The 55325-nt window shown below is 36.9% G+C and overlaps 4 protein-coding genes and 1 long non-coding RNA gene across 7 annotated transcripts; 1 reads left to right on the top strand and 4 right to left on the bottom strand.

Moving 5' to 3' along the window:
- The first annotated feature begins 12152 nt into the window (after window positions 1-12152).
- LOC105830578 (peroxisomal membrane protein 11C) lies at window positions 12153-16250 on the top strand. The gene is made up of 5 exons (XM_012669970.3): window positions 12153-12670; window positions 13053-13373; window positions 13521-13699; window positions 13882-13950; window positions 14050-16250. Exons 2-5 carry the CDS (start codon window positions 13143-13145, stop codon window positions 14246-14248), a joined length of 678 nt encoding a protein of 225 aa, XP_012525424.1. The 5' UTR covers window positions 12153-12670; window positions 13053-13142; the 3' UTR covers window positions 14249-16250.
- A 466-nt stretch (window positions 16251-16716) lies between these two features.
- On the bottom strand, window positions 16717-27090 carry LOC105830579 (cytoplasmic polyadenylation element-binding protein 1). 3 transcript variants are annotated; one of them, XM_012669972.3, is made up of 12 exons: window positions 26888-27090; window positions 23427-23745; window positions 22692-22840; window positions 20608-20873; window positions 20158-20287; window positions 19760-20084; window positions 19200-19429; window positions 18996-19088; window positions 18744-18909; window positions 18484-18611; window positions 18326-18406; window positions 16717-18167 (listed from the first exon to the last, which is right to left on the bottom strand). In XM_012669972.3, the coding sequence occupies exons 1-12, from the start codon at window positions 26906-26908 to the stop codon at window positions 17994-17996; spliced, it is 2082 nt and encodes a 693-aa protein (XP_012525426.1). In that variant the 5' UTR covers window positions 26909-27090; the 3' UTR covers window positions 16717-17993. The 3 variants fall into 3 exon arrangements, with proteins under 3 accessions (XP_012525426.1, XP_012525425.1, XP_036140987.1); XM_012669971.3 differs by having other exon boundaries at window positions 20158-20296; window positions 26888-27089; XM_036285094.1 differs by lacking the exons at window positions 16717-18167; window positions 18326-18406 and having other exon boundaries at window positions 18413-18611; window positions 20158-20296; window positions 26888-27087.
- An 894-nt stretch (window positions 27091-27984) lies between these two features.
- On the bottom strand, window positions 27985-29353 carry LOC118644995 (putative cyclin-dependent serine/threonine-protein kinase DDB_G0272797/DDB_G0274007). Its single transcript, XM_036285108.1, has 2 exons — window positions 29035-29353; window positions 27985-28960 (listed from the first exon to the last, which is right to left on the bottom strand). Exons 1-2 carry the CDS (start codon window positions 29318-29320, stop codon window positions 28716-28718), a joined length of 531 nt encoding a protein of 176 aa, XP_036141001.1. The 5' UTR covers window positions 29321-29353; the 3' UTR covers window positions 27985-28715.
- A 2575-nt stretch (window positions 29354-31928) lies between these two features.
- LOC118644993 lies at window positions 31929-32355 on the bottom strand. The gene is made up of 3 exons (XR_004962754.1): window positions 32268-32355; window positions 32111-32191; window positions 31929-32033 (listed from the first exon to the last, which is right to left on the bottom strand). It is a non-coding gene; the product is annotated as an uncharacterized LOC118644993 (long non-coding RNA).
- A 75-nt stretch (window positions 32356-32430) lies between these two features.
- LOC118646609 (cell division cycle protein 16 homolog) lies at window positions 32431-33757 on the bottom strand. Its single transcript, XM_036289863.1, has 4 exons — window positions 33694-33757; window positions 33244-33366; window positions 32600-32757; window positions 32431-32520 (listed from the first exon to the last, which is right to left on the bottom strand). The coding sequence occupies exons 1-4, from the start codon at window positions 33755-33757 to the stop codon at window positions 32431-32433; spliced, it is 435 nt and encodes a 144-aa protein (XP_036145756.1).
- Between the last annotated feature and the right edge of the window lie 21568 nt (window positions 33758-55325).

Here is a 55325-nt window from a genome sequence, read left to right as displayed (position 1 = left end):
CCAAGTTATACCGAAATTTTGCATACATGTGAGACATACACCTACACGTACAAAAGCATCACATAATCGGCCGGCGCCGACGTGGCAGGCGACGGGCGACCCACGCGGCTCCGTCGCGTCGTGTCGCGACGATGTGTAAAATGAATTTTGTAAATTTATAATAAAATTTGTAATAAAATATCGCCCGTCGGCGCTTCCACGTGAGCGCGCGCAAAACCCGCGTAAGACCGGTTCAATGAGATTTCGGTTTTTTTGAGCGTACGCTGAAAAAAAGAGTGCGGCAATAATGATTTCACAAAATAATTTTAATTAAATGTTTGATTAATAACCAAATGTGTAGTAATATTTAGTAATTATATTAATAGTAACCAATCAGTCATTAAACGGTTACCAAACGATTACTAAATATTTCATCATGTTAACTGAACATTTAATTGAAAGTATTTCAACGAATCTTAGTAATTGTCATCTAGAATTATGCGTGATTGTTATTACTAAACTCTTTTCTTCGGCGTACGTACCTTCTCTTTTTCTACCTGTGCCTCCGACACGTCGAGAGGTGCCGCCGTTTTACTTTTCCTGTTTTACATTGCTTTACAGAACCGTCGTCGAAAGAGAGAGCGCATCACCGCGACGACGACAACGATGATCGATTCTCACTGTTAGTCTGAGGTATTCCGCAACGATACTGCTGCGATTTACTGCGATCTATCACTACGATTAAGATTATTCTCTCGTATCTACTATTATTATCATCAGCACTATTAATTATTATGATAGAGTCATTATTTTAGACATCTCTACGTACCAAAGAAACAGTTGGAATACGTACACGTATAACACACACTTACACACACGTACACACACTTACGCGCAACTCAATGGGGGTAAGTCGGCAGATCCGAAGACTGTTCGAAAAATCGCGACAAGAGATGTATTCGCTGGCGTTCTCGGGAATCTCGGGACCTCGCTGAAGTTCTCCCGATTCCGATTGATCGTAATTTTCGGACTTTCATTGCCCGACGCGAATCTCGCGATTCATCCGGCAAAAATGGTGATGAAAAACCACGCGCGACGCGGACCTAACCGAGACGATAGAAAATTATTCTAATTATCCCGAGTGATATTTTTGACGGTGGGATCGCGCCGAGAGACAACACGGTCGAGTAATCGGTGCGGAAATTAGATACGTTCATAGGACATTTTGCGACCCCTTGCTGCATCTGAATCCTTGGAGATTCACTGAAGGATGGCACGGTGTCCAACAGTCGCGCGCCGAGACGTTTCGTATATACGGCTTTTTGATACTTTTCACGCGTCTTTTGGATCCCCCCGGGATCTCGTTTGGCTTTGATAGACAAATGAAATTTTTCTTGTTCTTCTTTTCCTTGCGCATTAGTCAATTGTAGTACATGTTGAGTGCGAGGCGAGAGCCCGTCTTTGTGTTCGCGACTCAGCCGATCGCCCCCGCGCGCTTGCGCTTATAGTATAATTCGATTTAAAGTATATAGATGTTGCGTAAAAAAATATATACGAAAGAAAGAGAGAGAGAGAAAGAGAGTAAGTGTGTGCGTGAATGAGCGAGCGATCGGTAAGCTTAAATATTAAATCTTAGAGCGTCAAGATAACGCGATAAGAGTATGCTAATAAGCAAGCAGCTGGGCGCAGTGCAATGAATTGTGTTAAACGGGAACGAGATGAGGGGAGAGCCGAAGTGCACCGCGTGCGAGAAGGCGAAGGATACGACGCCCCATCTCCCCCCCCCCTCTCCGCAGTTTTTTCGTCCCTTTTTTTCTTTTTCTTGAGGGCGATCCATCGGAAGTGAATGTTGACCGATATTATGGGCACGATCGCGGGAAGCAAAATTGACCAGCGGTCCAGTGTCTCCAGAAGCGAGCAAAAGAGAAAAAGAGAGAGAGAGAGGAGGGGGGGGGGGAGAAAAAAGAAATCGAAGATCGGTCGGGATTGTTTCTCGGGGCAGGGGGATTCGGGGGCGGAAGTGAAGACGAAACCGTCTGACGACCTCCCCATTCCCGTATATTAGCGATTCGCTGTCCCTTTCTAGATAATATAATCCTCTCTCTTACTAGTGGCATACATACATACACACATACACACAGGCACACGTACACGCACACAGATGGAAAAGATGAGAATTGAGTTGATCGGGCTCGCCGCCGCCGCCCGCGCCCGGACGCGCGAGCCCGGATTAGTCGAATTACCACGAGGAAAAAGTAAAAGAATTGCAGATAGTCCCTCTTAGGTGCGAAAGTAGCGTGTTTTTTAAATACTATCTCGAATTTCTACGAAACCTCGATTAGCGAATCCTGTACCTGCATTAACTAGGAAAAAAAAAAGATGAGACTCCCGCGACGACGTGTGGGCGATTTTCTTTTTTTTATAATATATATATAATATATAGAATTACCGCGCGTCGAAGAAGAGGGAGAGCGAGCGTTTCGCCACCGTGTATTTCGTCAAGTATTTGTAGAATCGGCTTATTGTTACTAATCTTTAATATATATATTTAAGATATTATATATAAATATATATATTATATATATAGATATTGTCCTAAGCGTGTAATTGTGAATACGAATTTCTATGATCTTGTAATATATAAAATTATATATATATATATATATATATATATATATATATATATATATGTATACATATATGCATTATACGAAAGAACTCGGAGGTGTGACTTTTACGTACCGAGTTGCATACTGAGCTACGTATCGAGTTATCACCGCGTTTTAAGGCATTGACCCGCGCAGCAAATTAGACTAATTTTCGGAAAGAGGGAAAGAGAGAGAGAAAGAAAGAAAGCATGCGTGTGTTTGTGTTTCTCTTAGCCGTACATGAAACATGACGTTAATAAAATGTCTGATATCAATTAATATTCCGCGCGATGTGCGTGTCCACGTTTTGCCCACCTCTGGGTAACCCTGGGCTATATAATCTGTTCCACGCGAGCGCAATTTATCCGCGACACCTCTTTTTTCGATTTCTCCCGCACGTATCTCGAATAAATTGATTTGACCGCGAGGACGCCTGAAACTCGTGCAAAGAGTGCGAATCGAGCAAGAATTGCTTAGTTTCCATTGCGAAGAGAAACTTGCTCGAGAAGCAAGTAACGTTCTACGTGATCCTTACCTAGTAGCTTTGCTGTGCATTGGGCATTACAGAAATACGTTAAATTTTTTTAGAAAAATTGTCACACGGCGTGCCACCCTTATGTACATGTCTCTTTCTTCTTCGTCGAGCAATTTTCTGTAAATTCGAGTCTCTTCGCTCGAACGGCAGACTCCTTCTTTCCCGTATTTTGCATGCTCAATTTCGTCCCCTCGTTTTTTTACATATTTCTTGAGGACGGATTTAAAAGATATTCCCGAAAAAAGGAAGAAGCCACGCGAGAACTGAAGGTTAAATATCCAAGAAAATAAACTCTTGCAATTAATTAAGTAAACGTTTTCACGAGATATATCTCAAATCTTTAGGAAAAAATGGAGAGGCGATATTTTCCCAGAGCATTTAACATATAAAATAGCGTTTCAAAATTTAAAAAAAAATTAAATGTTCATGAAGAGGAAATAAGCTATTAGTTACGTTTTTCACGAGATATTTTAAATCTTTAGGAAGAAATAGACGCGATATTTTCTCAAATAAAAAGGAAAAAAAAAAGAAAAGCATTTAAAGATTTTAAACTCGGCTCTCGGCGAGGAGAGCCCGTATCCTCCAGTGTCGACGAGACTCGAAATGGAGCTAGCGAAATTACCGCGACGGGATCACGTCGGTGGGACGACGATCCTGCGGATATAGCGAATGACAAAATGATTATATCTTTTTAGGGGGAGCGTAAGCCGCCGCGCGTTATTTTTCCGGCGCGATTTCCAGGCTAATCTCGACTTCGGTTCGGCGAGATGAAGATCAGACCTTTATCGTCGACCGAACGGTATTGCGATAGACGAAAGAAAGAAGAAACGCATATATACGATACACGGCGGCGAAATTTGTATATTCGCGCGTATCATACACACACACACACACACCCCACAGACACATTCCCGACACGCATTCACGGAACACATGCGCATACATAACACACGGCACTCTCACGTGTCACGGTGTACTTCTCACTTTGAGTGACGACTAGAGCCTAGCAGGCTGTTCCTTCGTTTTGCTTTCTCCTTTGTTTTCTTTAAATGTGCGTAACGTTTTTTCCGGGGGAGTTTTGAAAACTTTGTGATTACGCGTGTCAGAGCATGAGACGAGAAAATAAAGAAAGTGATGGCTGGTAGCCGCGCGGGGGATGAATGCGACCGGATGAAAGAAATTCGAGAGAGAAAATAGATGGGAGAAATGTGTTTGCGCGTGAGATGCCGATTCGTTGTTCTTAGCAGGTAGCGTTGTAGCTTGTCGATATCGATCTAGGGATACTAAACGATAAATCACGCGATGAGCGCGACCGCGGTGTCTCTTGTAGAAAAAAAAAAGAAGGAAAATGAACAATAGACAGATAAATAAGAAAGAAAGGAGAGACACGCCGTGCGCGCGATCGTTGCTAGCCAATTTGCTCCAACCAGTCCTTTTTTTGTACCAGTTCTTTTTTCTAAATAATCTCTTTATATTGTAATGTGTATTCTATATATGCTTAGAACGAAGAGAACTTTTGTATTAAACACGCGACACTCGACGCGCGCGTCCATCACGAGACACACACGAGTCTAAAAGAGAGAGAGATAAATAAAAGGTAGTAGTGAATTTTTTTACGATCGCCGAGATGATTGCGAGATGATTCGTCGGATTGATTGATGGATCCTACAATTAGCTCGTGAAACGTAGGACGTTCCTTCGGCGCTACAATCGCGAGGGACTCCAATAATAATAACAATAATTATTATTGTAATTTATCATAAGGATAACGATCACAGACACACGCATTCTTGCGGACAGGACGTTCGGAACGGACGAGAAATAGGTTTCGTTGTTGAAGCGACGACGTAGAAAGCGACGTCGATCTCCCCCGTCGTGCGATCCACGATCGAGAGAAACGACGGCGATCCTCGCGATCGCGGGGGATCGGCGAACGACGCGCGATACTATACGGCTGTGAAACGCGACAGACGTAAATCCAAATTTAAAAAAGTGTTGGTTCTTCGGTATACATTCGAGACTCGAAGAGGCACGGAAATAGTCCGGGGGGGGGGCATCCCCCGAGGGATGTCTTAATATAAAGATCGAAATGTCTTTTTAAATATTTTTCGCGGGTGCACCCGAGAACCGTGAGGCTCCCCCTCCCGATAATAACGAAAGTCTAGGGTGTACGCGTCAGACGAGAGAAAAGAGAGGAGGGACACACACACGCGTGTAGGTAAAGCGAGCGCATTTTCGAGGCTCGGAAAATCGAGCTCTCAGCAGTTTTGAGAACTGTCATGAATTTCGGCGCCGCGAGAATCGCACCCAATGTGATGCTGACGATGATGAGAAAGAGCGAATCCTTCTCGCACCGTGTTTACATTTCTGAGTATTATATATTATCCTCGATTCCCGTGGAATCGGAACTTTGGTGATCAATTGGGAATCGATTAACGATGCTTTGATTACCGTTCGGCTCCTTTTTCCAAGCGAAGCTCGATTCGCGATGTACGTAGAGGTTGTTTACGACCGCTCTGACACTCTTCGAGCTCATCGACATTTCACGAGCGACGACGTGAGAACGGAAGGACGAAGGGGCGGGACGACACGTGGTGGCGGGGGGAACAAAAAAAAAACGAAGCTTAAGCCTTTTTCCAAGTGCATCAGATATTTTTTTATACGACCGGTCGCAGGCGTCCTTCGCGAGAGAACGCTCGCGCGATTTCTCGCGCCGGGGACGCGAGAAGCGAGGGGGAGGATCCGAACGGGGTAGAAAGGGGCACGATGTACGGGGTTGCACGTGGACGTCGGAGCGGCGAGGCCGCATGAGCCGTGAATCGTGAGGGTGAGAGGAGAAAAAGAAAAACGCGTTAATCTTAGGACAATGATTTTTTACCTTTTTCTAAAGTATGTCAATCGACTTAAGATGTTAGTAGTCACATGTTGATGTTCGATATTATTCGCGGACTTTTCGAAGGAAACGAGCGTGCGAGTCTGTGACGGGAATAAGGGAGAGTTTTCACAAGCGTGCCTGGTGCGTGAGTGCATTCTCGCTCGAGAAGGACGAGAGATTGCGGAAGAGAGTACGTCGAGAGATTGAGGAAGGGAATGCGTGCGGGGAAAAAAGCGATTTTTTATTAGTCGTTGCACACATTAGTCACGGATATCTGGATTCGAGAGAATGTAAAGGTGTTTAATCGCGTTTAGTTAGTGATATCTTCTCTAGCTTCGATCGCGGCGTCAAATCTTCCGGATCTCATTTTTTTTTTCTATACGCGCGAAGCGACAAATTTTGGTTCTTCGTGTTCTTCTGTGTTTCTGTGTTCAAGCTCGCGATTGCGAAAAAACTGTCTCGCGAAACCAAACCGCCGAAGACACGTTGATCGAATCGCATAGCGAAGTCGACTTAAAACGTTAGGGAACTAACATCCTTTTTTAAGAGATTCACCTTTTAGCATTTTACGACTGTGTGTCGCATGTCTTGTAATTAAAAAAAAAAAAGAAAAAGAAGAAAAGCTATAGCAGAAGTCACCGTCGACCGAAATGGATCGACCCGTAGGGCTCGACGGATTATATGGTCGCGTGCGTGAAGAAGATAAATTATTTTTTACATTTTATTCCTTAATCTCCGCATACGGCGCGTGTCGCGTCACACACGCCGTTGTCTGAAATTATTATTTTTTGATAGTTGGGTCAACACGCGCTTTAAACGATCATCCATTTTTCTAATCAGCCGGTACCCTCTTTATAAACTTATTTTAAGAAATGCCCCTGAAAAATCGATGTTGTACAGTATAATAAATTATTTAAGATTTTTTAAATCCATCCGTCGCCGTCTCATCGTTTATCCTTGCTATCTGCACGTTGACGCGCGCTTTAAATCACTGTCTTTATTTTTTAAATTAACGAGTATTTTTTTAGTGATTTTTTTTTAGTAATTATATAAGGAAGTTTTTTAGTAATTTAATATATAAACGGAATACACTACAAATTAACAATTATATTTTATAATGACATCTATTTTTTTAATTAAATACTTTATTAATTTATAATACATAAACGTGGAGTGTGTATAATGTAAAAAAATTAACAGTTATATTTTATAAGGATGTTTTATAATGTAATATTTTTTATTTGCGAAAACCGTTATATACAGAGAGCTCGTGATATGGATAATAGATGCATCGTGTGTCGTGCGGCTATGTAACTTTCGACCTCCCGTCACTGTACGAGAGAAAACAGTGTAACGCAGTATTATTTACTCGTAGAGGAAGAGAAAGAGAGGAGAGACGGGCCGTCTGTTCGCATTTACCCCTCGGTCGAGGGATCGTGCAATCTGCGCGAGATCACCAGCGAGATAATCGCTCGCGTTTCGCTCCCCGCGTCATCGTCCGACGAGACATTCGTTTCATCGCGTTTATATCAATCCTCGTCGCATTGCCGATCGTATTCTCCGATGATCGCACCCGTCGACTTGTGCTCAATTTAACCGTTAACTTTTTAACGGCGAGCTTCTCGCTGAGACTGGTCGCGACTTGGCGCGGAGGAGTCGGACGCGAAGGAGGGAGAATCCAGCAGTCGAAGGACCGTTGCATCCTCGAGCGACGGACAATTTTCCCCCTTTTTTTTTCTTTTCATGGATACACACGCGGTCGGATCACGAAGAGCAAAGAGTCCCTTCGGCTCCTCGGTTCTTCTCCTTTCCTTCAGAAACGGTCGCCCGAGTCTCTCTTCCAGAGGAAGTCCATGAGAAACGAATGTAGAGAACGGATAAAATGTAAAAGAAAGAGGGGGGGAGGAGGAAAATACCCTACGAGAGCCACTGCACCAGGCCAACGAACCCAGGAATCCACGCAATATGTTGTTATTTCTATCCGGAGTCGACGGAACTCTTTCGTAAATGTAAAGCATAGCCGTGATCGATCGATAATCGTAGCTTAATTAGAACGTAACACATAATAGAGTTTATTTTTTGGTCGCAGAATATTGTTATAGATATACTTAGCCGAGAAAGAGAGAGAGAGAGAAAGAGGGATGCTTGTGACGTATGCCTGCCTTTGTGCGTCTCGCTCGTACGTGTGCACGAATGTGTGGACGTGAGAAAAAGGGGATGAGAGAAAGGGGCTGTCTTCAAAGATGCGAACGTCTGTAGCGCAGATCGCGGGTGGTACGCTCCCGTAATAGATGCGAAAGCGATTGTAATGCGTGACACCGTTGCGTCTAATGCGTGTAAGTTGCGTGTGCGGCTCCGCGCGAGAGATGTGGTATCGCCGTGGCGACCCCTCAACTTATTCTAGCTGTACGGCGAACGCGCTGACGCTGAGGAATCGATCGGGATGAAGATCACCGTTGAGACTAAAGTTTTCTCTCTTTTTTTTTTTTTTAAAGCAGTTCGAGAGCGCGCGTTCGCCGTACGCGAGACGCGGTATCGAGCGACCGAAAATTCCTCCGCTATCTCAATCGAAGACTTTCCCCTGATCACAGGGAGTAATCGAGAGTTCCAGTCGCGCGCGTCTTCTTCTCGAGCGTGCGTGTTTAACGAACGCTCGTTTTTAACGAGGGGTCGGCGATAACGGCTTTACATCGACGTTTGGCGGTTTGCCGACGATCGAGTCCTCGGACGTTCAGCGCCAAGCGTAATCTCAATTTTCAATTTTTCTCGCTAATTTTTTTTCTTTTTTTTTTTATATAAATAAAATCCGAAGCATACCTGGCGCCGAACGGACGAGAACTCCCTGCGAACGCGAACGTGCTGATCAGGAGTCGTGCGGAGAATATATATAGTGGCATTAATAACGTTAAGGTATATCGGGCACATATGTGAGAGAGCGAAAGCGAACGAGAGAGAGAGAGAAGAAGGGACCGTAATGCATGCAGTTTCGCTATAGGATAATTTCTCCTGATTGTAGCAATCAAGGGTGAATATTTTTATCGAGCGGAGCGTAAATTGCTCGCGGATGGGATATAAGCCGGAGTACCGAGTCCGCTCGCACGTATCGGCCCGGATATCGTTAGATCTTTATTAATTTTTGAAAAATTGTATCGCATGTAATTTTCGATCGATCGGACACAAGTTGTGCGTAACGATTATCCAGAGTTAGAGTTTTTCACGTTCTTTTCTGCTCTTCCTTAACTGCAGCTGCCGCGCGCGTGATACACGCGGTGCGGAGGCAGCGGGGCAGAAATCTCGTCTTTGCGTTGACTTGGTATATATTATAAATGTGTATGTACATATAAATGTATAGACCCCTATGACGAAAGAGAGAGAGAGAGAGAGGCAGAGACGCACGAAAGGGAAGAGCGTCTGTGTGTGAGAGAGTGAACTAGAAAGGAAATAATGGATGAATAATGCGAGCGAGTGAGAGCAAGAGAGAGAGAAAGAGAGAGAATACTGTTGTCAAATGCGCAAACGGGACTAGCTGTTATCACGGAAACGCCTCGTTAACGACGGGATCCTCTCGGGAAGCGAGATCAGGCATCTTTGTCACCTCGGAGACAATGAAGCTGCTTGGTCAGCTCAAAAGAAAATTTTTTTAAATTATTCCGAGAAAATTATACCTTTGCCTCTCGAAATGAGAGAGAAAGTTACCGTTGACTTTTTTTAACGGCGTTAACGCTGCGTCAACATACTATCACGCTGATTATTTTCACTGTTAGAGGGTGAGAGGCCATTTTCGTTAACCGAACGTTCGTCGGCGATAACGGGACGTCCCGCACGCGCACGCACGCACGTAGGCAACGACGTTTGATATTTATTAATTATTAGCGCGCGCGATATCCCGTCGGGATGCGGTTTCCCGCGGGGAGAAGGGGAGATGCTTCCTCTCCTTATCGGGAAACCGTTCGCGGCGACGACGCGTTCCGACTCGTCTCGTTGGAACGATTTATCAGTAGGATCGTACTTTCATGCTCGTTTCTCGATCACACTTGCAACACGTACACTCACACACGCGAACACACACGTACACATTATTATAATTACCCAAAAGTAACTTGTACTGTGTATAACTATTACTATTTTTATGAATTTTTGTACATTTTTCTAATTATTTTGTATAATAATCGTTAGCGGAAAGAGAAAAAAATGGCAGAGTCTGACACCCACCTCCCCCAAAAAGTGTTCAAAGCGGAGAAAAGGAGCTACATAGACGACGAAAAGAAACATAGGGGAAAGAAAAAAAAAGGAGAAAAGAGAGAAATTTCGGTGCGAGTGCGCTTATTACGTGAGCGAACATATAATGCATATTTCGCGAATGAAAGTATAGAAAAATGAGAGAATGTGAAGAAAGAAAGAGAGAGAGAGAGAGAGAAAGATGTGACTGAGAAATGCAAAATAGAAGTACGTGGGAGAGCTTATAGGGCGTACGTGAGCAAAATTTTGCGAAAGTAGAGAAAACATGAGAAAGAGAGAAAGAAGAGAAAAGAAGAAGCCACGACTGTCGACAATGTAGTCCACCGTTTGTCTGTGTAATCTTGTCTTAATCTGTCTCCTTGTCTGTCTGTCTGTCGGTTTGTCTGTTATATTTGTCCATGCTGTGTTTCACGGGGGAGAAGAATCTGTTAAGATCTCTTGTGACGTAAAAAAAGCGACGTAACGTTACTTTTTCTCTGAAATATACGACGCGACAACGACGACGACGATAACGACGACGACGATGATGATTTTTATGTTTTGTATTAAATGATAAACGCGCGACGAAATTTCTTCATGACAAACCCGCTAAAGGCATGTATATATGTATGTATATTTACATAAATATAAATATACATAAATATATATATATATCATAAGAAAGAGCGGGAGATAGAGAGGGAGGAATAAAGGGGGAAAGAAAAGAGAGCGAAAAGAACCGACCGAAAAGGGAGAAGGGTTATAAGAGTATTGGGGAAGTGTAACAAAAAAAAAGAAGGAAAACCGACTAAATGATGTTCAAAACGATAAAGCAAAAGAAGAGGGGCGAAGGGAGACGGTAGAGAGGCGGAGGGAATTTCAATAATTTCACGGCCCTCCGCTGGCAGATACCGCGCCGCGCCGCCGAAAAGGCGAGGATGTGTGAAAAAAAAAAGATCTAAGTACTTCGTATTTGACGACGTGTTTGTTATAATTATAAGGGTCACCTTTTCTTTTCTTTTCTCGAAATGAAATGCTATAAAATAGATCAATTCTTTCATGGAAATACGGTGTTCCTGTTGCTTTCGCCCGATCCCGAACGCGAGAGTTCCAGTCTCCGGCGAGAGTTCTCGCGCGTGTACCAAGTCGAGAGGTACAAAACCAGGCGAGGGGTTCGGAGCAGGGAATGCGGAATAAACTCCGGAAATTCGCATGGACGACCTGTACGAATTGCAAAGTCGTCTTTTACTTCGTTCGCGGCAGTTCAGTTCCGATCCTAATGATCGTTGCTCCGAACCGCTCGAGCTCTCACCTCCTCGAGATCCCCGATTCCTCGAAATGCCCCCGCAAAAAAAAAAATGGAAAGAAAAACCACGGAGAAACGAGGTATACATGTATATATATTTTACGACGTTTCATATGTAGAATCAGCGAGCCGAAAGGCACGATCGCCACCCTCGTCTCCTTTGCCCATCCCTGCCGCATCCCCGCGCGCGATATACATATAGTTCGTAATATATTATTCTTCTACTCTTACTACTTGATATTTATATGTGCAACTTTTCGATTTTGTTCGTTTCCACCCTTTTTAGTACTTTAATAAATGAGTTTGTTAAAAATAATAATGGCGCTTTATTTATGTTTACGTATATATTTTCTTTATTCTCTTACTTTTTCGATAACAAATATCATATTATGTTAAATTGCTCGACACTCGCTGAAATCGTGAGTGCACAGGTTTTCCTATTTTAATAAATATTTTAAGTTTCCATTAAAATTTATATTGCTCTTGAATCGTTTACGAGAGAACAAAATTATATAATTTCGCTAGAATAATTTTTAGAAATTAAAAATGGAATAAAACAAAGAGGTAAGTGAATTATTATATGTATACTTTGTTTAAAAATCGTTCAAAAATATATAAGTACAGTTTTTTTCATAAGATTTACAAGTTATAATAGTTTGATATATTCTTTTTGATGGACTCCCATCAAAGCACTCGGGTGACGTTTCCGAACGCAACCTAGATGGCATACCAGACCAGCGACTCAGCTGGTTGAAAATGGGGGAATTCGACTAACCTTAATCGCGAATCGCGAGGCATGTCGACTTTGGAATTGTCTTTTAAACATATAGATAAAAATTATCTTCCATTCGACGTTAACCAATGCGTTTGTGTGCGCGAGACAACCGGTTCATGGCAAGCTCGAATGCTGGCCGATGATGATGTCGGTTCTATGCAAACGGCCGAGATTTTCTCTCTTGTGACAGAACGAGCGAGACGCAAGACGAACGGCATGCTCTTTAACATATGTCGTAATAAAACATATTGTTGTAGTTAACAGTCCATTTCAACAGCCCGTGACTGCGCACATTTCGTCAGGATTAGATTACAGTAAGAGAAGACGCCAACAGGTACGTAAAATTGTTCCTCTTACAAAAAATAAAACGTAAGAGAATTGCAAGGGGCAGTGTTCTTATAAGAATGTTAAAAGAGAATGCAAAAATATAAATAGTTCTTTTTGACACCTGTAACTTTGTGATACTTGTTACTTTATACACCTTGTAACAATTGGTGTCTCAACTGATTTTGTTTTTATTGAAAACTATACCTTAAAAAGATGGTCTATTGTAATCTTATTTATTATCTTTTACTTAAGTGTATTTATATTGGAATATTTTAATATCTCTACTTCTAATTCTTAAATAAATAAAAGAAAAATACAATTTGTTTTATTCATATCTCTTGTTATGTAACAAATTAAATATAGCATATATTTTACAACTTCTGTTACAGAAAGGTGAATAGCTGATAGCGAAGATTCTGCAAATTGTTGAGAATTTCGACTTTTCTTAATTTGTAAAAAAGTAAAAAAAAAAAACAAAAATGGATTTTTCGCTCATGAGCAACTATTTGGAAACGTATTCCGGCAGGGACAAGATGTTGAGAACCTTGTCTTATACAGCAAAATTACTTACTGTATGTACTTCATCCAAGAGTACCGAGAAGAAACTCAAGACCTTTGGAAGCCAGATGAGCGAGTGCAGAGTGATGTTGCGCTTGCTGGATGATCTTCCAACGCTTCACTACGTAATAACATATGGATGGGGCAAACAGGTACTTCTATCTAATCTAACACAAATTAATTGTACGGTCAAAAATTAAAGTGGAATATTATAATGTAGCTTCTAGCCATCTGAATACTATGTAATAGTAATGTATTTTTTTAGAGCCATTTAAATTTCATATGTAATCTAATAATAGGAACCTGACTGGTTGATTAGATGGAGCCAAGTGATACAAAATGTAGTAGACATTGTTTATTCTCCTATAGAGACCATTGCTTGGGCTGGTCAGCGTAATATAATATCAATTAATAATGAAAAGTGGGATCTTGCTACAACTTGGTTTTGGATAGTTTCCTTACACCTGTCCCTACTGAAGTAAGCAAAAATGTTTTGTAACTTTTAAATATTTTTTGCAATTATTACAGAATAGATATTATTTATATGTTAAAACATCCTACATGTAATAATTATTAACATTCTATTGCAAACACATTTAAAAATTAAAATGTAAAACATTCAATTATTAATAATTATTATTTAACTATTAATTGTTTCAGATCATTGAGACTATTACAAAAGCTTCAAAAATATAAAAGAGGATTAAAAAGAAATAATTCTAGTACGCAGTAAGTACACCATATTATCATATTTCATAGTTTTAAATATTGAAAAATAGAGCAAGTGAGAACAAATCCAACATGTTTATTTTTTTTCATCAAATATAGAATGTTAAAAGATCTTAACAAGCAGCGGCGAAATGTGCTATTGACGTGTACACGTACTATACTGGATATTTCCTATGCGATTAGCTATTTGCCTCCAGGAGTACTTTGGGGAGGCCGTTTTAAAACATGGCAAGTTGGAGCCCTTGGTACAATATCGTCGTTAATAGGACTTTATCAAGCTCTTAGCCGTCAAAAATAGAAAACTGAAAATATTTCAAATAATCATTGAGGAGGGTTAAAATGTTTAAAAATGTTGGTAAATGTGTTGTATATATTATAAAAAATCACATTGTATGTATATTGATACGTAAATATATAGTCCAGCCAATATTAACTAAAAAGTATTATTAAGTATCATTAAATATTACATCAAGAGTACATTGAAGTATATTTTTCTGATTTTTTAAGATAATCAAGGTTTAAATTAATTTATTGCACAAATTGAACAATGCTTCACACTTTTACAATATTAATTTTGTGTCCTAAAATAAAAAGAATGTTTTGATTTTTCCATTCACAATTGTTGATTAAGTTAGAATATTACATACATCTGTAAAAAAAGTTTTATTAGTTCTATAATGTATACATAACAGGAATTTGGGGGTAATAAAAAAAGAATTTTATCGTTGTTATCGTACTTGTCTAATAATAAATACATTATTCTATTTTTGTTAACAATTGTTTGTATAAATAAACCATTTTAAAACATTTTAATTATTAAAACTTTTCTTAATACCTTGTTATTAATAAGATTTTTATTAAACAACACTGTGAGACAGCGCACAACTCACAGTAAATATGACAATGACCAAGTTATCTTATAGGAAAAAGTTCTTTATCATTAACTCTTAAAATACTCAATAATTAATTTTAAATTAATTTAAATTTAGATTTTTTCATAAACATCGTATATGCGATAATATTACGATCGAAATATCTAGAGTTAAATGTGAATTATGAAGTTTAAATTGAATATAGATATTTTATATATTTAGATGAAGCTTTAAGTAACTGTTTTAGCATTATTATTTGTTTATATATGGCTTATATATGATACAATGTCATAAAACTTGTTATTTTATGTGTAATGTACACAACCATTATACATATATGTGTGTGTGTGTACTGTTAATATTATTTTTTTTACATTATTAATAAAAGCTAAAAGATAGGAGAGGCACTTCTCATCTGAACTTAAACTGAAGCACTTTTTGGACTTATCCACGCTGCGATTTATCACACCATCGCTTTACAATTAATCTAATTTTAGTTACATCAATATTAATCGGCTTTCTTCACCTTCTATTTAGCTTATTTTATATCTCTTCAACAAGAGTATTTAATTAAATAAATTATGACCGATTCATAAGTCTTATTTCAAGATCGTCTTAAATAATGTCTTAAGATGCTAATACGACTCTAGAGTTAATACCGATTGGTTGATGACACTTTAAGATAGTAAAACGATTTTAAGTGTAAGACTCGATTATGAATTCCGACTTATATATATTCTAGTCCGATCAATGGAGTGCAATTTTTCAGCTCAATTTTGTTAAAAGCTTAACATTGCACATATTGTAAGTTGTTATACATAGTTTAAAAAATAATTGATATCAGCCAAGTAAACAAATCTACGAGAATTACATTTAAAAGGCACGACTTATTAAAATCTTTTCAAATAGCATGCTGCATATAATTAAAATTTCTCTCCGATAAAATCCTATCGAAATTGAAATCTATAATACTGCTGTTTGGAGTACAATAATTTATATTAAATAACTTTGACACTAAATGTAGTGCCTTTGATAGAATATACTTATATATTGTATCGAGTTTTAAAGCATTTTTTCTTTAATAATGCTTATATATGTAGCAACCACGTTATCATTATTTATCATGTACAGTGTGATATATATTTAACAAGATATACAATAAATCGTCCATAAATATTTCTCAGAGAATATTAACTTCACATCTAGACTGTGGTCAAAACTTCGAAGCATTTTAATTAATCAATTAAAACAAAGAATTTTACGAACTGATCAATCAAAAATGCTTCGAAGCATTTGTAGCATCAAGTGGACTTTAGCCTTAATTATATGTAAATTTATTATCACTCGAGCGAATAGTTTTACATTTTTCTTTAGCAATGTGTAGTGCACTTTGTTGCAGACTGAATATATCATCTTCATTTCTATCATTACTTTGTCTCAACAACTTAATGTTATTATCAATCACCGCTAAAATAAAAACATGCGCGTGCATGCATAATAGTAAAAATAAAACAAAATAACTAAAACAAGTTTTAACGTAAAATCAAATTAATGCATAAGAACGTGAAATGTGGCTAAAAAGAAGATTGCTAAAATTGTCGGCTTCGCAATAGTTTTGTTAGTTTTGATATTAATATAAAAAAATTAAAGATGACATATTTAAATTATTTTTTGAATCCTTTTTAAATCGATTATAATTAAATCATTTTTCATTAGCGTAATCGATTAAAATTATAGTTTGTAAAAGACATGAATATAAGGAAATAATATATTAAATTTTAAGAACGCACATTTGATATTGTTTCAGTAGTATTTATCACCGATAAGGCTAAAAGAGAGCCATCAATAAATACGAAAATGGAATGGTAAATAAAAAATAAAAACATGTATCAGATATCTGCAAAAATCTTGTTTTTTAATTCAACAAAATTGTATCAAAACGGGAGAAACGCGAGCGTGAATGATTGAACCTTATTCAAAGAAGAGGTGCAACACAATTGTACATAGTAAGAAAAAAAGGAAAAAAAATAAAAACGACTCAATTCCCCTACAATCCGCGCCAGAATCGTAGACCATGTACTTTCTCCATTTCGTCAACCGTTAAACAGTCCATGTGAGCGAAATACATGTGACAGCCGCTCGCTTCGACTAATACAAAAAAATCCAGTCGATTGCGATCAATAACGCACTTACGTTATATCGCAAACGAGTATAGAGATACATTGTAATCTAACGTAAAATTAACAATATTTAACGTCATTGACAAAGTATCATATAATGGAAGAACAATTAGCGAGTTATACGGTATATCTGGTAAGTCTCCCGTTATATCACATTGCTATATCGGATCACGCGTTTAATGTAATAATGACAAATAATTATCGCATAATTATTATCTCACTACTTCAGAATAATCTCTTCGCATTATTGTAACAATACATAATTAAGCGTAATACTTTTAAACACGATAAGCGCATGATGATAATGCTATCATAGGTTTCCTGAGAATTACGTGTATCGTTTTCTCACTGAGCCCAGCTCAAACTTGCCTACGGAGCCCTATCGTCTCGCATAAAAAATTATTGTCATTGTGAAAGCCACATTATTCTCACGACTTTTAATGAAAAAAATTATGTATACACATATGTGTATATGTGCGTATTCCTAATGCAAGATCACGGCCATAATCTAGTATCTACTGTTTTGGCACGATAGTAGTATTATTTAGCAATAAAAAAAAATCGATAAGAGAACCTGTCTCTCTAAGTGAACATACTAAATAAAAATATATCGTTTTTTCTCGAACGTAGTGAAAACTGCGTTCGCAATAGGAACTTTTTTGGAACAAACACGATTTTTCAATATTGTTATCTTGTCCTTTCGCACGGTAACGATAATGAACCAATCGTTGCGCGTTCGCAAGCTCAATCGGCGGTGTGAATCGGCGTGTCCCCGTATCGTCGGACTAGTCCTAAGCTGTCCGCGGCTACGCGATAAAAACAAAGTCTGCACCCTGTTACCTGATGTTTATTCCTAGATCAGGCGGCGCAACGTCGGTTTAACCGGTATAGTCAAAAAGGAACAAAAAACAGGAGAGGAAGACGACAGGCGTGGGAATAAAAAGCAATTTTACCAGCCACGCGTACAAGATCTTTCCATATGTCGCCTCCTTTAGATTATCGTCGCATTTGACATAATACGAGAACAGTTGTTCATTCCGAAATTTGGACTCAATCCTATCACTTGATTCGTCTTCGAGTTCCGCGTCAGAGGTGTGTGATGTGACATCGAGTCCACGGAGTGTTGCCACTGCCAGCAGCTGCGACAGAAATATCGGAAGCATGCCTGAAAACAAATACATTTATAATTTAATATATGTATTTAAAAAAATTTCTATTATAGATTAGGCAAAGGATATCCTGAAGACAAAATCACTTGTAAAAAAGAGAGAAATTAAAATTTTGCATAAAACAAAACTAATAGAAATTAAATTGTTTTCATACCACATCGCGGCAGAAATAATGTCCTTGTTGTACAACGCATACGGAACATATCGATTCTTCGATGTACGGGTCCACTTGTACCTTCAATACAAAGACATATAAGCTTTGTATTAAGCCAAGCATTTTATATAATGAAACAAATTGTTTATCCAACATACCTTTTTTGTAAATTTGTCAGTCTTAATTTCTATAAATGAAGCGGTGATCGCTTTGAAGTACGATTGTTTTGTACTGAATGTAACACGGCCGGATCCTATTGGATATTTATACTTATCCGTGTCAATACCTAAGATAATACATCATTTTTATTAATTTTTTCAAATGTGTGCAGGAAAGGAATTTATTTATTTATAAAAAATACAAAACAAAATATAAGATTTGAAGTAAAATATTCAATGATGGTGAAATGAATAATTACCTGCATAAATAACTCCATGGAAAAGATCATCCATGACTTTCGCCAATCCTGCGGCCGTTAGCATTCCGTGTAGCGCGCCAACAAATACCGTTTTGTGTGCATCGAGTCTTTGCGATGAAGATTTGATGTAGTTGCTATTCTCGAGAATCCATGGAATCACTTGTACCTGAAATAATAAAATACAATTGCAAAACTTTAGTCTTAATAATATCTCAACAAATGTATAAACAATGTTACAAATTTACAACGTACATCCTTCGGCTTTGATCGCTTTGATATAATTTTATAATACCATCTCTTTCCATTAGTAATATCGTGGGTGCAGCAAGACAGCATTGCCCTGACCTAGAAATAATTTAAATAGTCTTCTTATTAATTAAGATTACTGTACGTTCTATAATAAATATCATTTGTCAAATCACAATACTTAATATACGGATGTTAATTAATGCACACCTGTTTCTCTGATTCAAATATAATATAAGCATATCCTTTTGGCTGAGCGGATGGCGCTTTTGCGGGCCATTCCACGCGAACCGGCCCAAATTGTTTAAATGTAGAAATTAAGATAGCTTCTGTAACATCCCATGGTACTCCTCCCAGAAAAACTTTGGGAGAGTAAGCAACTGGCTCCTCAATACTTTGAGGCAAAAAACCGCTCCATGTACATGTTGGATAACAATGTGCTAAAATAAACAAATCAATATATTCCAATCTAAATTATTATTTTAATATATTGATCAATGTTTTTGTGAAAATAACGTGAAATTTTGTGCAAAGCAAAATTCTCAAAGGTTTAATACTCTTAAAGTTTTATTTATAGAAAGTTCATAGTTCAAAATTTAAAGATTGATATTGCTATTGAAAAAAATTTCTTCAAATTCATCAAAATGTCTTTGATATGTAAAAGTATAAGTACAATTTGTAGCAATCTTATAAATCATTTGGCTAATTTAATATACTGTGCAGTCATAAGTAATGATAATAATGAGATAAAGGTAATATTCTCTACGCACCAGCGGCATTTCGGTGGGATCTCGCTACCCGATCAAGCGACACTGGCTGGGGCAATCTGCGCGCGGCGTTTCCAAGACCGGTGCAACAATTTTTCTCATGATTCAAGAGAGAATTAAGAAAATTGCTGCGATTTTGCCCGAGTCCGTGATGATGCTGATAATAATGCGAGCCTGTTGAGTTCTGTTGTAATGACGACAAGTATTTTTTTACAGCCATACGCTCAAACGCCGTTCTATTGCTCGGACACGCGTTTGTCTTCGATATAATAGAATCCAGGGACGGCGGGAAGCAAGAATTCGACGAGGAATTCAGCGACAAACAATTCTGCAAACGAGTGTTTTCGACAATTATACTTAGGGAACACAACGAAATATTCTTGTGAGAAAAACACTCTTACCATTATTATATCAGATAAAGAACCATCCGCGCTACCAATACCACTTGTTTCCGAGTCTGCTGGTGAGTTGGAACGCGAGCCGTTACATCCCAAAAAATGTGAGAATTCCAATGTTGGGCTGCCACAATCACTAATGCCACTAAATTACCATTTGTGGGATACATAAATTTAGGAAGTCGATAATTCATCAAAGTTTAGTAATATTTTTACATAATTAATTCAATAACATATGTATATAGTTTTATATATATAGCTAATAGAATAGAATAAAGATCTAATAAGACGCATTTGTAGAAGTAGCAAATATTTTAATTTTAATTTAATATATTAAAATTCACACACTATTAATTTTTAGATATTTTAATAATTGTTATTTTATAAATATTACTTTGTTAGACTTGATATTGTTTTTGTGATGTTTTATCCTTAGCTGTTCGATTTTCTAATTACCTGTATGGTGTAGAACAGCCTCGTATAGGACGGCCAAAGTATGACGAATCGGTGGGCGATGATGAAGAACCCGGATATTGAAAGGATGGTCGACTAGTTGGTGAGGACGGTGTGTTTGTACTGTTACTGGCAGTGGACGAGTAGCTGTAAGGATCCGAGGTGAAGCTGCTAGGTGTGCTCGGGCTGCCGGGAGTGGTCATTGAATTCGGTGAGCTCGGAATATCCAGGCCTGAGGTACTTGAGCAGAAGCCGTGATTGCGATGATACTGCGCACAGTACATTAATTATACGTCAAGTTGCGACAGGATGTAGACTCGTTATTCACAAAACTTTTTATTCATCTTATATTTATCGTAAAATAAATCGTACTTCTCTCGCGACTAACGCAGGTTGAAAAATCAATATTGGCTCAGTATATTCAGAAATTTCGAACGCGCCACGAAAATGTAACGATTAATATGCGCTAATTTGTAATAACAAACGGCGACAAGAGTGACGTAGAGAATTGAATCGGGCTCATTAAGTTTCGAGATTTCGTATTCTGATTGAGCAGCATGCTGGTCTTTGCGTTTCGAAGAGACAGCAAGAAGAGATGAGGAATGTTCTCCGCACACATGTTGTTTCAGAGTAGGTACTTGGAACACGTCCAAATTGAAACGCAATATTACGCTACAGAGTGCGAGAGTGCGAGAAGAGAGTGAGATCTTTTGAAATGGCAGACAACTTTGCGTCGGCTCGGATTAAAGGAAGACAAGACGACATGCGTTCTAATAGAGCCGTTTGGCTCGCAACAGTGGATTCTCAACCGCCGAAATTGTCTTAGCGCACCATACATTTTATTTAGGTCATTCCACTTGAGTTGAATTCTTTACTAAATAACTGTTATGAATGAAAACCAAATTTTGTTCTTCGACATTTAAATATTTGATGTAGTAACCAAAAAACAAATGTAACAAGTAAAATTCTTACTAAAAAAATTAGTTACAGATTTGGTACAAAATAAATCACTGGAAGGAAAGAAATATAATGCATAATGCAGTATAATACGAGTATCGACAGTTAGAACTAACGACGCAAAAATCAGAAGAAAAGGATGAGATAAGGTAGTTGGAGTTATTCCAATGGAAATGTTCATTGTTCGGGTTATTGCACCGACGAATAAATGCCTCTAGCAATATGCTTTATGCTGCGTTTATCATCTTTATCGCCATTTCTACTATGTAAAATTTGCAATTCACCAATATTATCACCGTAGTTTTTTATCAAGTCGTTGTCGAGTCAGATGTATTCTTATTTCATAGTGAGAAGCAGTCGCGATTAATAATAATGTTGAGTAGCAGAATAATTTTCGCGGGACGTTAATACGAAGTAAAATGCAATATATAAAATAACAAAATATTGAAAAATTAAATCAGCATATATATTTTTTCTTTCTCATATAAAAAAATTTTGATTTGATATTTTTATTTATAATCAGTAAAGAAAATTTCGAAATTTAAGTTCTTTTTGTTTATTAATCTTAAAATGTTACTATGGGTATACTTTCACTCAGATGCTAATTCAAGTTTAGTATAATTGTTATTAAAATAGTGTTAGAGATCAGTTACTTTAATCAATAAAAAATCTAAACAAATCTTAATGATTATATAAAGTATATTTTTATTCAGCGTAGTATAAACGAGAAGAATTTAAGTAGCACTCTATAATTAATCAATAAGTTACAATTTATTTTTGCCAATATAATTATCATTTGTCAGTTACATAGAATTACATCATCATCTCGGCTTAGAATCGCGGACTTTTCAGACCATGCTGCTTTACATATCAACGATAATGAGCCTTATCGCAATGCGCCAGTCGTATTGACACCTACTGATCCACCTACTCTAATACTATTATCCAATTGTAACAAAAACCGCGTTAAATATCTTTACCGTGTGTAGTTTGCTGCGTTCCCAATTCAAGTATCATTTAAATGTATTTATCGCAACAAATAACTCCTTGTTTCTTTTAGCAATTTCATTAATAAATCTTAAACTCTTTTATCAAAAATAAAAATAAATGGTTTGCGTGTACAACTTTACCTCATGTTGTTGTAAAGAAGATCCCTGCGTTTGGTCATAACTACCGTATTGATAATTACGATAACTCGAAGAACCAATCGTCGATTGGTTTCCCATCAGAGAACCCCGGGGCAAGCCCAGACCGAACATATCTGAAATTGAACTATCACCTGTAAAAAAAGACATTGGCACTCTTAATCACTTTAATCGCTTGAAGAATCGTGGAAACAATAGCACGAGACAATCTAACGCAAAACAATCGATCATTTTTTAACGAGCAAATTACGCAAAACTAAAGAAGCTACAAAAATCTGAGACGCGAGGGTTACACTCTTTCGGAAATAATTTCTACACTGAGAAAATGATTCTTAACTTTGTTTGAATGAAATATAAATTTATTTCATTAAAATAAATCTTTATTTAAATGATGAAATAAAATTTTATTCTTAATAATAAAATGAAATATCAATAAGAAAAAGACACATTTCACAGAAATATATATTTCCCTCTGTCCCCATCATCACAATCAAAATTGTTTGTAATTAATAAATATCGAAGAAAATATGACAAATAACATTTGCCACTGAATATTTAGCCTTTTTTTTCAGCATAGTTTCTGAGAGAATCTTCAAAATTTATAACTTGGCAACTTTAAATTATCAGAATTTTAACAATAAAATCATTATTAACAAGTTAAATTAGTTCTTATTAATTTTTATTTAAGTAAATGTGGGGAACACGCACTATACATCTTACCATCGGTACTCATGTTCTTGTCTGATTGGGAGGAAGAGAAGGTATCCTGCGAGAAATTCGGAAGATGCGACGGCGACGGTGGCTGTGGTAGATCAAGCAGCAGATTGTTGATCGACTGCAACTGGTGCAGCCTCTCGCGCTCCTGTTCGCGCTCCTTACTGCATTCGCGCTCATGGGTCTGGTTTAGCTTACGCAACAATAGCTTGCTGCGTTCCCGATTCTGCGTAGCATCCTGATGATGCAGTTGCTCCTGATGATGCATCGATATGAATTCGACGTCTGTCTTGTCGCTCTCGTCGCTCACCAGTGTGATGTCAGACTGCAAAAACAATAGATTTACAATCACCGTTCCAAATGATCAGAGTTGAATAAATTAATTTTTTTAACTAAAATTAAAATTAAAAGCTTATAAAATTCCTTTAGAGACGTTAAAAATTATGTAAACAAGTACCCAAATTCAAATAGTTCAGATTAAATTAAGTTAAATTAAAAGTTAATTTTAAAAAGTATCTTTTGTATTACTTAAATCAAATGTCGTTATTTTTTTAATCGTTCTAAGTAACAAGACAATTACATATAAGTAATTAATCAAATAAATGTAATATTTGTAAATCAAATTTATATGAAATAAGGAATATTATTTTTGAGAAATATTGAATGGTTATTTTCTTTTACAATTTTTTCTTTTACATAAGTAAATTATAAAACTTTCATTCAGAGTTAATAATTTATCTATGCAAAGGAAAAGATACATTTCCTTATAAAAAACAATATTTGACTTTACTCATATATGTATATATTTAATTTCACAACAAAAAAAATTAACAAGTTAAAGTTCGAGTATTTTAAAAAACTGTATAAAGTCACTACTTGAAGTTAAAAATTATTACTTTTTAACCAGTTACTGTATAATACAAATAATACTCTGAATCATATTTTGTCAGATAATACAGGCATCTCTCTACTTAGGGCGCATTCTACTTAACACTCGCATCACTCGCGAGCGTCATTTGTCCTTGTTTAATATCTGACAAACGTAGATGAAATGATTCCAATGATTATTATAAAATTAACTTAATTTGGATCACTGATTAACGAGTGCTTAATCAACTTCACTATAATCTATTTTAATTATATTTTAATCAATAACATGCCGATCATAAATCCGAAAATTCAAGTCGAGATGGCTGTAAGTAGATATTTCAGAGAAACAAATCTTCGTTCTCTCACTTGATTCAAAGTGGATATTTCCGTATACATTAGAAAATATAAAAAAAAGGTTCCAGAAAGTTCGAGAGGGCCTCCGATTGTTTTAAAGTTTCTGGGAAAGAGAAATCGCGGATTTCTCCCTGATGTTCAAGTAGTAAAACCGACACATGTTGCGCAAGTAGAGTACGTGAATGGAAATTCGATGCGCGTAAAATTGACTTCTCCGAGTAAGTAATTTCGTCGTGATTCGGCCTAAGGAGGGCAAATCGATCGATTAGACCGAATCTATTATTTCTCTCAAGAGATAACGCGTTTCCTTCCGCGGAGGCGCGCAATTCCACGCGGCCGAACACTGGAATTCCCGTAAAAGCACGAGCTTTCCAAAGAGTCCTTTACTCGTCCTTTCCAGATCCGACCCGACCAGAAACTCCAAAACTACCAGTTTACCCCATAAATTCTCGATGGGCTCCCACTTTCAATCAAGTAGAACAGATATTATCCGGATTACCCGCGAGATGAGCAAACAATTCAACACGCAGGTCTAACAGTTTATAAACAGACTCGGAGGACTCGTGCGTCTCGAATATACACGTATATCAGAATATTACTACGACGTTCTCACAGTAAACTCCCTCCCCCCCCCCCCCCGAGATCGTTAACGACGGAGAAGAGGGAAGAAGTCGGCTCGCTTTACCTCGAAAATCGAATGATCCTCCGCGAGATCGCTTTCCGCTGCACACGAACCGTGCGAGTGACGCCGCCGGACTGCGTGGTGCGCGAATGCGGAATGGGGAAAACAGAGCGCCTCCTGAAGGACGGCGCGTGCGGCGCGTTTGTGGAATTCGCGAAAAAAAAAGCAAAAATTCTTTAGAAATGGCGAACGGTAGGTGGTGAAGGGGAAGGGGGCGCGCCGGAAAACACATTCCGCAGCTTTTCTCGGAATTTCGGCTCTCCAACGCCGAAAATTCTAAGGGACTCGAGCAATCCCTGCGCCGTCGTCACCCGCGGAATCGCGAGAATCCCACTCATCCAGGATATTTCTCCGTCCCGCGTGAACAGGGACTCAAAAATAGCAAGCCAGGCCGCGCAAATGTGCGACGACTTGTGCTGCTGCTAACAGTTTGCCTGATATTTGTCTTCGATTTCGAGTACATCACGTTGAAGTAAAAAAAAAAGATATGTATATCGCGAGCAACATACCAGTAACAATAAAGACTTGTTGCTGTCTGGGGTCCTTCGCGATCGTAATTCACGAGAGATCACTACGAGATAATTTGTAATTGAGAGATATAAAATATAGGGAGCGAATTTTATTAATTATAAATCGATATAAGTCGAATAGAATTTATATTCATGTAAAATAATTATTAAAAACGATTACAGACCTAGCTATCTAAAAAGTGACAGAACAATTATTTTTAGATTATATTTCTTAATATTTGCTATTACAAAATCGGACTCGAGAGGCCTTTATTTCCAGTATACCCAACGATAACGGTACAGGAGGAGACACGGGACGATTCGGAGGATTCACGCGCTCGAGGATAATCCGCCTCGTTCCCGGCGATCGGAATTTCGCGGAATGCGACCGCCGAAGGTGCGTAACACGGGGCACGTGTTTACCCATCAAAGGCGAGGTCCGCCGCCGGCGGTTTCCCCGCGATCGCGGATCGACCGACCCGGATTCTCGTCGCGCGGCCGCGTATCCCCTCGAGATCTCCGCCCCGCGGAGAGGAGCCTCAGATGGCGCGTCACGGGATACGTAACTTTACGGGCAGGAATTTTTGAGAAATTCCTCGCTCACACTAAGTACATCGTCACGACTACCGCCGGCGAGTCGGCCGTGTTTGTTTACGTTTCGCGCGCGGCGCAGGACATTCCTTCGCGGCGAGCTGGCAAGCCGGAGCATTTCGAGCGCACTGAGAGCACCCGGAAGAAATAGCGGCGCCGAAGTCCTCCTTGTTCGCTTTTAATTTCCAAAATGTCGTGACTTTGGCACACAATTCCTCCCCTCCCTCCCGCCATCTCTACGTTAGCGTACTTTCTCGTCTCTACGGAGACTGTACGATATGTCAATGTACTTTCCAACGGACCACGAATTCCAACTGGAATCACGAGGTGCACGCGTGAACCTATCTCGAATCCAATCTCCGAGGGCGAGTCCTCGCCGGCGTTAACTAGGGCGATCGGTCGCCGCGACCTCGCGTCCCCCCCGGTCCCCCTACCCCCTCGCGCGCGAATGAGACACTTACCGGTTGCATCAGCGTGGGCATGTCCGCGGAGACCTGTCTCGTCGCGAGGAAATCACTTGGGGATATGCGATGTGCGTAGATCTCTCAACCTCTGGCGCGGCTCGCTCTCGCACGGTCTCGAGGGACACGAGCGAGTGGGAGCCGACTCGATCCCGTCCGCCACTAACAACAACGCACGACAATTAAGCGGTAAACTTCACGCGCTGCGCGCTCCGCGAGAAGTTACGCGCGAGTGACGGCGGCGACGGCGACGACGACGGCGCCGGCGGTAGCGGCGAGGGGTGGTTTTTCGGGATCGGCGGCGACCAGTGGTGCAAGATTTAGTCCGCTAGCACCTCGGGTACTCTCGGGGCACCTCGGGTGCTCCCGGAGCACCGAGTCGGCCGCGTTCATGCCTCGGCTTTCGGGCCGGCTCGGCCGTTCTCGCCGCGTCTGCCACTACTCGGATATTAAAGAGAGAGAGACATCCGTCTCTTTTTCTCCAAGGCTGCCACGAAAACGTGCGTTCGCGGGCACGTTGATGCTCGACGAAAGCATTTATGCTCGCCCTCCCCTCGCTCGTCCCCCGCTCATCTCAAGCGTGGACGTTAAGCAGATTAATTGATATCTATCATCGATATCATTAATCATATTATTTATTATTATTTGTTATTTAATTTTTTACTATTAATGTAATTTATTGTCTTTAAAATTATAATAAAATTAATTTCAATAAAAATATAAATTAAATAATAAAATTTGTAATAATTTATTAAATACACAAATAAAAAAGAGCTGACGAGTTAGCAAAAGATTAATGAAAAAAATTTAAATTATTTAAGTGGCTTCCACGCCACCCATGAGGTGCCACTATATAGCGCGTTAGGTTTTTTTACGTGGACCTTCGCCAGTAGCCCTATTATACCACATTTAATTTATTGAAATTTTTAACACATCTATTTATAGATGTGAGGTCTAGCATACCAGACTAATTTTTAATTGTTACTTAAACACACCTATTATTTATAGATGTAAAGTCTAGCTTACCAGACCTGTTTAATGCTTTAACACATCAATTATTTATAGATGTGAGGTCTAGCATACCAGACTAGTTTTAAATTGTTACTTAAACACATCTATTATTTATAGATGTAAAGTCTAGCTTACCAGACCTGTTTAATGCTTTAACACATCAATTATTTATAGATGTGAGGTCTAGCATACCAGACTAGTTTTAAATTGTTACTTAAACACATCTATTATTTATAGATGTAAAGTCTAGCTTACCAGACCTGTTTAATGCTTTAACACATCAATTATTTATAGATGTGAGGTCTAGCATGCCAGACTAGTTTTTAATTGTTGCTTAAACACATCTATTATTTATAGATGTAAAGTCTAGCTTACCAGACCTGTTTAATGCTTTAACACATCAATTATTTATAGATGTGAGGTCTAGCATGCCAGACTAGTTTTTAATTGTTGCTTAAACACATCTATTATTTATAGATGTAAAGTCTAGCTTACCAGACCTGTTTAATGCTTTAACACATCAATTATTTATAGATGTGAGGTCTAGCATGCCAGACTAGTTTTTAATTGTTGCTTAAACACATCTATTATTTATAGATGTAAAGTCTAGCTTACCAGACCTGTTTAATGCTTTATTTAATTATTTAAGTGGCTTCCACGCCACCCATGAGGTGCCACTAATAGCGCGTTAGGTTTTTTTACGTGGACCTTCGCCAGTAGCCTTATTATACCACATTTAATTTATATAAAGGAAAGGAATAATGAAAGGAATAAAAGATATTTAAAAGATTTAAAGTATTTTTTATAATATTTATTTTTACGATATGTTGTAATATTTGTAGTTGTATATGTATGTGGGGCCACCACCTCGGCCACCACCTCGGCCACCACCTCGGCCACCACCTCGGCCGCCACCACGGCCGCCACCTCGGCCGCCACCTCGGCCGCTACCTTGGCCGCCACCTCGATCGTTGCCACCTCGGTCACCGCCTCGGCCAGCACCCCAAAAGCCCCGCTGGGCTCGCCAGCGGGCCCGCGCGCGGCCGGCACCTCTTTTTTTTCCTAAAAATAAATAAATATGTTATTAAAATAAAATAATTTTTTATATTAATAAGAAATAATGTAAAATACTTTACGTTTTGGCCGTAGCTGCTGCGGCTGCGGCTGTGGCTGCATCTCCTGCGGCTGCGGCTGTTGCGGCTGTTCCGGCTGCGGCTGTTGCGGCTGCGGCTGTTGCGGCTGCGGCTGTTGCTGCTGCTGCTGCTTGTGCAGCTCATCAAAGAGGAACTGCAACGCTCGTTGCATTTCCTCTTGATGTTGTCGCTGTTGTTGTTGTTGCTGCTGCTGTTCTTGTTGTTGTTGCTGCTGCTGTTGTTGTTGCTGCTGCTGCTGCTGTAGCAGCTGTTGCAACAACTGCTGCATCGAAGCAGCTTCCTCGGATTCTAGTAATATAAGAAAATGTACAATATAATATAAAAGTAAATTTCATTAGAACGCAGAAAAAAGAATAATAAATTAATTCATTACTCACGGGACACACCGTCTGCCATGGTAGTCGCTTCCCAAGTGAGCAAAACGGCAACGCTATGATAAACAATTGAGAATCGCGTACATGTGCTGCGCTGAGCGTCGCGCGGCTGGTTCTTGATTGTGTGAGTGCGAGTCTCATTTGTCGTTTGACTATTGTGCAGATAGCACGAGATCGTGATTTGTTTGTGTTATTTTATTTCACAGTGTTTTGGTAATATTTTCTTTTTATAACGTTAACGTTAACGTTTTGAACGTAAGTACATTTTGTTAATAACGTTACATTGAGAAAGTTGAGTTCGAGTTGAAAGTTTCGATTGTAAATAAGAGAAACTTTTATATATTTTTCCGTTATTTATTCTCCTTTTTTTAATTCTTTTCCTTTCGTTGATTCTTTGTTTGGTTTCTTTTCTATTGTCTATCAAAATGTGCGAACCATTAGAGAAGAAAAATAAGCGAAGCTTTCAAGAAGCTTGGCTTAGCGACAATGAATATAAATTTTGGATACGTAAAGTAGCGTTAAATGATAATCTTTTTCATTGTACCATATGTAAGAAAAATTTTTCTTGTAATACACGTATTTCAAGACATGCAAATTCTACATGTCACAAAGAAAATCTGCAAAAAACTAAATTTTCTTTATCAAAAAATGACGATGTAAAGAAACGTATTTCTCAGACAAAACAAAAATTCCGACAAGAATGGTTAGATATTGAAATATTTAAACCATGGTTACGCGAAGCATCGCATGATAAAACCTTATTTTTTTGCGAATTTTGCAAAAAATACATGGATGCTAGTTTATGGCACATTTATCGTCATGCAGATTCTATAACACATTTAAAAATTACTACAGATATAAATAAAGAAAGAAAGAAAACAGACCAAGATATTAACATTACAGACGAGTCACTTTTGTCGTTTGATGAGCGAAAGAAAGAAGCAGAAATTAAATATGCTGCGTTTATCGCCGACAAAAATATTTCTCATCAAACTGCAAAAGATATTCTCTCGTTTTTTCAACAGATAGGAAAAGATTCTAAAGTATTAGAAGCTATGAGTATGAGTCGGACTAAATGTAATAAAATAATTTCAAACGTGTTATGTCCAGTTGAAACCGATCGTGTTGTTGACATTCTTCAAAATAATAAATTTACCATTTTTATTGATGAAACGTCTGATATTACTAATAACAAATGGATGACGTTTCATAGTCGGTATGTTGATCCTGAAACATTAGATGTTCGCTCGCAATTAGTCAAATTAATTGATATTGATGCAAGAAATAGCAACGCGGAAAAGTTATTTGAGGCATTTAGAAATGTAATGTATAAACTACAAATTCCATTTCTAAACATTGTTGCCTTATCATGTGATAATGCATCTGTAATGACAGGCAAAAATTCATCTTTTAAAACTAAGCTTGGGAACATTTGTAAAAATGTTTTAACATTGTCTTGCCCATGTCATTCCGCCGCGTTAGTTGCACATGCTGCATGCAGTAAGATTCCAAACTATTGCGAGGAATTTATTAAAAAAATAGCAACTTTTATTAACAATAGTCCCAAGCGATCTGCTATTTTTCAAGAATTTTGTGAATGTTTTCAGGAAACAAACCGCAAAATTCTAAAGTTATCCGATACACGATGGCTTTCTCGGCATTTGTGTATTGAGAGACTTTTAGAATATTGGGATACTATCAAGCTTTTTTTACAAGAAACTGTTATTAATGAAAAGACAAAGACTGGCGAATATTTATTAGATATTATGCAAAAATTTGATGTAAAAGCATACTTATTATTTTTAAAACATATTTTACATTTTTTTAATACGTTTAACACTTTCTTTCAAGCATTGGAAACAAGAATACATCTATTACAACCTAAATCACTTCAGTTCCTAACCATGATTGTAAACCTTTTTTAAAAACAGAGTTTTTAAATTATGTAAATATTAATTTTGATTTTTCAAATATAGAACATCAAAAATCATTAAACGAAATATATTTAGGAACTGAATGTGAAAAATATCTTGATGGATTGATTACAGAAGGACACGTAGATGTAGTTGCAAATGTTCGACAGAACTGTTTGCAATTTTACATTACTGCTGCTCAAGAAATTTCTAAAAAACTACCAATAAATGATCCATTCTTGTCCAAATAAAAGTTTTTGAAGCAGAGACAGCATTACGTGATCCTAATAGACAAACATCATTTAATGATGTTTCTTTCATTGCTAAAACTTTTAGCGGGTTTGATGATAACGGATTAAAAAAAGAATGGTTTGCTTTACATCAAAATTTTACAGAAATAGAAAAAGATAATTTTATAATGTTAAATTTGGATGAAATGTGGAAAAAATTTTTCAACGCAGTGATCAATTTCCCATTTGAAAATCTCTTTTGAATGCTGTAGAATCACTGCCAAAATCAAATGCCGACTCAGAAAGAATCTTTTCTGCTATTATTAGTCTAATTTTGCTGAAAAGGAATATTACTAATGACAGTAATCACTTACCTATGGTGTAATAATAGCATCCAACCGCAAACCATGCCAACGCCATTTCCGGATATAAATCAACCAATCTATGTGCCAGATAAAACAGAGCTAAAGAATAAAGTTTCAATGTTAACGAGTTCTAGCATACCATTTATTCATTTATTACGATACAACGGTAAACTCACCATTAGTTTTTTTTAAGCTCAACTAAACAGGCAATGTGCACTGGGAGACAGGAATTGTGATATGGATCTTTCTTCAAAATTCTGAACATAAAAAATATCACGTTAGATTTTGTTATTGGTAACACAAAAGTAAGATTTTGGTAGAAGTGTTACTTACTTTCTGTAAGCGAGAAACATTGATGATAGTTCACAATTATAATATAATCTTTCAGCTTTTCGCGACTTCCATGTCCAAATTGTCCGCCAATCTTTCAGTGACGGAAAATTCCCATTACACTACACGTAGTTAACGACTGCTTTGTATTTGTTCTTGATATTCTTTAATTTACTATCATACAACAATCGCAAAAGTTCCGCTTCGCCTTTCGTACATTGTTCAGCAAATGGCAAGGACTCCAATAATTCCCGCTCTAAATTAATAATTATACATTTATGATTTTGATTATGATAACCGAGAAAATTATACCAAATCTGAAAGAATTAATATACCTCCGAAGCTGAAAGCATCTGATTTTGCACCAAGGCCTCAAACGCTTCGTATGAATAAACGTCACATTGTAAAGCCTGTTTATAACATTCTGTTGCCACTGCTCTATTATCCATAGCTTCGTAAACTCTCCCTTTCACGTATAATATGAACTTTGCACCTGTAAAAATTGTATATTATCTTACTCTAATTATATAGTGATTAAGATGATATACAAATTAACCCGTTTTTGTATAGAGATCAATTTATTCAAGCAAAACTGTAAATTTACTCCATAAATTTTGTAATAACATTTTTAAAAATATATATTTTTTAATTCCTTATGTTTAAAAAATTATTATTTTACATTTAAAATGTTTCAGTTTATAATACAAATAAAAGTTGCTGCCACACACTTTTGTATAACGCAATAAAAGAAATTAACTAATTAGAGGGTTCGTTATTTTTGTCCTCAGGAGGGAAATAGATGATTCTGATTGTGACTGATACTCTTATGCGTTATGCATTATGCAAAAGTGTATGCAGAAGCCTTAAAATAAAAGCACTTATGTCAAAAGTCACACTTATGAACACTTATGAGTTAATACATTATTATAAACATATATATATATATATATATATATATATATATATAAATTATTCATACATTTTTTTGGAGCATCCTGAAAAATATCCGTGCGATCGGCGAAGGTAATACCCGCTTGCGTTATGTTTGTACATATTTCAGATTCGTTAATGACTTGAAGAGCATCGTTATATTCCTTTGCTTCTAAACAGACACCTCACGGTTAGGTAATGGCACATCACATCGCTCTGTCCCAACAGAAATTATTGAACATAAAGATTAACGTTTTGTAAATAAGAAAGACAACTGTCTCAATTATTGCTATTTTTGTCAATTGTAATATTAGAATAAAAAAGTATAAAAGCATTATGTAATAAAAATGTTTTAATGTTAAATTAAGAATATTATATAAATAAATGCGTGGCAGTATTGAGTACACAAACAATATCTTATATCTTTATTTTTTTTCATTAAAAAGTATGACAGCAATAAGAAAACTATCCAGGTGACATTGGTGATTAATGAAATTACCTTCTCTAATCCATATCTCTTTATAAGATGTGCCAGCACGATGATACTGTTTCATGAGATACATACATTGCGCTAGAGTGCATATATCCTTCGGGTCCCTCATTACTCAGCGAAACCACTTTGTCAGCCCAAAACAAAGCAGCACTGTACAGGTGCTGAAAGTAAATTACAAGTTCCAACAGTTGCAACATTACAGATAAGGCGACTTTTACTACAAAGAGTTCCTTACTAAATCGATATATGATTTGACTAATTTTCTACAATTTTCCAGATCGATGATCTTCTCGTCCAACAAATTGTGCATGCTGTTATTATCGGTATCGGCAATGTGACATGTTTAACTCCAATTTTATACGCAAGTTAAGATAGGTTAAGATTAAACTCTGGTGCCACCACTGCGACCCAAGCGCGCAAGGTGTAATAAATGGTCTGTTCTTTTCGGTGCACTGCTGCACTGATGCAGTAAGTTAGAACTGAGAGGAACCTGATGAGAGCGGTCATCGCGTCGTTTTAGGTGTTTTCATCCATCAGTACCTCTATGTGCACAAAATGTGCACATTGAACTATGTAGTGAAATATCTATGAATCCCGTAGATAATGTGCATGACTTTTTGGGTCTCTTCTATGCTATATCCACGTTTATTTGGTTCTGTTTTATGCTATACCCGTAAAATTTACAATTATATGCATTCATATTTTAAATCTGTTTTATGCAATACTGACTCTGTACAGATATAGCAAGGAACAGAACCAATATTTTATCTCGCATCACGTTATCACATATCATTTTGTTCCACATATCATGATAAAAATTCACTCACCGATTGCTGTCGCTGCTCCTGCTGCTGATGCTGCTGCTGCTACTGCTACATTCCTTTTTCGGAATACCGAGTCGCTCGAATCCATCATGGATGCCACTTTCTTCTGACATCATCCTGTTATTCTCGAATACGCACATTAATAACGATCGCCCGATACTTTATTCGGCACTCCCGATATTACGGATAATATATCACACACGAGTAAAACGTAAACCGCGAGAATTTTACTTGGCTCGACCGTTACATTTGGAAAAATACGTTAAAAGTACGGCACGTCAAGACACACTAAACAGAAGTAAATCAATTCGCTCCCAGAGTTTTGTATCTCTGTATGATTGCGCGACGACTAGTAAAGTTTCATTACTGACACGATCGACATTCTACCGAACGGACTGCGTATCCTCCTCGAGCGAATACGCGTACACTAAATTTTGCCCGGAACGAAAATCAACACGAAAGTGGCGGGACGTCACGTAACTGTGTACGTAACTTCGTGAAAACGCAGGCCGAGGAAAACCATTTGAATAAAATACGCGCCGAGATACAACAAACGGAGACAAATTCGTTTTGAGAATTTCGTATGCTCGCACGACGACTAGTAGCACCAAGTAGCACTTTACTTAATTGGCACTAGCGATATTCTACCGAATGTATGCCCTCCGAGCAAACACTTCACTCGAAACCGAAGGCAAACGCACGATGCCGCGCTTTACACATGAATACGACCTCTGTTACGTACGATTTCACATGGCTCGCGGGTCGTCTGTTAGCGCGACGGCATTCTCAACACAACACCGTACCTGCGCACAATGAATTCTGAACACGCGAGACAACGCACGGAATCGACAAAATGTCCGACCGGCGCGGGAGTGCCATTTTCATGCCATGTTGATTTTCGTTCCGGGCAAAGTTTTCATGTGCGCGTATTCGCTCGAGGAGGGTACGCAATCCGTTCGGTAGAATGTCGATCGTGCCAATAATAAAACTTTACTAATTGTCGCGCAATCATACAGACAGAGATACAAAACTCTAGGAGCGAATTGATTTACTTCTGTTTAGTGTGCCTCGATTCTTGGCGCTACTTTCGGGTTTCGTTTCGTGAAGTCACACAGCATACCACTGTTTTAAGTTTTAATTGTAAGTAAATCTTTTTTCATGTGAACGAAAATAGTGATTGAATAGAATTCCTCGAAAATCGCGTTCGACCTATTTGATTTTAAGTGCAAACGCTTGTCCCAAAGTTTTTTCCGTCATCGAAAAAAAACGAGGCTTCCGCTTCGATGCTTCGGATAATCGCTTCTCGGAAATCGTTGAGACTCCGGGATGCTTGTCCTTGAAGTTTTTTCTGTCGTCAAAAAAAAGCGAGGCGCCACTCAGGCGCCAGTCCCCTCGACGATTTCCGAGAAACGGTTACCCGAAGCATCGAAGCGGAAACTTCTCGGAAATCGACGATTTCCAAGAAGCGATTATCTCCCCTTTTCCGCGACATCCCGAGTCCGGCGACTCACGGTAGCCAATCAGCTACTAGCTCCGCCTACTATTCTCTCCTTCCCCTCTTTCAAACGCTTCGACGGTTCCGGGCAGTCCGCGCGGACTGAGCTCAGTTGCCTGACGAGAGGGGGTCGGTGGGTCAGTTGAGTCGCGAAGCTTCGGGAGTGAACATGTACGCTGCTCGTCTATCGAAAAAGAATATCGCGATCGTCTCGTGTGTGTGGTGTGTGTGTGTGTGTGTGTGGTGTGGTGTGGTGTGGTGTGGTGTGGTATGTGAAGTGCATCGTCGTTGCCTTCCTCGCTGCTTCAGGATTATCTTCGCCGTTGCCTTCCTCTCTGCTTCAGGACGATCGCTGTGGACCGCTGCGAACGAGAGCAGTAAGTACATTATTTCAGTAATACTTTTGTCTGCCCGTCCATAGCGCGCTATTATCTAGTTATCTAGTACATTATACTCCAACGCATGGCCCCGGGGTACACTTTTTACTAACAGTTTCATTAATTAATTATTTTTCAACATATTTTATTCCGACCGTCGGCACCGCATTCGCGAGAAGCGTGAAGTAACAATTTCCATCATTATTCTTACGACAGTTTTCGATAGTTCTCACATAGCCCCGACCATTTCCATGCGTTTTGATAAATAATTTTATTAATTAATTATTTTCTAAACTTTGTTCTCCTGCCGTCGGCTCAGTATTCGCGAGACGCAAAGTGCTGTTTCGATCACTTTTGTTACAGTTTTCAATAGTTCTCGCACAGTTTCGACCTATTTCATAGGTTTAAATAACAATTCCATTAATTAATTATTTTTCAACAATATTCCATTCTGACTCCTGTCACTGCATTCAGCAGAAGTATGAGATGCAAACAGAGTCAATTATTATTCCAATGATAGTTTTCGTTAATTCTCGCATAGCCCCGACCATTTCCATGCGTTGTAATAAAATAATTTTATTAATTAATTATTTTTCGAAATATCTTTTCTTCTGCCGTCGCTCAGTATTCGCGAGACGCAAAGTGCTGTTTCGATCACTTTTGTTACAGTTTTCAATAGTTCTCGCACAGTTTCGACCTATTTCATAGGTTTAAATAACAATTCCATTAATTAATTATTTTTCAACAATATTCCATTCTGACTCCTGTCACTGCATTCAGCAGAAGTATGAGATGCAAACAGAGTCAATTATTATTCCAATGATAGTTTTCGTTAATTCTCGCATAGCCCCGACCATTTCCATGCGTTTTGATAAATAATTTTATTAATTAATTATTTTTCTAAACTTTGTTCTCCTGCCGTCGGCTCAGTATTCGCGAGACGCAAGTGCTGTTTCGATCACTTTTGTTACAGTTTTCAATAGTTCTCGCACAGTTTCGACCTATTTCATAGGTTTAAATAACAATTCCATTAATTAATTATTTTTCAACAATATTCCATTCTGACTCCTGTCACTGCATTCAGCAGAAGTATGAGATGCAAACGAGTCAATTATTATTCCAATGATAGTTTTCGTTAATTCTCGCATAGCCCCGACCATTTCCATGCGTTTTGATAAATAATTTTATTAATTAATTATTTTTCTAAACTTTGTTCTCCTGCCGTCGGCTCAGTATTCGCGAGACGCAAAGTGCTGTTTCGATCACTTTTGTTACAGTTTTCAATAGTTCTCGCACAGTTTCGACCTATTTCATAGGTTTAAATAACAATTCCATTAATTAATTATTTTTCAACAATATTCCATTCTGACTCCTGTCACTGCATTCAGCAGAAGTATGAGATGCAAACAGAGTCAATTATTATTCCAATGATAGTTTTCGTTAATTCTCGCATAGCCCCGACCATTTCCATGCGTTTTGATAAATAATTTTATTAATTAATTATTTTTCTAAACTTTGTTCTCCTGCCGTCGGCTCAGTATTCGCGAGACGCAAAGTGCTGTTTCGATCACTTTTGTTACAGTTTTCAATAGTTCTCGCACAGTTTCGACCTATTTCATAGGTTTAAATAACAATTCCATTAATTAATTATTTTTCAACAATATTCCATTCTGACTCCTGTCACTGCATTCAGCAGAAGTATGAGATGCAAACAGAGTCAATTATTATTCCAATGATAGTTTTCGTTAATTCTCGCATAGCCCCGACCATTTCCATGCGTTTTGATAAATAATTTTATTAATTAATTATTTTTCTAAACTTTGTTCTCCTGCCGTCGGCTCAGTATTCGCGAGACGCAAAGTGCTGTTTCGATCACTTTTTTTACAGTTCTCAGTAGTTCTCGCACAGTTTCGACTTATTTCATAGGTTTAAATAACCATTCCATTAATTAATTATTTTTCAACAATATTCCATTCTGACTCCTGTCACTGCATTCAGCAGAAGTATGAGATGCAAACAGAGTCAATTATTATTCTACAATGTAGTTTCGCTTAGTTCTCACATAGCCCCGACCATTTCCATGCGTTTTGATAAATAATTTTATTAATTAATTATTTTTCTAAACTTGTTCTCCTGCCGTCGCCTCAGTATTCGCGAGACGCAAAGTGCTGTTTCGATCACTTTTTTACAGTTCTCAGTAGTTCTCGCACAGTTTCGACTTATTTCATAGGTTTAAATAACAATTCCATTAATAATTATTTTCAACAATATTCCATTCTGACTCCTGCACTGCATTCAGCAGAAGTATGAGATGCAAACAGAGTCAATAGTTATTTCTACAATAAGTTTTCGCTTAGTTCTCACATAGCCTCCGACCATTTCCATGCGTTTGATAAATAATTTTATAATTAATTATTTTTCTAAACTTTGTTCTCTCTGCCGTCGGCTCAGTATTCGCGAGACGCAAATGCTGTTTCGATCACTTTTGTTACAGTTTTCAATAGTTCTCGCACAGTTTCGACCTATTCATAGTGTTTAAATACAATTCCATTAATTAATTATTTTTCAACAATATTCATTCTGACTCCTGTCACTGCATTCAGCAGAAGGATGAGAATGCAAACAGAGTCAATTATTATTCCAATGATAGTTTTCGTTAATTCTCGCATAGCCCCGACCATTTCCATGCGTTTTGATAAATAATTTTATTAATTAATTATTTTTCTAAACTTGTTCTCCTGCCGTCGGCTCAGTATTCGCGAGACGCAAAGTGCTGTTTCGATCACTTTTTTTACAGTTCTCAAGTAGGTTCTCGCACAGTTTCGACTAGTTCATAGGTTTAAATAACAATTCCATTAATTAATTATTTTCAACATATTCCATTCTGACTCCTGTCACTGCATTCAGCAGAAGTATGAGATGCAAACAGAGTCAATTATTATTCCAATGATAGTTTTCGTTAATTCTCGCATAGCCCCCGACCATTTCCATGCGTTTGATAAATAATTTTATTAATTAATTATTTTTCTAAACTTTGTTCTCCTGCCGTCGCCTCAGTATTCGCGAGACGCAAAGTGCTGTTTCGATCACTTTTTTTACAGTTCTCAAGTAGTTCTCGCACAGTTTCGACTTATTTCATAGGTTTAAATAACAATTCCATTAATTAATTATTTTCAACAATATTCCATTCTGACTCCTGTCACTGCATTCAGCAGAAGTATGAGATGCAAACAGAGTCAATCATTATTTCTACAATAATTTTCGCTTAGTTCTCACATAGCCCCGACCATTTCCATGCGTTGTAATAATAATTTTATTAATTAATTATTTTTCGAAATATCTTTTCTCCTGCCGTCGGCACAATATTCGCGAGACGGCCAAAGTGCTGTTTCGATCACTTTTGTTACAGTTTTCAATAGTTCTCGCACAGTTTCGACCTATTTCATAGGTTTAAATAACAATTCCATTAATTAATTATTTTTCAACAATATTCCATTCTGACTCCTGTCACTGCATTCAGCAGAAGTATGAGATGCAAACAGAGTCAATTATTATTCCAATGATAGTTTTCGTTAATTCTCGCATAGCCCCGACCATTTCCATGCGTTTTGATAAATAATTTTATTAATTAATTATTTTTCTAAACTTTGTTCTCCTGCCGTCGGCTCAGTATTCGCGAGACGCAAAGTGCTGTTTCGATCACTTTTGTTACAGTTTTCATAGTTCTCGCACAGTTTCGACCTATTTCATAGGTTTAAATAACAATTCCATTAATTAATTATTTTTCAACAATATTCCATTCTGACTCCTGTCACTGCATTCAGCAGAAGTATGAGATGCAAACAGAGTCAATTATTATTCCAATGATAGTTTTCGTTAATTCTCGCATAGCCCCGACCATTTCCATGCGTTTTGATAAATAATTTTATTAATTAATTATTTTTCTAAACTTGTTTCTCCTGCCGTCGGCTCAGTATTCGCGAGACGCAAAGTGCTGTTTCGATCACTTTTGTTACAGTTTTCAATAGTTCTCGCACAGTTTCGACCTATTTCATAGGTTTAAATAACAATTCCATTAATTAATTATTTTTCAACAATATTCCATTCTGACTCCTGTCACTGCATTCAGCAGAAGTATGAGATGCAAACAGAGTCAATTATTATTCCAATGATAGTTTTCGTTAATTCTCGCATAGCCCCGACCATTTCCATGCGTTTTGATAAATAATTTTATTAATTAATTATTTTTCTAAACTTTGTTCTCCTGCCGTCGGCTCAGTATTCGCGAGACGCAAAGTGCTGTTTCGATCACTTTTTTTACAGTTCTCAGTAGTTCTCGCACAGTTTCGACTTATTTCATAGGTTTAAATAACAATTCCATTAATTAATTATTTTTCAACAATATTCCATTCTGACTCCTGTCACTGCATTCAGCAGAAGTATGAGATGCAACAGAGTCAATCATTATTTCTACAATAATTTTCGCTAGTTCTCACATAGCCCCGACCATTTCCATGCGTTGTAATAAATAATTTTATTAATTAATTATTTTCGAAATATCTTTCTCCTGCCGTCGGCACAATATTCGCGAGACGTGCAAAGTGCTGTTTCGATCACTTTTGTTACAATTTCAATAGTTTCTCGCACAGTTTCGACCTATTTCATAGGTTTAAATAACAATTCCATTAATTAATTATTTTTCAACAATATTCCATTCTGACTCCTGTCACTGCATTCAGCAGAAGTATGAGATGCAAACAGAGTCAATTATTATTCCAATGATAGTTTTCGTTAATTCTCGCATAGCCCCGACCATTTCCATGCGTTTTGATAAATAATTTTATTAATTAATTATTTTTCTAAACTTTGTTCTCCTGCCGTCGGCTCAGTATTCGCGAGACGCAAAGTGCTGTTTCGATCACTTTTGTTACAGTTTTCAATAGTTCTCGCACAGTTTCGACCTATTTCATAGGTTTAAATAACAATTCCATTAATTAATTATTTTTCAACAATATTCCATTCTGACTCCTGTCACTGCATTCAGCAGAAGTATGAGATGCAAACAGAGTCAATTATTATTCCAATGATAGTTTTCGTTAATTCTCGCATAGCCCCGACCATTTCCATGCGTTTTGATAAATAATTTTATTAATTAATTATTTTTCTAAACTTTGTTCTCCTGCCGTCGGCTCAGTATTCGCGAGACGCAAAGTGCTGTTTCGATCACTTTTGTTACAGTTTTCAATAGTTCTCGCACAGTTTCGACCTATTTCATAGGTTTAAATAACAATTCCATTAATTAATTATTTTTCAACAATATTCCATTCTGACTCCTGTCACTGCATTCAGCAGAAGTATGAGATGCAAACAGAGTCAATCATTATTCCAATGATAGTTTTCGTTAATTCTCGCATAGCCCCGACCATTTCCATGCGTTTTGATAAATAATTTTATTAATTAATTATTTTCTAAACTTTGTTCTCCTGCCGTCGGCTCAGTATTCGCGAGACGCAAAGTGCTGTTTCGATCACTTTTGTTACAGTTTTCAATAGTTCTCGCACAGTTTCGACCTATTTCATAGGTTTAAATAACAATTCCATTAATTAATTATTTTTCAACAATATTCCATTCTGACTCCTGTCACTGCATTCAGCAGAAGTATGAGATGCAAACAGAGTCAATTATTATTCCAATGATAGTTTTCGTTAATTCTCGCATAGCCCCGACCATTTCCATGCGTTTGATAAATAATTTTATTAATTAATTATTTTTCTAAACTTTGTTCTCCTGCCGTCGGCTCAGTATTCGCGAGACGCAAAGTGCTGTTCGATCACTTTTTTTACAGTTCTCAGTAGTTCTCGCACAGTTTCGACTTATTTCATAGGTTTAAATAACAATTCCATTAATTAATTATTTTTCAACAATATTCCATTCTGACTCCTGTCCACTACATTCAGCAGAAGTATGAGATGCAAACAGAGTCAATCATTATTTCTACAATAATTTTCGCTAGTTCTCACATAGCCCCGACCATTTCCATGCGTTGTAATAAATAATTTTATTAATTAATTATTTTTCGAATATCTTTCTCCTGCCGTCGGCACAATATTCGCGAGACGTGCAAAGTGCTGTTTCGATCACTTTTGTTACAATTTTCAATAGTTCTCGCACAGTTTCGACCTATTCATAGGTTTAAATAACAATTCCATTAATTAATTATTTTTCAACAATATTCCATTCTGACTCCTGTCACTGCATTCAGCAGAAGTATGAGATGCAAACAGAGTCAATTATTATTCCAATGATAGTTTTCGTTAATTCTCGCATAGCCCCGACCATTTCCATGCGTTTTGATAAATAATTTTATTAATTAATTATTTTTCTAAACTTTGTTCTCCTGCCGTCGGCTCAGTATTCGCGAGACGCAAAGTGCTGTTTTCGATCACTTTTGTTACAGTTTTCAATAGTTCTCGCACAGTTTTCGACCTATTTCATAGGTTTAAATAACAATCCATTAATTAATTATTTTTCAACAATATTCCATTCTGACTCCTGTCACTGCATTCAGCAGAAGTATGAGATGCAAACAGAGTCAATTATTATTCCAATGATAGTTTTCGTTAATTCTCGCATAGCCCCGACCAATTTCCATGCGTTTTGATAAATAATTTTATTAATTAATTATTTTTTCTAAACTTTGTTCTCCTGCCGTCGGCTCAGTATTCGCGAGACGCAAAGTGCTGTTTCGATCACTTTTGTTACAGTTTCAATAGTTTCTCGCACAGTTTCGACCTATTTCATAGGTTTAAATAACAATTCCATTAATTAATTATTTTTCAACAATATTCCATTCTGACTCCTGTCACTGCATTCAGCAGAAGTATGAGATGCAACAGAGTCAATCATTATTTCTACAATAATTTTCGCTAGTTCTCACATAGCCCCGACCATTTCCATGCGTTGTAATAAATAATTTTATTAATTAATTATTTTTCTAAACTTTGTTCTCCTGCCGTCGGCTCAGTATTCGCGAGACGCAAAGTGCTGTTTCGATCACTTTTTTTACAGTTCTCAGTAGTTCTCGCACAGTTTCGACTTATTTCATAGGTTTAAATAACAATTCCATTAATTAATTATTTTTCAACAATATTCCATTCTGACTCCTGTCACTGCATTCAGCAGAAGTATGAGATGCAAACAGAGTCAATTATTATTCCAATGATAGTTTTCGTTAATTCTCGCATAGCCCCGACCATTTCCATGCGTTTTGATAAATAATTTTATTAATTAATTATTTTTCTAAACTTTGTTCTCCTGCCGTCGGCTCAGTATTCGCGAGACGCAAAGTGCTGTTTCGATCACTTTTGTTACAGTTTTCAATAGTTCTCGCACAGTTTCGACCTATTTCATAGGTTTAAATAACAATTCCATTAATTAATTATTTTTCAACAATATTCCATTCTGACTCCTGTCACTGCATTCAGCAGAAGTATGAGATGCAAACAGAGTCAATTATTATTCCAATGATAGTTTTCGTTAATTCTCGCATAGCCCCGACCATTTCCATGCGTTTTGATAAATAATTTTATTAATTAATTATTTTTCTAAACTTTGTTCTCCTGCCGTCGGCTCAGTATTCGCGAGACGCAAAGTGCTGTTTCGATCACTTTTGTTACAGTTTTCAATAGTTCTCGCACAGTTTCGAACCTATTTCATAGGTTTAAATAACAATTCCATTAATTAATTATTTTTCAACAATATTCCATTCTGACTCCTGTCACTGCATTCAGCAGAAGTATGAGATGCAAACAGAGTCAATCATTATTTCTACAATAATTTTCGCTAGTTCTCACATAGCCCCGACCATTTCCATGCGTTGTAATAAATAATTTTATTAATTAATTATTTTTCTAAACTTTGTTCTCCTGCCGTCGGCTCAGTATTCGCGAGGACGCAAAGTGCTGTTTCGATCACTTTTTTTACAGTTCTCAGTAGTTCTCGCACAGTTTCGACTTATTTCATAGGTTTAAATAACAATTCCATTAATTAATTATTTTTCAACAATATTCCATTCTGACTCCTGTCACTGCATTCAGCAGAAGTATGAGATGCAAACAGAGTCAATCATTATTTCTACAATAATTTTCGCTAGTTCTCACATAGCCCCGACCATTTCCATGCGTTGTAATAAATAATTTTATTAATTAATTATTTTTCGAAATATCTTTCTCCTGCCGTCGGCACAATATTCGCGAGACGTGCAAAGTGCTGTTCGATCACTTTTGTTACAATTTTTAATAGTTCTCGCACAGTTTCGACCTATTTCATAGGTTTAAATAACAATTCCATTAATTAATTATTTTTCAACAATATTCCATTCTGACTCCTGTCACTGCATTCAGCAGAAGTATGAGATGCAAACAGAGTCAATTATTATTCCAATGATAGTTTTCGTTAATTCTCGCATAGCCCCGACCATTTCCATGCGTTTTGATAAATAATTTTATTAATTAATTATTTTTCTAAACTTTGTTCTCCTGCCGTCGGCTCAGTATTCGCGAGACGCAAAGTGCTGTTTCGATCACTTTTGTTACAGTTTTCAATAGTTCTCGCACAGTTTCGACCTATTTCATAGGTTTAAATAACAATTCCATTAATTAATTATTTTTCAACAATATTCCATTCTGACTCCTGTCACTGCATTCAGCAGAAGTATGAGATGCAAACAGAGTCAATTATTATTCCAATGATAGTTTTCGTTAATTCTCGCATAGCCCCGACCATTTCCATGCGTTTTGATAAATAATTTTATTAATTAATTATTTTTCTAAACTTTGTTCTCCTGCCGTCGGCTCAGTATTCGCGAGACGCAAAGTGCTGTTTCGATCACTTTTGTTACAGTTTTCAATAGTTCTCGCACAGTTTCGACCTATTTCATAGGTTTAAATAACAATTCCATTAATTAATTATTTTCAACAATATTCCATTCTGACTCCTGTCACTGCATTCAGCAGAAGTATGAGATGCAAACAGAGTCAATTATTATTCCAATGATAGTTTTCGTTAATTCTCGCATAGCCCCGACCATTTCCATGCGTTTTGATAAATAATTTATTAATTAATTATTTTTCTAAACTTTGTTCTCCTGCCGTCGGCTCAGTATTCGCGAGACGCAAAGTGCTGTTTCGATCACTTTTTTTACAGTTCTCAGTAGTTCTCGCACAGTTTCGACTTATTTCATAGGTTTAAATAACAATTCCATTAATTAATTATTTTTCAACAATATTCCATTCTGACTCCTGTCACTGCATTCAGCAGAAGTATGAGATGCAAACAGAGTCAATTATTATTCCAATGATAGTTTTCGTTAATTCTCGCATAGCCCCGACCATTTCCATGCGTTTTGATAAATAATTTTATTAATTAATTATTTTTCTAAACTTTGTTCTCCTGCCGTCGCCTCAGTATTCGCGAGACGCAAAGTGCTGTTCGATCACTTTTTTTACAGTTCTCAGTAGTTCTCGCACAGTTTCGACTTATTTCATAGGTTTAAATAACAATTCCATTAATTAATTATTTTTCAACAATATTCCATTCTGACTCCTGTCACTGCATTCAGCAGAAGTATGAGATGCAAACAGAGTCAATCATTATTTCTACAATAATTTTCGCTAGTTCTCACATAGCCCCGACCATTTCCATGCGTTGTAATAAATAATTTTATTAATTAATTATTTTTCGAAATATCTTTCTCCTGCCGTCGGCACAATATTCGCGAGACGTGCAAAGTGCTGTTTCGATCACTTTTGTTACAATTTTCAATAGTTCTCGCACAGTTTCGACCTATTTCATAGGTTTAAATAACAATTCCATTAATTAATTATTTTTCAACAATATTCCATTCTGACTCCTGTCACTGCATTCAGCAGAAGTATGAGATGCAAACAGAGTCAATTATTATTCCAATGATAGTTTTCGTTAATTCTCGCATAGCCCCGACCATTTCCATGCGTTTTTGATAAATAATTTTATTAATTAATTATTTTTCTAAACTTTGTTCTCCTGCCGTCGGCTCAGTATTCGCGAGACGCAAAGTGCTGTTTCGATCACTTTTGTTACAGTTTTCAATAGTTCTCGCACAGTTTCGACCTATTTCATAGGTTTAAATAACAATTCCATTAATTAATTATTTTTCAACAATATTCCCATTCTGACTCCTGTCACTGCATTCAGCAGAAGTATGAGATGCAAACAGAGTCAATTATTATTCCAATGATAGTTTTCGTTAATTCTCGCATAGCCCCGACCATTTCCATGCGTTTTGATAAATAATTTTATTAATTAATTATTTTTCTAAACTTTGTTCTCCTGCCGTCGGCTCAGTATTCGCGAGACGCAAAGTGCTGTTTCGATCACTTTTGTTACAGTTTTCAATAGTTCTCGCACAGTTTCGACCTATTTCATAGGTTTAAATAACAATTCCATTAATTAATTATTTTCAACAATATTCCATTCTGACTCCTGTCACTGCATTCAGCAGAAGTATGAGATGCAAACAGAGTCAATTATTATTCCAATGATAGTTTTCGTTAATTCTCGCATAGCCCCGACCATTTCCATGCGTTTTGATAAATAATTTTATTAATTAATTATTTTTCTAAACTTTGTTCTCCTGCCGTCGGCTCAGTATTCGCGAGACGCAAAGTGCTGTTTCGATCACTTTTTTTACAGTTCTCAGTAGTTCTCGCACAGTTTCGACTTATTTCATAGGTTTAAATAACAATTCCATTAATTAATTATTTTTCAACAATATTCCATTCTGACTCCTGTCACTGCATTCAGCAGAAGTATGAGATGCAAACAGAGTCAATCATTATTTCTACAATAATTTTCGCTAGTTCTCACATAGCCCCGACCATTTCCATGCGTTGTAATAAATAATTTTATTAATTAATTATTTTTCGAAATATCTTTCTCCTGCCGTCGGCACAATATTCGCGAGACGTGCAAAGTGCTGTTTCGATCACTTTTGTTACAATTTTCAATAGTTCTCGCACAGTTTTCGACCTATTTCATAGGTTTAAATAACAATTCCATTAATTAATTATTTTTCAACAATATTCCATTCTGACTCCTGTCACTGCATTCAGCAGAAGTATGAGATGCAAACAGAGTCAATTATTATTCCAATGATAGTTTTCGTTAATTCTCGCATAGCCCCGACCATTTCCATGCGTTTTTGATAAATAATTTTATTAATTAATTATTTTTCTAAACTTTGTTCTCCTGCCGTCGGCTCAGTATTCGCGAGACGCAAAGTGCTGTTTCGATCACTTTTGTTACAGTTTTCAATAGTTCTCGCACAGTTTCGACCTATTTCATAGGTTTAAATAACAATTCCATTAATTAATTATTTTTCAACAATATTCCATTCTGACTCCTGTCACTGCATTCAGCAGAAGTATGAGATGCAAACAGAGTCAATTATTATTCCAATGATAGTTTTCGTTAATTCTCGCATAGCCCCGACCATTTCCATGCGTTTTGATAAATAATTTTATTAATTAATTATTTTTCTAAACTTTGTTCTCTGCCGTCGGCTCAGTATTCGCGAGACGCAAAGTGCTGTTTCGATCACTTTTGTTACAGTTTTCAATAGTTCTCGCACAGTTTCGACCTATTTCATAGGTTTAAATAACAATTCCATTAATTAATTATTTTTCAACAATATTCCATTCTGACTCCTGTCACTGCATTCAGCAGAAGTATGAGATGCAAACAGAGTCAATCATTATTCCAATGATAGTTTTCGTTAATTCTCGCATAGCCCCGACCATTTCCATGCGTTTTGATAAATAATTTTATTAATTAATTATTTTTCTAAACTTTGTTCTCCTGCCGTCGGCTCAGTATTCGCGAGACGCAAAGTGCTGTTTCGATCACTTTTGTTACAGTTTTCAATAGTTCTCGCACAGTTTCGACCTATTTCATAGGTTTAAATAACAATTCCATTAATTAATTATTTTTCAACAATATTCCATTCTGACTCCTGTCACTGCATTCAGCAGAAGTATGAGATGCAAACAGAGTCAATTATTATTCCAATGATAGTTTTCGTTAATTCTCGCATAGCCCCGACCATTTCCATGCGTTTTGATAAATAATTTTATTAATTAATTATTTTTCTAAACTTTGTTCTCCTGCCGTCGGCTCAGTATTCGCGAGACGCAAAGTGCTGTTTCGATCACTTTTTTTACAGTTCTCAGTAGTTCTCGCACAGTTTCGACTTATTTCATAGGTTTAAATAACAATTCCATTAATTAATTATTTTTCAACAATATTCCATTCTGACTCCTGTCACTGCATTCAGCAGAAGTATGAGATGCAAACAGAGTCAATCATTATTTCTACAATAATTTTCGCTAGTTCTCACATAGCCCCGACCATTTCCATGCGTTGTAATAAATAATTTTATTAATTAATTATTTTTCGAAATATCTTTCTCCTGCCGTCGGCACAATATTCGCGAGACGTGCAAAGTGCTGTTTCGATCACTTTTGTTACAATTTTCAATAGTTCTCGCACAGTTTCGACCTATTTCATAGGTTTAAATAACAATTCCATTAATTAATTATTTTTCAACAATATTCCATTCTGACTCCTGTCACTGCATTCAGCAGAAGTATGAGATGCAAACAGAGTCAATTATTATTCCAATGATAGTTTTCGTTAATTCTCGCATAGCCCCGACCATTTCCATGCGTTTTGATAAATAATTTTATTAATTAATTATTTTTCTAAACTTTGTTCTCCTGCCGTCGGCTCAGTATTCGCGAGACGCAAAGTGCTGTTTCGATCACTTTTGTTACAGTTTTCAATAGTTCTCGCACAGTTTCGACCTATTTCATAGGTTTTAAATAACAATTCCATTAATTAATTATTTTTCAACAATATTCCATTCTGACTCCTGTCACTGCATTCAGCAGAAGTATGAGATGCAAACAGAGTCAATTATTATTCCAATGATAGTTTTCGTTAATTCTCGCATAGCCCCGACCATTTCCATGCGTTTTGATAAATAATTTTATTAATTAATTATTTTTCTAAACTTTGTTCTCCTGCCGTCGGCTCAGTATTCGCGAGACGCAAAGTGCTGTTTCGATCACTTTTGTTACAGTTTTCAATAGTTCTCGCACAGTTTCGACCTATTTCATAGGTTTAAATAACAATTCCATTAATTAATTATTTTTCAACAATATTCCATTCTGACTCCTGTCACTGCATTCAGCAGAAGTATGAGATGCAAACAGAGTCAATCATTATTTCTACAATAATTTTCGCTAGTTCTCACATAGCCCCGACCATTTCCATGCGTTGTAATAAATAATTTTATTAATTAATTATTTTTCTAAACTTTGTTCTCCTGCCGTCGGCTCAGTATTCGCGAGACGCAAAGTGCTGTTTCGATCACTTTTTTTACAGTTCTCAGTAGTTCTCGCACAGTTTCGACTTATTTCATAGGTTTAAATAACAATTCCATTAATTAATTATTTTTCAACAATATTCCATTCTGACTCCTGTCACTGCATTCAGCAGAAGTATGAGATGCAAACAGAGTCAATTATTATTCCAATGATAGTTTTCGTTAATTCTCGCATAGCCCCGACCATTTCCATGCGTTTTGATAAATAATTTTATTAATTAATTATTTTTCTAAACTTTGTTCTCCTGCCGTCGGCTCAGTATTCGCGAGACGCAAAGTGCTGTTTCGATCACTTTTGTTACAGTTTTCAATAGTTCTCGCACAGTTTCGACCTATTTCATAGGTTTAAATAACAATTCCATTAATTAATTATTTTTCAACAATATTCCATTCTGACTCCTGTCACTGCATTCAGCAGAAGTATGAGATGCAAACAGAGTCAATTATTATTCCAATGATAGTTTTCGTTAATTCTCGCATAGCCCCGACCATTTCCATGCGTTTTGATAAATAATTTTATTAATTAATTATTTTTCTAAACTTTGTTCTCCTGCCGTCGGCTCAGTATTCGCGAGACGCAAAGTGCTGTTTCGATCACTTTTGTTACAGTTTTCAATAGTTCTCGCACAGTTTCGACCTATTTCATAGGTTTAAATAACAATTCCATTAATTAATTATTTTTCAACAATATTCCATTCTGACTCCTGTCACTGCATTCAGCAGAAGTATGAGATGCAAACAGAGTCAATCATTATTTCTACAATAATTTTCGCTAGTTCTCACATAGCCCCGACCATTTCCATGCGTTGTAATAAATAATTTTATTAATTAATTATTTTTCTAAACTTTGTTCTCCTGCCGTCGGCTCAGTATTCGCGAGACGCAAAGTGCTGTTTCGATCACTTTTTTTACAGTTCTCAGTAGTTCTCGCACAGTTTCGACTTATTTCATAGGTTTAAATAACAATTCCATTAATTAATTATTTTTCAACAATATTCCATTCTGACTCCTGTCACTGCATTCAGCAGAAGTATGAGATGCAAACAGAGTCAATCATTATTTCTACAATAATTTTCGCTAGTTCTCACATAGCCCCGACCATTTCCATGCGTTGTAATAAATAATTTTATTAATTAATTATTTTTCGAAATATCTTTCTCCTGCCGTCGGCACAATATTCGCGAGACGTGCAAAGTGCTGTTTCGATCACTTTTGTTACAATTTTTAATAGTTCTCGCACAGTTTCGACCTATTTCATAGGTTTAAATAACAATTCCATTAATTAATTATTTTTCAACAATATTCCATTCTGACTCCTGTCACTGCATTCAGCAGAAGTATGAGATGCAAACAGAGTCAATTATTATTCCAATGATAGTTTTCGTTAATTCTCGCATAGCCCCGACCATTTCCATGCGTTTTGATAAATAATTTTATTAATTAATTATTTTTCTAAACTTTGTTCTCCTGCCGTCGGCTCAGTATTCGCGAGACGCAAAGTGCTGTTTCGATCACTTTTGTTACAGTTTTCAATAGTTCTCGCACAGTTTCGACCTATTTCATAGGTTTAAATAACAATTCCATTAATTAATTATTTTTCAACAATATTCCATTCTGACTCCTGTCACTGCATTCAGCAGAAGTATGAGATGCAAACAGAGTCAATTATTATTCCAATGATAGTTTTCGTTAATTCTCGCATAGCCCCGACCATTTCCATGCGTTTTGATAAATAATTTTATTAATTAATTATTTTTCTAAACTTTGTTCTCCTGCCGTCGGCTCAGTATTCGCGAGACGCAAAGTGCTGTTTCGATCACTTTTGTTACAGTTTTCAATAGTTCTCGCACAGTTTCGACCTATTTCATAGGTTTAAATAACAATTCCATTAATTAATTATTTTTCAACAATATTCCATTCTGACTCCTGTCACTGCATTCAGCAGAAGTATGAGATGCAAACAGAGTCAATTATTATTCCAATGATAGTTTTCGTTAATTCTCGCATAGCCCCGACCATTTCCATGCGTTTTGATAAATAATTTTATTAATTAATTATTTTTCTAAACTTTGTTCTCCTGCCGTCGGCTCAGTATTCGCGAGACGCAAAGTGCTGTTTCGATCACTTTTGTTACAGTTTTCAATAGTTCTCGCACAGTTTCGACCTATTTCATAGGTTTAAATAACAATTCCATTAATTAATTATTTTTCAACAATATTCCATTCTGACTCCTGTCACTGCATTCAGCAGAAGTATGAGATGCAAACAGAGTCAATTATTATTCCAATGATAGTTTTCGTTAATTCTCGCATAGCCCCGACCATTTCCATGCGTTTTGATAAATAATTTTATTAATTAATTATTTTTCTAAACTTTGTTCTCCTGCCGTCGGCTCAGTATTCGCGAGACGCAAAGTGCTGTTTCGATCACTTTTGTTACAGTTTTCAATAGTTCTCGCACAGTTTCGACCTATTTCATAGGTTTAAATAACAATTCCATTAATTAATTATTTTTCAACAATATTCCATTCTGACTCCTGTCACTGCATTCAGCAGAAGTATGAGATGCAAACAGAGTCAATCATTATTTCTACAATAATTTTCGCTAGTTCTCACATAGCCCCGACCATTTCCATGCGTTGTAATAAATAATTTTATTAATTAATTATTTTTCTAAACTTTGTTCTCCTGCCGTCGGCTCAGTATTCGCGAGACGCAAAGTGCTGTTTCGATCACTTTTGTTACAGTTTTCAATAGTTCTCGCACAGTTTCGACCTATTTCATGCATTTCAATAACAATTCCATTAATTAATTATTTTTCAACAATATTCCATTCTGACTCCTGTCACTGCATTCAGCAGAAGTATGAGATGCAAACAGAGTCAATTATTATTCCAATGATAGTTTTCGTTAATTCTCGCATAGCCCCGACCATTTCCATGCGTTTTGATAAATAATTTTATTAATTAATTATTTTTCTAAACTTTGTTCTCCTGCCGTCGGCTCAGTATTCGCGAGACGCAAAGTGCTGTTTCGATCACTTTTGTTACAGTTTTCAATAGTTCTCGCACAGTTTCGACCTATTTCATAGGTTTAAATAACAATTCCATTAATTAATTATTTTTCAACAATATTCCATTCTGACTCCTGTCACTGCATTCAGCAGAAGTATGAGATGCAAACAGAGTCAATTATTATTCCAATGATAGTTTTCGTTAATTCTCGCATAGCCCCGACCATTTCCATGCGTTTTGATAAATAATTTTATTAATTAATTATTTTTCTAAACTTTGTTCTCCTGCCGTCGGCTCAGTATTCGCGAGACGCAAAGTGCTGTTTCGATCACTTTTGTTACAGTTTTCAATAGTTCTCGCACAGTTTCGACCTATTTCATAGGTTTAAATAACAATTCCATTAATTAATTATTTTTCAACAATATTCCATTCTGACTCCTGTCACTGCATTCAGCAGAAGTATGAGATGCAAACAGAGTCAATTATTATTCCAATGATAGTTTTCGTTAATTCTCGCATAGCCCCGACCATTTCCATGCGTTTTGATAAATAATTTTATTAATTAATTATTTTTCTAAACTTTGTTCTCCTGCCGTCGGCTCAGTATTCGCGAGACGCAAAGTGCTGTTTCGATCACTTTTTTTACAGTTCTCAGTAGTTCTCGCACAGTTTCGACTTATTTCATAGGTTTAAATAACAATTCCATTAATTAATTATTTTTCAACAATATTCCATTCTGACTCCTGTCACTGCATTCAGCAGAAGTATGAGATGCAAACAGAGTCAATCATTATTTCTACAATAATTTTCGCTAGTTCTCACATAGCCCCGACCATTTCCATGCGTTGTAATAAATAATTTTATTAATTAATTATTTTTCGAAATATCTTTCTCCTGCCGTCGGCACAATATTCGCGAGACGTGCAAAGTGCTGTTTCGATCACTTTTGTTACAATTTTTAATAGTTCTCGCACAGTTTCGACCTATTTCATAGGTTTAAATAACAATTCCATTAATTAATTATTTTTCAACAATATTCCATTCTGACTCCTGTCACTGCATTCAGCAGAAGTATGAGATGCAAACAGAGTCAATTATTATTCCAATGATAGTTTTCGTTAATTCTCGCATAGCCCCGACCATTTCCATGCGTTTTGATAAATAATTTTATTAATTAATTATTTTTCTAAACTTTGTTCTCCTGCCGTCGGCTCAGTATTCGCGAGACGCAAAGTGCTGTTTCGATCACTTTTGTTACAGTTTTCAATAGTTCTCGCACAGTTTCGACCTATTTCATAGGTTTAAATAACAATTCCATTAATTAATTATTTTTCAACAATATTCCATTCTGACTCCTGTCACTGCATTCAGCAGAAGTATGAGATGCAAACAGAGTCAATTATTATTCCAATGATAGTTTTCGTTAATTCTCGCATAGCCCCGACCATTTCCATGCGTTTTGATAAATAATTTTATTAATTAATTATTTTTCTAAACTTTGTTCTCCTGCCGTCGGCTCAGTATTCGCGAGACGCAAAGTGCTGTTTCGATCACTTTTGTTACAGTTTTCAATAGTTCTCGCACAGTTTCGACCTATTTCATAGGTTTAAATAACAATTCCATTAATTAATTATTTTTCAACAATATTCCATTCTGACTCCTGTCACTGCATTCAGCAGAAGTATGAGATGCAAACAGAGTCAATTATTATTCCAATGATAGTTTTCGTTAATTCTCGCATAGCCCCGACCATTTCCATGCGTTTTGATAAATAATTTTATTAATTAATTATTTTTCTAAACTTTGTTCTCCTGCCGTCGGCTCAGTATTCGCGAGACGCAAAGTGCTGTTTCGATCACTTTTGTTACAGTTTTCAATAGTTCTCGCACAGTTTCGACCTATTTCATAGGTTTAAATAACAATTCCATTAATTAATTATTTTTCAACAATATTCCATTCTGACTCCTGTCACTGCATTCAGCAGAAGTATGAGATGCAAACAGAGTCAATTATTATTCCAATGATAGTTTTCGTTAATTCTCGCATAGCCCCGACCATTTCCATGCGTTTTGATAAATAATTTTATTAATTAATTATTTTTCTAAACTTTGTTCTCCTGCCGTCGGCTCAGTATTCGCGAGACGCAAAGTGCTGTTTCGATCACTTTTGTTACAGTTTTCAATAGTTCTCGCACAGTTTCGACCTATTTCATAGGTTTAAATAACAATTCCATTAATTAATTATTTTTCAACAATATTCCATTCTGACTCCTGTCACTGCATTCAGCAGAAGTATGAGATGCAAACAGAGTCAATCATTATTTCTACAATAATTTTCGCTAGTTCTCACATAGCCCCGACCATTTCCATGCGTTGTAATAAATAATTTTATTAATTAATTATTTTTCTAAACTTTGTTCTCCTGCCGTCGGCTCAGTATTCGCGAG

Source organism: Monomorium pharaonis, chromosome 1 (genome assembly GCF_013373865.1).
Source record: "Monomorium pharaonis isolate MP-MQ-018 chromosome 1, ASM1337386v2, whole genome shotgun sequence".
Lineage (NCBI taxonomy): Eukaryota > Metazoa > Arthropoda > Insecta > Hymenoptera > Formicidae > Monomorium > Monomorium pharaonis.
Note: the sequence above shows the minus strand (reverse complement) of the source record. Positions and strands in the feature narration are given on the sequence as shown.

Excerpts from the sequence above, each read along its gene's own strand:
- LOC105830579 (XM_012669971.3), bottom strand. The coding sequence starts at position 26,908 with ATGCCCACGCTGATGCAACCG. Across the intron at positions 20,297-20,607 it reads GGCTGTTCTACACCATACAG|TGGCATTAGTGATTGTGGCA; the intron begins GTAATTAGAAAA and ends ATGGTAATTTAG. Across the intron at positions 18,407-18,483 it reads CTGACAAATTTACAAAAAAG|GTACAAGTGGACCCGTACAT; the intron begins GTATGTTGGATA and ends TTTGTATTGAAG.
- LOC105830578 (XM_012669970.3), top strand. The coding sequence starts at position 13,143 with ATGGATTTTTCGCTCATGAGCAACTATTTGGAAACGTATTCCGGCAGG. Across the intron at positions 13,700-13,881 it reads TTACACCTGTCCCTACTGAA|ATCATTGAGACTATTACAAA; the intron begins GTAAGCAAAAAT and ends TAATTGTTTCAG. Across the intron at positions 13,951-14,049 it reads AGAAATAATTCTAGTACGCA|AATGTTAAAAGATCTTAACA; the intron begins GTAAGTACACCA and ends CATCAAATATAG.
- LOC118644995 (XM_036285108.1), bottom strand. The coding sequence starts at position 29,320 with ATGCAGCAGTTGTTGCAACAGCTGCTACAGCAGCAGCAGCAGCAACAA. Across the intron at positions 28,961-29,034 it reads GCAGCAGCTACGGCCAAAAC|GAAAAAAAAGAGGTGCCGGC; the intron begins GTAAAGTATTTT and ends ATTTATTTTTAG.
- LOC118646609 (XM_036289863.1), bottom strand. The coding sequence starts at position 33,757 with ATGTATCTCATGAAACAGTATCATCGTGCTGGCACATCTTATAAAGAG. Across the intron at positions 33,367-33,693 it reads AGAGATATGGATTAGAGAAG|AAGCAAAGGAATATAACGAT; the intron begins GTAATTTCATTA and ends GTGTCTGTTTAG. Across the intron at positions 32,758-33,243 it reads TCAGGATGCTCCAAAAAAAT|GTGCAAAGTTCATATTATAC; the intron begins GTATGAATAATT and ends CAATTTTTACAG.